Source organism: Cyprinus carpio, chromosome B8, assembly GCF_018340385.1.
Source record: "Cyprinus carpio isolate SPL01 chromosome B8, ASM1834038v1, whole genome shotgun sequence".
Classification (NCBI taxonomy): domain Eukaryota; kingdom Metazoa; phylum Chordata; class Actinopteri; order Cypriniformes; family Cyprinidae; genus Cyprinus; species Cyprinus carpio.
In genome coordinates this window covers 6,376,983-6,449,071 of record NC_056604.1, presented here as the reverse complement: position 1 = coordinate 6,449,071, position 72,089 = coordinate 6,376,983, and the positions used below count along the sequence as shown (strand labels likewise).

General features: G+C 35.6%; 1 protein-coding gene across 1 annotated transcript; it reads right to left on the bottom strand.

Annotated features, from left to right (window-relative positions):
- Positions 1–25,300: 25,300 nt before the first annotated feature.
- On the bottom strand, positions 25,301–67,263 carry LOC109080590 (chemokine-like protein TAFA-5). The gene is made up of 5 exons (XM_019095622.2): positions 66,495–67,263; positions 52,961–53,110; positions 44,912–45,039; positions 29,734–29,781; positions 25,301–26,463 (listed from the first exon to the last, which is right to left on the bottom strand). The coding sequence occupies exons 1-4, from the start codon at positions 66,589–66,591 to the stop codon at positions 29,758–29,760; spliced, it is 399 nt and encodes a 132-aa protein (XP_018951167.2). The 5' UTR covers positions 66,592–67,263; the 3' UTR covers positions 25,301–26,463; positions 29,734–29,757.
- Positions 67,264–72,089: the final 4,826 nt, after the last annotated feature.

Genomic DNA, 72,089 nt, shown 5'->3' with positions numbered 1-72,089 from the left:
GATCTAAGAATCTGAAGGAGTAAAATAGGAACTCTGTGGCATATTTTAGGTTTTGCCAATGGGCTGGTTTTGATTGCTTTTTAGGCTGTCTGTCTGTCTGTCTGTCACACAGACCAGCAACCCTGGGATTGGTATTGTTTGTTAAGTGTGTTGTGATGCAGTATATGTAATGATTCCACATTCGCCTCTCTCATCTGGGCTCTGTGAGCCCGCCTGTCTGTTTCAGAGCGTAAATTATTCCTCTGCTCTTCCGCCTGCTGGCTGCTGCCTCTGCGTTACTGAGCCGAACTAAATGCATTTCAATGAGAGAACGGCTCCAACTTTTCCACTCCTCAGGGGGGAATGGGAAAGCGAAGGGTCCAGGCATATGAAGTTTTAAAGGAATAGTTCACCCGAAATGAAAATTCTGTCATTATTTACTCACCCTCGTCACTTCAAACCCGTATGGCTTTCGTTTTTCTGTGGGAAACCAAGAAAATTTTGCATAAAATGACAATGAATGGAGCTTTCAAGCTTAAAAATGACTCGAAAGCACTATAAAAATATCATAAAAGTGGTCTATGACTTGTGTGCTATATAGATTTGTGCGAGAAACAGACCAAATGCATGATGGAAATGTTAACTGGCTACAGTTTCAAATCCTTCACTAGGGGCTCTCCTGAGCAGTGATGTCAAAGACTACAGACAGGAACAAATATTTCATTTTCAATGCGAAAATAAGTCTATTTCGTATATAAATATATATTCAGTTGGTTGCTTGCAAAAGCCTTTATTTTTATATATTTAATTAAAATAGATAATAGACTAAAGTTAACTTTAACTTTATTAACTTTATATAATTTAATAAATAGTATTTTAAAAGCAATAATGTGTTAAAAACATTTACATTGTTAGTATTTGTGAAAAGTAACAATGTATTATAATTATATACTTTTATTTGGATTATCTAAAAGGTAGGAAAAAGTGGAAAAAATAAACTGAAAATTCAGTTTTTACTGTAAAAATTTCAGATGCAGTAATGAATAAATACAATAAGTTGAAATATTTTCATTTTGTTAACTAAATTATCATCAAAGATATTGTAGAAACAACATAAATAGTAACAATTTAATAAAAAATACAGTTTTAAGAAGAGTAGTTTAAAAGAAGTAATGTGTTTTCATTTTTGTTAGATTAAAATTAATTTTTGTGGTGTCACTTTTTGTCAATTTTTTTCACATTTATAGTTTTATGAAAAGTAGCAATGTATTATAATAAGCTACTTTTATTTGGATTACCGTGAAAAGTAGTAAAAAGTGAATCAAACTGAAAATGTTCGCTGTTGAAATACAGGCCATAATACTAGAGGTAAAAAAGTCAATACGGACAATTCCTTTATATAATACAATAATAATTAATATTAAGTGTGTCCTGTTTTTTAAGAATGTAACAGCGTAACATAATTAGCTACTTTTATTTATCAAAAAAAGTATTCAATATATAAAGTACAAAGCCATTTTTAATGTAATTTTTTTTAAATGCAACAATCCCCAACACAGACTATCTTAAATTCTTAACTCTTTGAGGTGATTAAATTCTGCTCTGTAAGTTGTACAGAGTGATTTCTTTGTGCACAAATAATTTTTCAGGCTCTCGGCATTAGGAAGACTGTTAATGCCTCTCTCTGCTCCCAGAGTTGGTGCCAAATCAGGATGGAGGTTTCAGGCATGTGAGTCTGAGCCAAGAGTGCATGGCTAAATTTTCAATGAATGTATATGCCGTCACAAAATCAACTCTCTTCCATGCACTGAGTCTTAACAAGAGCACTTGGAAACTCTCCTGTTTGAGCAGCCGTGCTTTTAAACCTCTAGAGCAATTAGCTTGAGTGTTTGTTGAAAATAATAGGAAGATGATCACCACATATTGTTTCTCTTTAATTGCGAACCATCATGTTTGGTTTCAAGGTTGGTTTTTCAATGCACACAGGAGAAAAATTAGGAAAACAAGCCCCAAGCTGTAGAATATAAAACAGGATGGTGTATGTGAAACACAGACAGCCTTTGTGCAATTTATGTAAAGAAAAAGATGAAGTGTCTGCCTTCTCTTTGTGCTCAAGTGCGTCTCCAGTGTGCCGCTCTGTATTAGATTAAAAGTAGATCCTTAAAAAGCTCTCTATTTTCTCTCGTTTACAACCTAAGTTAAGAGTTCATTAGTGTCACCTCAGTGGTTCATTCATTAATTTAGGACCTTGTCCTTTTCATGCCAGACCGGTTGGCAAAGGAATAAATAGCTTGTTACACTATTACTTTATTAGGACCAAGTGTTCTGTTCGTTTTTTGGTCTTCTTTGATCTCTTTCTCCTTTATCAAAAAAATCTCTTTCACTACATGTCCTGGGAATTCAGTGAACCATTCATATCTCACAATAAGATACATCTCGCAATCAGTATCAAACAGTCTGATACAGCCTCCGAAAATCGATGGAACACAATCAGTGTAGCCCAAACTAAGAGCAGATGATTGCGCTCTACCAGCTCCTCCACTGATTGTAATGCCACCAAATAAAAGAGTATCAAAATGTGGGTTTTTGTCGTTTACAGGACTTTTTTCCCACCAAGAACAAAAACTTTGATGGAGTGATATCACAACAGTCTGATAGTCAATGAAATGAAATAACTGACAGTAATATAAAATATAAATAAGTATATCATAACATAATCTGATCTCTTGATGCAGCATGACATTATCTTTCCATTAACACAGTATAAATTGCTGCAGTTTCAAAAAATATTCTATTTTCTATATTTAATATATATATATATTTTATATACAGTACAGGTCAAAAGTTTGGAAACATTACTATTTTTAATGTTTTTGAAAGAAGTCTCTTCTGCTCATCAAGCCTGCATTTATTTGATCAAAAATACAGAAAAAACAGTAATATTGTGAAATATTATTACAGCTTAAAATAATAGTTTTCTATTTGAATATACTTTAAAAAAATAATTTATTCCTGTGATGCAAAGCTGAATTTTCAGCATCATTACTCCAGCCTTCAGTGTCACAGTGTAACATGTAACAGTCTATCACATGATCATTTAGAAATCATTCTAATATATCTGATTTATTATGAGTGTTGGAAACAGTTCTGCTGTCTAATATATTTGATGAATAAAAGGTTAAAAAGAACTGCATTTTTTCAAATTAAAAAAAAAATCTAATAATATATATTCTAATAATATATTTTCTTTACTATCACTTTTTATCAATTTAACACATCCTTGCTGAATAAAAGTATTGATTTTATTTAAAAAAAAGAAAGAAAAAAAATTACTGACCCGAAATTACTGACCAGTAGTGTATATTGTTATTACAAAATATTTATATTTTAAAAATATAGCTTCTTTTTTTATTTTTATTTTTTTTTTACTTTTTACTTTTGATTCATCAAAGTATCCTAAAAAAGTATCACATGTTCTGGGAAAAATATTAAGCAGCAGAACTGTTTCCAACTTTGATAATGAATCATCATATTAGAATGATTTCTAAAGGATTGATCTAAAAAATTCAGCTTTGCATCACAGAAATAAATGATAATTTAAAGTATAATAAATTTAAACAACAATTATTTTAAATTGTAATAATATATCACAATATTACGTTTTTTTTTCTGTATTTTTTGATCAAATAAATGCAGGCTTGATGAGCAGAAGAAACTTCTTTCAAAAACATTAAAAATAGTAATGTTTCCAAACTTTTGACCTGTACTGTATATATATATATATATATATATAGTCAAAGAGCTATTTGCCTGTATACTGAAAACAGTTTGGTGTTGAAATAATTTTCACTCAGAAATTGCTAGTAAATTTCACAAACAGGTAAAAAATGTTACCTAATAGCTCTTTCTGAGTTCTGAGAAAAAAGTCAGAATTGCAAGATGAAAATCATTACAGTGAATTGATAATCCTGTTTGTTTATGGTGGTACAGAATAGATTTCACAATGTTTGCACAAACTGCAACTAAAATTGCTATGAAATATTGAGATTTACAAACCCAAACCAATGGGATTTGTGATCCGGACCATGTTATTTTCCACTCAGACTTCTCCATTGTACATAAACCATGGTGTATGACACAATTTATAATGACCAAAAAATTTATTATAAATTATAAGCCCCTGCAAGCACATACTCATATGAAACATTCTCCCTCACACAATCATAATCTGGTGCACTCAGTGAGTGCGAGTGTGCATGACCAATTTGGTGTGGTTTAGATCATCAAATGACCCATCACAGGTACTGATGTGAGAATTGAATGGTTTCTGGCTTTGTCACTTCCCCTGATACAGGAAGCAGCTCCCTGCGGCCTTAATTATAGAGAAATCTCACAACTATAGTCTTCCACTGCACACTGGCCCCTCTCTGTCTCTCTCTTCCACCCTCTCATCAGTTCAAACACCATCTCACCTTCTGCTCCAATTACCCTGGCCACTTTCTGCAGTGACACTGAGCTCAGAAATGGTGCTGTGGTCACTGTGCGGCTCTGGGGCTGAATCTTGACTAAGTCTGTATGTTAGCCGGGTCCAATTAATCTCTTTTGTGATAATTCACAATATAATCTGATTGGTTAATATTAGTCACTGAACTGCCAATGAGTAAATTTTTTACAGCATATATTAATGTTAATGTAATTGTGGATATAGGCTATTGTTCACTGTTAGTTCATGTTAACTAATGTAGTTAACTAATGTAAACAAAGTAAAACAGGGTTGCCAGGTCTGTGAAACAAAACCAGTCCATTTGCATTTTTCTTTCTGTGGTTTTCCCCTCAGTTGGATGTCCCCTTCGTCAAAATCAAAATACATGGGGAGATTGTTTTATCCCGCGGACACCCCACAGCAACAGTATAAACTAAAACATGGACTTGGCAACACAGCACCAAAATGAAATGAAAACAAAAACAAAAAGTCAAACGGGTTACCTGGACACACCCCCTCTGTATGCCACTGGACAAACAAACATATAGCCCCGCCTTCAAACTCACTCTACTGGTGGAATCACTGTTGCTGGTCAAGATAAAACAATCAGTGTTTAAATAGCAAATCCTTACTTATTGCTGTCTCTGCATATAACGCATAGAAGGGATTTTAACTTTACAATGTATCAAAATAGCATATTCTTAATGAAAATGTGTAATCATGAAATTAATAATTACAGTAAAAATATCATATAGTTAAAGCCTCAGGAAATAATGGGAAAATGGCCAGAGGCAACATGAATCATCTACAGTATCTCTCACAAAGCTTCTTATGTCAGTGTGTCAGATTTACTGAAAGATATATTTCAATTTTATATATGATTTCAAATATCAATTTGACAATGGCTCTGGGCTCTAACCATGATATGATAATCTGTCTTCTATCACTTCTATCACATACAGAAGAGTCATATAGCTCTCTGCATAATATCAACTATTCATTAACAACGTCGTTTTCATACTACATGAATGGTTTATTTATATTCTTCTCCTCTATTTCATATTAGTCAAAAATAAACTCTGTACTTGACTGCGGTATGTCTCTGTGGTCTTTTTCTTGTCATGTAATTTCAACTCAAATCAATATTTCATGTCCATTTCTTTCTTTATTTAAGTAATCGTGCAAGTGGGCTAATGTACATTCAGATGGTCATTATCACAAAATAAACCCTTTCAAAGTGGTACAGGACCTGATCATCCTGTCTGGGTTTATTTTGTGATAATGACCAGCTGAAAATTATACCAAATTTTTCTCTAGAGTCTAAATGTGGCACAGTTTCTTGATTCATATAATTTTGAGCAGGCCAAGCTATGGGTTGTTATTCTCATGCAGACTGAATTTCAATGACAGAGATTTTCAGGGACGCAGTGGGAGATTGTTAAAGAAGCAACGAAGAACAACAGTTTTTTTTCTTATTCAAAACACTGGAAGGAAAGAGAAGATGAAAATGGAAACAATATCAATAAAAAGCTGGATTAAAATTACCAATAGCGCTTTTATTAAAGACTGGAAGATTTGGTTGTTCTGCTAATGTTTTTGATCCTCACAGCAGGGGAGATAAAACAAATGAATCACATTAGCAGATGTAGCAACCCAAGCAAAACCTTGATATTTCATAGCAAATTACTCAGACTGACTCTCAATAGATGGAAAGAATTTTTGACATTTGTGACACCAAGTGTTCCTTCAAAGACTCAATGGCTTGCCGTAGAAAATGGTAAAGCATGAAAATAATGAAAATTATGTGCAAGACCAGATCAAATAAACGTTGTTTCTTAAGTTTCACTCTCAAACTGTTGAATAGAAGAATACATAGATAGATGAATGGATAGATGGATGGACAGACGGACGGACAGACAAAAAGACAGACAGACAGACAAACAGATAGATAGATAAGAGAGCAATGACACATATCAGTATTATATCATATCAGTATAAGAAACACATTACATTTTACTGTTTCCCTAATATTTCACATTCATAAATAGATTTGCCAATAAAAAGGTGGAACAAAGCATCATTTACTGATAAATGAATGCCTTACTAAATGAGTACTGAGCCATAGAATTCATTTGTATATTGTAAATATATAATAAAAGTTTACACTTTACATGCTGCCAATATATTAAAATTGTAATTTTCAGTCAAACAAAAATATATATATCTGTATGCTTCACATACAAATATCTACAATTACAAATGAGATAGCACTGGATGACAGGTCCAATAACTCGTCACCAGCTCTGTATGTTGTAGGAGACTATGGGGATCTACTTGTATTGCCTTGAGCTTGTTCTGCAGTTGGTGAGGTAGAAAGGTGTTGAAGGCTCTACAGAAGTCAAAGATCAGTCCTGACAGTAGTGCCAGACATAGCCAGGTGGAAGCAGCACCTGTTGAGAAAGCAAATGAGGGCATCATCCACACCTGTGTGCCTGCAGTGGGACCGGGTCAGAGCTGTTTAAGGACCAACCTCTCAAAGGTCCTCCTGATGCGTGAAGTGAGACGAACTGATCTGAAATCCTAGCAGGTGCCAGGGAGCCCTGGAAATGTTCACAGTGCTCTCCAGAGTTGGGGCACCTTCATCAAACTCAAGAAGAACAGCTGCACAAGAGAGTCACATCTGTTGAAGATAAGATTCAGCTCATTTTCTTCTCCACACAAGTCTGGATTGATGTCATGGTAGCATGCGTGGGTACAATTCTCATCAGATGAGAGTGAAAGACAGGTGCTAATTGCTTGCTCGTATTTGATTCTGTCTGAGTTAAGTGAGCGCTTAGAGGTATTCTGGGATCTTCTGAAAGCTTTGCAGTAATTTCTATCTGCTTTTAAATTAAGGCTGTGGAATTGCTATTTTCTACCTTTTTCTTTAATTTATTTATTTATTTATTTTACTATCAAGAGAAAAAAAAATGGTTTAAAATGTCTCAAATAAATTATTTTTTGGCTAATTTAGTTGTGGACAGCTGTACAACATACAAAACATTCATCCTAGCAACTCAGCAATAAACAAATTACTGTAATATTACTGGAATAGTTCACCCAAAAATTAAAATTTCTTAAAAATGTGCTCATCCTCAGGCCATACAAGATGTAGATGAGTTTGATTCCTCATAAGAACAGTTTTGGATAAATGTAGCATTACGTCTCTTGCTCACCAATGGATCCTCTGCAGTGAATGGGTGCCGTCAGAATGAGAGTCCAAAAAGCTTATAAAAACATCACAATAATCCACAAGTAATCCACACGACTCCAGTCCATCAGTTAATGGTTTGTGAAGTGAAAAGATGCATATTTGTAAGAAACAAATCCATCATTAAGGCGTTTAAATTTAAACTGTCACTTCTGTCCAAAATACCAGTCCATAATCCATAGACAACAATTACAATAACGTTTCCTTCATTGAAAAAGTCCATCACTTGTTGTCCTCTCACATCAAAATCCACCAACATTTGTGTTCAGAATTTTGGACTGTTTTTGCTTGAAAATCTGTGCATATTTCTCTCCTAATTCATATGAGACAAATTTTACATTGGAGAAAGCAATATTATGGATAGAGGAATTTTTGAAATTTTCACTTCACAAGACATTAATTGATGGACTGGAATTGTGTGGATTACTCGTGATGTTTTTATCAGCTGTTTGGACTCTCATTCTGACGGCACCCATTCACCGCAGAGGATCCATTGGCAAGCAAGGTCCAGTGAAGAAACAAACTCATCAAACTCATCAGCGTGAGGGTGAAAAAATGTTCAACAAATTTCTGTTTTTGGGTCACTTATTCCTTTAACTACAATTGAACAAACACAATGCAGTTAGAAATCAAAATAACAGAACCAAATTTCCCACAGTTACTATTGCAATAGCGCATACATGCTTAATGCAAATATTTTACCATATCATGCATGGTGTTTATGTAAAACGAGAAAGAGAAAAACCAATCACGCCACCGGAATGTGCAAAATTGCTGTTTTCTTTAGTAAAGTCACATAGACTTCTACACTTTTGTATTCTAAGCATTTTTTTTGTCAACCTAAGTACAAGCTCCACTTTCCACTGTAATGATAATAACCACAAAAACTCATAAAAACTTTTGTAAATCCCAACAAAGCAGAACATTAATCTACAACAAGTCCCCCGCTCACACAACACAAAATAACATTTAATTTCAATATATAGGCTTACTCTCCCCATCCAGTCATATCCAAGACATGCTGGGAACAAGAAATCCCCCACTCACTTTCAGCAAATGCTACATTAACGCCCACAGAAATTAATCATATAGTCCCAATGCAAATGGATTAAGTAAACTTCTGTTGGACAAATTTTAATGGCTGGCACAGAAATTGCAGTGAAATTAAATTGAAGAATCTTTATCATTAGCACACTTTAAGTAAATTGAAAAAGGAGGGGAAAAACTGTTCTGAGTGTTTTTGAAAATCAAAATTAAGCTCCAAAGGAAACTAAAATTCACTAATTAAATTCACCTCCTCCACACTTCAGTGTTTGATAAACCAAAACTGCCACATCCTGCCACAACAAAAATGTGTCTCTGTGTGTGTGTGTGTGTGTGTAGAAATATGTCACACATTAAATCTTAATCAATATATTAACATTTTTAATTTTAAGCAATATATCCTCAGTGGATAAATGCATTGGAGTTTCAGCTTGTTGGTAATGTATTTCCTTTGTGCATGAAAAGTTCAGGTTTACAACACACTGTAACAAACCACAACTGAGCTGAACATGAGTGGATGTATATCAGGAGTTTGCATTCATTTTTATCATTTCAATAATTTCAAAAAAACAGTTAGCTATCTGGAAGCAAAGCAAAAGGGAGGAGGAGAGCACATCTAATAGCTGTGTGGGAGAGAATACTGCAACCCCGCAAGGACAATAGTGTTCGTATTTTTTTAAATATTACTCACTTGAAAAACAAGAGTTAGAAACGCCCCCAAACACCTCTCGTTAACACACTTTAACAAAATGACAACTCCTGCTCAAGAGTTAGAAACGCTTCCTCTATTAGATACTGTACATACCTGTTGTGAGTCATTTCAAATGCAGACGTGTCCCTAAGGGACTACATCATCTGTACAGTAAACAAAAATAAAATTTTGCTAATTAAGGTATAAAAATAAAATGTTTGAAAAACTACTACATTATCTGCACAGTAAATAAAAATAACATTTTGCTAATTAAGGTATAAAAATAAAATGTTTGAAAAACTTTTTGGTATAAAAATAAAATGTTTGAAAAACTTTTTCTTCTTCTTGTGAACATTGCAGAAAACACAGGGAAAGTTCAGTTTAATTTTCATTTAACGTTTGCAAGTTTAATGAAAAATCCATTTTGCAAATGTTATTTGAACATTACTTTTGAATGGAAACAATGTGCCAACATTTTGAGAATTTATTAAAGATCACATAACTTTAAATGAACATTCTATTAATATGATTGAAAGAACAATTACATTGCAAATATTTCATTATATTAAGACAGACTTTTTACTAGTGTATAATTGGTTTTTGGAGGGCTCTTTAAACCATGTAATGGCATTATTATTATTATTTTACCTGTTGGCTGTTTTTAATTTCACATCTCAGGAAGGGTGCTAAAGAAGTGATGTCATTATGTGACTAGTCACAATGACATTTACAGCTCAAATGACTGGTTTCAAAAAGTGGTCAAATGTGCACAGATATCATGCACAATTTGAGCACGTGCCCCTGAGATGAAAGCAAATGCCAACAGTTTGATTTCTTCATATAGTACAGACCTCTTTGGTCTTTATAAATAATTATTATGATTAACATCCGTTCTCATATCTTAATTCCATAAAATGGCTACAACACACTTGTCCTGTATTTCTATTTGTCACGCTGCCCTCTTTAAGTCCAATAACAAGCTGCTTTCCAGTTCACAGAGTCGTTTGCTTCTACGGGTGACAAACACATACAGTGAATTGCTTGCAGATTACATTATATTTCTGTTTATTAACTTTCTGAAGAGGTGTAATGAGGGCAGTAAGGGTAGATTTGGTTAGTGCACACACGCTCTACTGCTTGGCTCGTTTTAGAAAGATAGAGAGAGACGGGAGAAAAGGAGGGAAAGAGAGAGTGAGCGAGCCATCTGGACATCGCCTGCCTCTGGGGACAGGGGGCACCATATTGGGTCTGGCTCTCTCTTCAAGGCACATTTCACAACATTTGCCAAGAGACCCGGATAACAGCAGCACTGCGACTGAGACCGCTGCTTATAATTCATCCAAGCTGTTGGTTTGCATCTCACAAAATCTCTCAATGTTAAAGCTGTCAGTTTCAGCACTCCTTCAGCCCTCTGGGTATTGATTAGGTTCTGACACACATAATGGTTACAGGGATTAAGGAGAAGATGCCCAGATATGATCTATTGCTCGCATGCATGCATGATCACATGATCTCAGAAGTGCCATCACTGTATGTTGTTTATCTAAGCATGGAGATTTTTCCCTCGCAGGGATTATATCAGTGTGTAGATAATATACTCTAAAAGAGCTCAGCTGTTTAGCCAGTATCTTCAAACTATTTGCTCTCAGGGGACATTGTATACAATAAAAATGGCCTTTCTGCTTATCCGAGGGATTTAGCATATAAAATATAGAGCACTGTAATGTTTAATTTTGATTTCGTAATCTGAAAATTATCCTCTTGATAATAAGATGCCAACTTTTAGGCTGACCTGTATCTTTTTTGGTTGTTAAAATACTTTCTTATATCCCAGGTCAATGTGCACTGAGTACTATATAAGTAAGCCCTTCTTAGAATGATTTCTTGAAGTAGTTTCCTACAAAATCACCCAGAATTCCTTAGTAACCACAAAATGCCATATCTCAGCACCAGAATGTAATGAACACCAGCAACCACGTTTAACACCAAAGCAACACACAATAGATGCTTCAGGAACAATGTATAAATAACATTCTAGGTTACAGATGTGGTTTGTAGAAAACATGCTAAATGTCTTTGCAGAAAAACGATTTTGTTGTTACAAGGTACTGTACAAGTCAAGCGGAAAAAGACAATATACTGCTGGTTTACGTACCTGAGTTTTTAGACCAGTAGAGCACGGAATAAAGCCACATATTCCAGCTTTCTACATTTCTGTCTGACGTGCTTATGTTTTACATGGCTTGAGAATGTGAAAAAGTCATACAAAATCCAATCTGACTGAAACAGATTTCCAGAAATGCGATTTGAATAGGATTTCAAACCACATATGAATGTAGCTTGAAACGGATTTGTAAAAAATTGGATTTCATGTGATTTTTTTGCCGTTCACACTTTCTAAATTTGATTGGATTCCAATTGACCCTTCGCAAAGACCCGTCCCCCTTTGTTATTTTTGCTATGTCTGACAAGCCATGCTGATCTCGATCCACACATCATGTTCTCACGCTATGAAAAATACATTGCTGAGCAAAGAGGAAACTGACAATGCACCGACAGACAAGACAGAACAAGTTACTTTCAGTATGAGACAAAGTCTCAGCTTTCAAATTTTGTCATTTTTGTACAGTAATTCAAACAATGACTACCATTTTGAGGCTCTTTTATGTGTCGTGACAGATCGCTGTAGCACCTCAGTTCAAGCGTCAAGTGAACCGATCATCTCTACCTCTTTCCTAGTTACAGCATGAAATAAACATGAATGAACATCAGAAGGTATCTTGTTTCAAACGCAGGAAGATGTCAATACACACCATTTTTCAAGTTCAGGTTCACTGACGTTAACCTATTTTCCTGTCTGGTTCGTTTGTCGGACAAAAATTGTGGATTCTGCATTATGATTGGTCAGATTGAATGTCATTCAAAGTCCTTGCTACTCAACTGGATATGCACAAAAATTGGATTTGGACTGACAGTCTGAAAAAGGCCAAAAATATCAGATTGCATGTGATTTATGCTGTTCACATTGAAGAAAATTTTGGGGTTTGGGCTACATTTTCTTGCAGTGTGACCATAACCTATGAGTACCACTACTTTTTATTCAGATCTGAGTGCTTATTTCTGCTAGTTAATGAAAAGGAAACCACTGAAAATATAAGTCGAAAACAGTTTTGATTAAGCATCAGCAGTGATCAGCTGTTTGTTTGTCTTTGTCATTCGAGGTCAGTTTTGCTGCATACACAATGACCTGTTTCCAAATGCTCTGTGACATTTCGTTGCTCTTGCAGTGTGCATGAGTCGTGAACAAAAGCACAGCACAGAGCAGATGAAGGGTAAAGGAAAGCAAAAACACGGGCCATTTCCTCAGGAAGCACTCCGCCAGTAGCGAGCATCTCAGAAATTCTCTTTTCTCTCCAGTGAAAAAGGCATGTCTATTTGAAGCTAATTAAATGCAGGCTAGTGGCTCGATCTCTCGCTTCTGAGAGCTGCATGCAGAGGGTTTGTTTCAGAGCGGTCTTTATCTTGTTGTTGCAGTGAGCTGTAAAGGGCTCTGTTCATCCAACCACACATTACACTTTGTGGATACAGGACTCAAGGAATCCCGAGCCCTTGAGGGGAGGTACCTGTTAGCGTGTGAAAATGAGGAGGATGTATGTTTGCGTGTAGTGAGAGTGAACGAGTGGGCGGCTCGCGGAGGGTTAAATACAAGCAACGTTTGTTGCGAACTCTTGTGAACTCTGCTTTGATGAATCGAGATGTTCCTTGCGGCGACTGCATACTTATAATAATTGCTTTTCTTTCAAATAAAAAAGCCCAGCATACGCAAGATACAGTACTTTAATCTAAGCTACATAAATGAAAGAAATGAGCTAGAAAAAAGATAATTCATAGATAAACAACAGTGGTGTATGATGATGAGGATGGAGCAGGCAGAGCACAGCTGCTCAGTGGTGCATCTCTGAAGTGCTGTTGCCATGGAGGAGCCGTTTCTAATGCAGTGCTAGAATCATGAGTCATGCTCGGATCTGGTATATGTTTAAGGGGTTGAAAGGGGTCAAATCATGAGAAACTGACATTTGTTTTTGCAAGTTTGATGTACTGTGAAAACATATTGGTACTTTCAGAACTCAAAACCTGCTTCTGCAAGAACACTTCGTTCTGGGGTTCATGCATCATAGTTTTTCAGATTTTTGGCATTACAGAAATACATAGGTTACATCAACACATTTACATGAACAATTCAAAACTGTTTTAAAATGCCAAAAAATATATAATACAAAAGATTTCTCTTTCAAATAAATGTTTCTTTTGAACTTTTGATTCATCAGCAAATCCTAAAATAAAATGTATCACACTTACAAACTAAGCAGCACAACTATATTAAAATTTGATAATAATAAGAAATGTTTCTTGAGCAGCAAATCAACATTTCTTTAGTTTTTTCTATTTTTTTGTTTCCAAAAAATGTAATTAAAAACAAGTAAAAATAACATTTTAAAAAGACATATATATATATATATATATATATATATATATATATATATCTTTTAATATATATATATATATATATATTTCTTTTAAAATGTTATTTTTACTTGTTTTTAATAATATATATATATATATATATATATATATATATATATATATATATATATATATATATATTATAAAGCCTAAATCAATCTATATGCAAGTACACAGAAACTTTTAACAAGTTTTTTGTTGTTGTTGCATTTTTTAGTTCCAAAATTAGTCAGATCACAATGCAAGTAAACCGTAATTAACAGTTTTAGAAGTACCTAGCAAATAAGCAAGTTAGTTAATGTCAATATGAATACCAACTTGTTTAAAAACATTCAGGTTAATGGCACAGGCATCTGAAGGGAACTTTATCGCCCCCTTGAGTACTGAAGTTTGCTGCATCTGCCTTCACATACCAGTGTAACTAAAGACTCTCAGTTATGCCAGGTGCGCCATCAACTCCCAAATCACACAGAACCTTTCCATCTTTATGACTGTCCTCAAACATAAGGCCTTTTTGCTCCGCTCACATAATTAAGATGAGATTTATCTCTGTAGCAACACCACTTTCTAAATGAGTTTCTGACATTTTCCTGACATTTTGCTTCCTCAAGTGGCCCAAACACAAAATCCCCACGCTGCAAAAGACAGCTGTGCCAATTCCCCTCGCTGCGGCAGTGCAACGAAGAGATGTCAACTTGATAGACATTCACAGACTCAATTATATTATATTGATCTCCAAGGCTAAGAGGTTTAAACAACATAGACTAGCCTCAAATGGCTAATAGCCTATGTCACTGTCAGCAAACATGACAATCTATCCACACACACACACACACACACACACTTGGTTTTACAGTAACAGCTTGCTGCAAAAGCAAACTTGGCTGCAGTTACAGACAACTGGTGGTGGAAAGTTATGCAAATCCATCTAGTTTTGGCCAATTGCAGGTTCCTATGGCTATTATATCTGCTAATGCGTGCACACCTGTGCCTATCTTGAGTAAATAAGTGCAGAGCTGGGAGTGGCATTATGGTTGACGGAGGAATTTACCGTGCACCACTGAACCACAGCTGCTGCCCTCTTCCAAGTGTTTACACTGCCTCAGTTTGATTAACAACTAGTGATCCAGAACGCCTTATGTCTGACTCTGAGAAGTTACTTTCATTCTTAGTTTCCTCAGCGGTGAAGACTAAACAAACCAAAGAGGTTACATTTGGGCAAGAAAACAACACTTGCAGTTGTAGTCTGCACTCTGGAGCTCTGGCGGGTCAAGTGTTCCAAGCTAACAAAAATGTTCTAAGAATGTTTCATTAATGCTCCAGGTGAAAGCTGGTATACACTTCATATTTACATTGCAATTTTTTATGAATCCTGTCGGCTCGACGCAATCATTTAACAAAACTATATTCTCAAATCTGCAGACTTGCAATGACTTTTGTTAACTAGCATCACCTTCTGTAAATCAGGGCAAAAAATGATTAGTGCATTCTAGCCTTAAGTTATAAAAACATTTCTTATTGCACTTTGAATGTTTAAAAAGTCTAGGTTTTTTCATGTTTTTAAGCATTTTTCTTTTCTGTGTTGAAAAAACATCATATGCTGGTTAGGTATGTTTTAAAGCATGGCAGCTGATTTAACCTGGTCCTTAGTTGCCTTAATTGCTTAAGACCAGCACATGGCCAGCTTAAACCAGCTCATAACCAACTGTCAACATACCTAACCAGCATTTGCTGTTTTTTACAATAGGGTTGCATTGTACAAAATTATATTTGTAAAAAAGCGTAAAATTCATTCAGTATGAAACAAGTTCACTTCATTGATCAGCAGCTCTACCGTCGTTATTCAGATTTCATTAGTTCAGTGTTATCTAACACTGGAAGAATGTTTGTTCATGTGTCGGGGTACGTTATTTTTAAAAGTAATGCATTACAATATTATTACTCCTTAAAAAGTAACTAATTGGATTACTTAGTTACTTTTTATGGAAAGTAATGCATTACATCAATTTTGCATTACTTTTCTTATTCGGGCTGGGCTTGCTTGTTTGTTTTTTATATTAAAAAAGTTCAATTTTTGGCAAATGTAAAAGCCCTTTCACACCAAAACTGAATTGAATAAACAGGCTGAAATGTAGGTCCCTGTCTGTACATTAGAGGGTGCAGCTCAAACAAACCTTTTATCTGTGCTGCCATTCTGGATACTTCTGGTTACTTCTAATGCGCCACCCCTGGCACTCACTGAAAAAAAAATGATACTAAATTCTTTTTGAGGTAAGTGGTTGCAAACAATTTATTTTAGCTAAATTTAAATAAAAAATGTTGAAAGTTAGTCAACTAAATTCACTTTTTTAAATGTAGCTAAAATAAATAGATTGCAACCACAATACCTTAAAATTAAAATTCATTGAATCATTTTTTTTTATTTTATTTTTTTGTGCTGTTCATAACTTTGAGAGAACCTGACTACAATGTTAGCCAATGTTCTGCTAGGATGTTGTGGCTGTATGTTGTATAACATAAATTTTATACATTTTCTTGGTGGAGGATATTTTTATTACCTCAGCTTTGTTTCCATGGCAAAATCATGTCCACTCAGGCCCTGGGGCTGAACTATATTTCAGAATGCATATAGAATCTAATCAGGTGGCCGTGACCTTCTGAAATAAGAACGCACAAGTACATAAACTATGACTTATTTGGTCCATAATTTAGCTGATGTCCGTGTCTTTGGCTCTCTCTGCTGTAGTGGGAGGTGACGTTAGATTCGCATTTTATGATGTATGTAAACTGTATGTGTGTGTGCCCTGCAGCCAGCTTCCCGATCTGCTGTGTACAAATGCACAGATATTTCACACAGCCCGCCGTAATGAATCGATGCAACTGTGATTTTTTTTTTTCTGCAAAGCCTGCTTTTTTTGCTGTCTTGTTTATGCCTGCCTGATTTTAATCACACGTCTTGTTTCATTTCACTCTCATTGGAGGCTGTTTTGCAAAGCGTTTTTACACTTTGATCCTACCCGAGCCGATGTTCCCTCTGGAATAACAACGAAGACGTACTGTATGTATTAACGAATTAAAGATTTCTTGTCAGGTATATTTGTATTTTTTTAAAAGTATATAAAAATCTCTTTACACACAGTGTCTGCTTACTGTCTTTTATTCAATTTACCCAGTCAAACATGCCAAAAACTCTCTTTTCTATTAATGTGACAAATTATTATAAAAACAGTCTCATTTTATCTCAGCCTCTGTGGCAGGATTGACATCAAAACGAAAAACAGGAGAAAAAGAGAAAAATAATCGAGCCGCGAAGTACAATCCAATTTGGCATACCAGCACAAAGATGGCAGAGTGCCCTGGAGAAGACAAATAATATTAAACACAGCGTCAGTATTTCCAGGAAAATGCATTTTGAGAGATGTCCTGAGGCAATGCAGCCCTGTTATTGCACTAAAGTGAAGTAAGGATGCCAAAAAGTATGCTGGCAGTTTTGCAAGGGTAAACTATAAGGCAGGAAAAGAACACTTACTTCTCACTGACTCATTCTAATATTACTGAGGACTTCAAATGCTCCTGGTCTTATTGTGTATAATTAATCAGTGAACATTATACCAAAGATAAATATATTTGTTAACACAATCAAAATGTAATCATTTGCACATTTAGATATTTCATCTTAGTTTCGGATAAAAGCATCTGCCAAATATATATGTAAAGGTTTTAAATAGTTTACATAGTTGATTAATATAATAATGATTGCACTTACACAAACTGACATTACATTTAAGTTGTACAATTTAGCAATTCTTGCATTTTTGGGAATACGACCTATGACTTTAGTGACTAAAATTTGGAAGTTGAGAAAACTGGAAACCTTAGTTTCAGGAACAATTGTGCATTTTCAACTTTTAGTGAAGTTTCAAACTAAGTGAAGTTTCTTAGTTTGTATAACTTGTGTATCAGTTTGTCAAGCTCTGAAGATGATGTATAGAGTTATATAACGTTGTATAGAGTTAATATATAAGTATGTACTTAACGAAATGGAAGAAACTTCCAGAACACCAATCACCCCAAGGGTGACTAAAATATAAAACATTTGCTGGTAAATAAAATCAAGAACACTATATGGAGCTAAAACATATATTCATTATAATTAACAAATATTTGTCATTATATGTGCATGCCCTAACAAATAAAATAATTATTCAAAGGCATCATTCTCAAACTTTGTAAGTGTTTGCTCTTTAATAATATATGTTTAAATTTTCATGTAATTTCAACTATTTCCACATTCAATAGTTCAATCAATCTTTAAATTAGAGTTTGTCTAACAAAATGGATGTTAGATGCTGTTTGATCTAAAGCAATAATAAATAATAGGTCATGCCAATAATAGCAAATAATGGCAGATCTGAAAAAGAAGTGTGACCACTGGGACAGTTGAGATGGTGTGGAAGGGTAAACTTGACCTTCATCCTCCAAATCTAGACAAAAAGTCCCACACAAATCCACTGCAAACTTACATCCAGGTCAATAAATAACCAACAAATAAGATGAAGTCTCATCCTACATTTGCTTCTCATAGAATATTCTGTTTCATTAGGAAACGCATGGTAGTAAAACGAATGCTATTTCATATACTTTAATGCAGGTTTGTGCTTGTTTACTGCTGTGCTTTCTGAAATATGACTTGATATGCATCACAGCCCTACCTCCTCATTCAGAAAAAAGCATGTTTACACAAATACAGAGAAAAAAACAAAATTGATTTTCATATGCTACTAATTGCAGCTAAAAAAAATTATATTTAAAATTTCATGAAGGCGTCAGAAAATGACTACACACATATGTAGGAAGTGGCCTGAGGGCCTGGCTGTAGGCGGGTGTCGGGTCTCATTCTCTGCTCTAGTGTATGAGCATCTCTTTGAGAGTGATTTCCTAGTGAATGCTCAGAGTTAGGTGGGTGAGGAGCAGATTTCTAACACTCACATGCTTAAGGTGCCATCGGCATCCTGCAGGGGTCAGCTGTAATTTTTATGGGGTTCCTTCCTTTATATATGTCTCTTTCTTCATCCAAATAAACAACCAGGAGCTGTGGTTTTCTCTGAGGAGAGAATTCACTAACATTCACTAAAAATGAACTACACCTACTTATAGCATTGTTCATTGGCACACATTGTTGGCAAGGTTTTAGCACCAAATTCAAATAAATTATGTAAACCTGTTGCTGGATTCACAGACATTCTTATAATTAAACTATTGTATTATTCTTCTTTTTAGCTAAACTAAAAAAAGTTAACAATATTTTGTATTTCTAAGAAGATTTCTTATCTTGTTTTTCAAAAGATGAATTCAAATTCTTGAAACAAATACGAGATGCTGAAAGGGTTATTATAATTCATTAAAACTAAAACTTAAAAACTTTACATTTAAAATAAAAAATGAAAAACAAAAAATAAAACTCATTGAAAATATTAATACAAATCTGGATGTTTAATATATTTACATTTATTTTCAAACATTAGGCGTCATATATAAAACATTTTATTCCATTATTTTATTACATTTTATTACTATTCTATGTTTTGCATACTTGTAGTTGTAGGGTTATCAACAGGAACTCAACTTATAAAGAAAACAATCATTCTTTTTTTTTTTTTTTGCATTAATTGCAGTTAGGAACATTCTTGAACTCTATTCCAATTGCACCCTTCAGCTGGAACAGGCAAAAGAAAGAAAGGCCACACTCATGATTGCCTGTTTTCCACGGGTGGTAATAATATGACATTAATCGCACCAAGCAAACAGCACTGAATTTTGTAAACAAGACGCAATCTATAATAAAACTAATTTACATAGAAGATGTGTTTGCACTACATGCCATGCATTTAGTAGCTAATTTACTAGGCTAAACTAGATAGTGGGTGGTCTGCAAAGATGACTCCGATTTCTAGACTGAAATATTGTGTTTAATGATTTTTTAATCAATGTTTATCTGAGAGTTTAAAATTGTATTTTTTTTTTAATATAAAGTGATTCTGGCAGTTAGTCTTTAAGACCCCATCCACATATTCAACCAGGACTTGTGTACAGTATGTTATTACTTTTCTGTTTTATAATATAATTCAGGTAATTTTTTTGTGTTGCCAGATTCCAACCAACTCGAGCAGCCATTATATCTGGGCTTTTGAGAGCAATGCAAAGCAGAACACCGCAGGTGCAAATGCATGCAGCACAGTCCGTGGTCTGTAATGCTGTACCAAGTTTCACTAAAGGCTTTTTCCTCCATTTCTGCAACCTTGTGGAGTTTGGTTTCCTTGCCACTGTAGCCTTTGACTTGCTTATTTGGGGTCTAGTTGATAACAGACACTACTGGATGAAAACAAAACTTAACTAATTTAGCTGAAAAATGACACTATTGTCTTTGGTGGATCTGCTTTATAGCTGAATTAGCTGGGAAAAATAAATCTAAAACAACAACAACAACAACAACATTGAACTGACTTGAGCTGAATAACTCCACATCTTCAATTAAGCTGCTTAAAGCTAAACTGAAATTATTTCACAATTGTTGAACTTCACACAGTTATTGAACTGAACTGAATCAACACCAAAATGACTTGAGGTGAATAATATTGTCCCATATAGCAGAATTTGAATGTTTAAAGTTTGCATTTTTGATGTTGATAATACTGTTTAAAAATGTGAAGCTGCTTTAAAACAATATCTCTTGTATAAAAATAGAAAAATAAAGGCTACTTGACTTAATATAATTCATACATTTTGCATTTTTATTAAATGAATAATATTAAAGGAATAGTTCACCTAAAATGAAAGTGATCTATTAATTTACTCACTCTTAGGCCATCCAAGACAGTAGACTTTCTTTTCTTTCTTAAGCAGAACATTTAAGATGATTTTTAGCTGAATCCGTGGTTTTTGGCAGCTTCTGATATATTGAGTTCCTGTGAAGTGAAACAATCAGTCTGTGCAAGAAAAGGAACATTATTTACAGCATTATTATCTATGATCAATAGCCTCAAGCAAGCGGTCTCGGAGTGTAAGCTTTGTCGCATGATGACGTATGTGGGGGAAATCACATGTGAACTGAATCCATCGTAAAGACCTCAATTTATCATCAAGAGCTGCAGGTATTAATTTGACTCTCAAAATGACAGAACCCATTGACTTGCACTTCATGAATCACCAGGCACCGTAGATTCAACTAAAAACATCTTTAACATTATACTGAAGAAAGAAAGTTACCTACAGTATCTTGGAGTAAATTAACAGCACATTTTCATTTTTGGGTGAACCATTTCTTTAATGCACTGCTACTAAAAGTGCTCAAAAAATGTTTGCATGATTACAAAATCCTGTGCATGTGATTTTAATATCAGGATCTTAAAGACGACAAAACATGGTAATTATGCCCTTGCACGCTTCATTCATTCTAACACTATCGGCTGTTTTGTATCTTCTGGCCCAGACATCTTAGAGCACCATGATTCGTCGTAATTAAGTGTAACGATCTCTTAATCTGGGCATAAACCCCAATTACGCTTGTATTATATAGACTTAATGACAGATGCCTCAGGGTGGATAACTACCAGAAATGCCTTGGTAGAGTGAAGCAGCGCATCCTCAACTCTTTCAGCATCAGCATCCCACAGAACACGCTCAAGTTCTGGTAGAGAATACATGAGAATTACATGCACTGCAGCCATATGTTGGCTTAAATTATGAGAATGTGACAGGTGATAGCTTCCTTCATGGTTAGCACTGACGGATAGATCATACGGGTGTACTGGAGCTTGATACAGCAGGCCAACGGCAGAGATATTGCCGTAATAATAACGCAACCTCTCAGGACCGTACTGCACTCGTGATTTGATGTTATGGCCTTATTGATCCCATAACCGCAAGTACTGTTCACGATTAGCAAATATGTACATAAATGTCACCTAGGAATCACAGGAATAGATTCCAATGTCCAAGTAAAATAAAGATTGCAGGGTTTCCAGCCATTAATGTGGTTGTTCCTATTGATAAATAATAAATCACAGGTACAGTGGCGGCAGAAGCCTTGAGGTCTTGCAGGATCTCACTGGGATGTCATCTGAAATGTAAAAGAATAATGCTGTCAGAGCAGTAAACATCAACCTGTAACAACAGCACTTCAGGGATAAAGTCATAGACAGCAATGCGGAGAAGCAGCGGCGTGTGATTTTTGCCTGAAGCGAGGAAGGTTTCATTGAAAATGGGACAGCCGGTGTTCTCTTTCACTCCAGGATCACTCCGATACCGCCATGTGTTAAACACAGTGTAAATAGGCTATTGAGATTCTGAAAGAAATGATGATTGTGAAATATAATTGCAAGAAAATAAACAAAAACAAAATATTTAGTAAAAATTTATGGAGATTCTATGTGTACTGAAGCCTGTTTTCGTATCAGTGTAAAAGATAAAGAAGGAACTAAAGTCATGAAAAATAAAAGTAGTGTTAATTTTATAAGAAATGAATTCACTATTAATGAATATATAGTTTGAATTATGGCACAAAATAATTATGAGGTATAAAACCAGAATTATCAGAAGGTCAAAACTTGAAATATCTTTTTAATTTTTCTTTGTGCTGTGCTGTCAAAGGCAGCAGACAGAAAATATAGAAAATAGAATAAATATTATTATATAAATTATGATTATATTATTGATATTATAAAATAAGAAGTCCATTTTACAAAAAATATCTGGCATTGGTAAAATATCAACTATAATAAAATGAAATATTATTTAAAGGTTTAATTTATCAGCTGCTTGCAAAAAAAAAAAAAATAATATATGAACCAGAAACAAATTTCATTATTGACTATCCTGTGCTATGAAATCGAAAGCAGCACACAGAAAAATATAATACATAATATTTCACAAGTCCATTTCACAAAAAAATATATTGCACTGGTAAAATATCTACTGTAATAAAAGTGCAATTTAAAGAAACACTGGTTACAATAAGGTTCTATTAGTTAAACTATGAAAAATACCTTGAAACCATTTATTTACTAATGTTGATTCCAACATTTACTAATACATTATTAAAATCAAAAGTAGTATATATAAGTGTTATTTAATGGAACTGAGCTAACATTGAAAAGCTGTATTTTATTAACTAAGGTTAACTAAGATTAATAAATACTGTAACAAGTGTATTGCTTGTTAGTTACTGTTAGTTAATGCCTTAAACATAGTTAACAAATGGAACCTTATTTTAAATTGTTACCAACTTATTTACTTTTTGAATGTTGCTTGAATTCTAAATGGCTGTCAATGAAGAAGATACCGTTTTGCACCAATGTCTACCGAACTGGACCATGCTGCCAAACCTTGACCCCTTGGATTCTCTCACCAGTGAGTGTGGATCAAGCGAGGAGCAGGAAATGGAAAACCGGTTGTGGATCTGGACAGGTTACAGAACACTATGAGTGAGGAGGGGAAATTACTGTCACTCTACTCCACATGCATGGGTAGAGAGAGAATCCATGAGAGAAAGAAAGAGAGAGAGATAGTCCTGTTATTCCTAAATAACTATACGCCATAACGAATGAACACTGAATCTCCTTGAGTTTCTCAGTAATTGGAAGCGAGTGATGTCGTGCTCTGCATATTTGCCAGAAGCATAACAGACTTTATTAGGAACCATAAAAACACCATTAAAATTCACAACTCAGGGAGCCGGGCCTAGCCCATGAGACTGATGAATTACTACTGTTCACTGAAAGTGACCATATTCTTTTGCTCTTTCATCTTACGGGACTTCGCTGCTATATGCAACCAGTTACATCCATCATATGGATTCATCTTCTCCACTGGCCACAAGGAGAACCAATTTGACAACAGATCGGTGTATTTGTGAAAAGCAGACTGCCTCAGTATTAGAGGAAACAAAGAGCAGAAAACACAAAAAAATATCTTTCACATAAGTCAACATGAAACAGATTTTTTTTTTTTTTTTGCACTATAAGTTCTACCATGTATTTCCTAGATGTATCATGACATATTTCCAAATGAAACTGAATATTCCAAGGAAATAATGTAGATTTTAGCCATTGGAATTTAACTGGATGGTGCAGTCTATTTAGAAGGATTACTCAACACCTGAAACACCACCATTATTTTTTTTTTTTGGAGATTTACAGTAAGTGCCATTAATCAAAGAAAATATGTTTCAGAGGTGAATTAACATGTACCAATGAATTGTACACAGTAAGAATCTTTACTAAGTCCTAAATTTGGACTTTCTGATGATATGCATCACCATTTACAAAATATTGAACTTCATTTTTATTAAACAGTTAAACAGAATATTTGGTAAGAAAAAATATATGATAGGATTATTCATCCTATTGGAATCTGATTGGATCATGCAAAAATATGATTTTATTGACTAATATTAATTTTCTTCAACAACAAAAGTGTTTTTAAGAGTTATGTTTTAATAAAGCAATATAAAAACAAAGATTTTTAGATTTAAACTACCGTTGAAAAGTTTGGGGGTCAGTGAGTTTTTTTTTTTTGTTTTTTTTACTTAAATTTGCAAGGATGCACTAAATTAATCAAAAGTGACAGTAAGTGCATTTATGTTGTTATCTAAATGCTAATTTATTTTGAACTTTTTACTTGAAGTACTAACCCCCCCAAAACAAACAAACAAACATATTTTCACAAAAATATTAAACAGCACAACTGTTTTCCACACTAAAAAAAAAAAAAAAAAAGCAAATCATAATATAAAAAATATTTCCTAAGGCTCATGTTACACTTAACACTGGAGTAATTATGCTGAAAATTCAAAAGTCATTTTAAATGGCAACAATATTTCAGTTTTTCTGTATTTTTGATCAAATAAATGCATCCTTTCGTGAGCATGAGAGACTTCTTTCAAAAATGTTAAACAATATTACTGACCACAGATTTTGAACGGTAGTGTGATTGCACCAACGAATCATTCACAAATAAACCAGGACCATTTATTACGAAACCAAAAATGCATTATGATTTCACATTGACTTTAAAGTGTCCCTATTATGGGTTATGAAAGGTACATATTTTAGTTTTGGGAGTCCCTGACAACAGGTTGACATGCATGTGAGGTCAAAAAACAATCTCATTGTCTTATAATATGCATTTATTTTTACCTTACGTGCGCAATGACTCCCAAACGATTCGATCAACGATTAATTTTTCCAAACCCCTCCTTTGTGTGATGCTAATCTGCAGTGATTGGTCCGATTGGCCTCATTTTCATTTCATCATGGCTGTAATGCCTGATAAAGCAGCGTTTGTGAGCACAGTGCTGCTTTGTGTACAGCGTTACTGGGGAAACCGCTATTTTTACACTCCAAAAGCGGCACCTAGTGGCAAAGAATGAATTAGCATTTTCATTCAGACCAAGTTTTCCCGGGTCTGCAAGTGGGTGGGCAGTACGCTAATGTTTCATGTTGACGTCAGCATGAAAAGGCTTGGGATTCGTTTTAAAAACGACTCATTTCAATGATTCAGAGTCGACTCTTTCTTTTGAGAGACAATAACTTTATACATATTGCACTTTTAGATTTAAAACTTTGCAGGGTGTTTTCATTCAATTAGAGCTGAATTACACACTGCATGAAAGGTAATTTTCAAAAATCCATAATAGGGGCACTTTAAGAAGCAAATCAACACGACCCCCAGTATAGAGAGAGTCCCAAAAGCCTTGTGCACATTTACATAGACACATTGCCCCAGAGAGGAAGGGACAGATGACATCCACACATTGTTTTCTAATCTTTAAATCAGCCATGATTAGAGTTGACGGCATCAGTGCATTGCCGTTCTCAGACAGAGCTCAACAGCACACAATCCATATGGTCAAACCGTGTGAGGTCACATCTACAGGACACATCAGTCATCTGCTGCTTCTCAATTCCATGGGAAAACACGTCCTTTTACAGAGAGCCCGAGCTCTGTGGTACATTTCTAGGTCTCTGCACATCCTTGGCCTTTCATCGACAACATGTCCTTGCTCTGAAAACGCAGTTGGGGTCCTTTGAGATGGTTCTTACGCAACAGCCTCGCCGCTCTTCGCGAGGAATTTATGTAATCTTAGTCTGAAAGGTACGCGAACAGTCTCCTCTGACGGTTTAACTGGATGGAAAGCGAGTGAAATGTTCTCCTAGCTAATGCATTTTGAGATCAAAACTTAAACAGTTCAATTATGTCAAGGTTTGATTGAAAATGTTGTGTGTCCCCAGCTGTGAGACTCGATGACCTGCATGTAACTGTGGAGACGCTTGACTGACTGCAACCATGGCGCACAGATTCCATTTCCTGTTGGAGGGTGACGGGGAGAGGGGCAGCTGATATCTTTAGCTCCGAAATGAGAGGATGGACACAAATGTGTGGGGGCTGATGGATGATTCCTGTTTGGCGTCGCTCCTGTGAATGTCAGCAAACCTGTGCACACACAAAGAGAAAACCATCGGTGGGGACATTAGGGAAATGCATTTTGCAGCTGATCAAAGGCAAGAAAAAAAACGACATGCATTACCTTTTCCTACCTCGCCTTTTCATGTTTGATGATCTTGTGGCTCTTTTGTTTGTGTTTACTTAGTGAATGATGATTTTTATATGACAGCGTTCTGACGAGCGGCTGCTTTGAAAGGCACATGCTTTTTGGCAGAGGGTGAATGCCTGTGTTCTTTAGCACGAAAGCCTTAGTGAAATGATTATTTTGTTACACGTGGCCCTTTCGCCGTGGCTGCGTTCGTCTTGCAGCACCATTACATTTTTAAAGGGAAAATTATGCCACCCGTTGTCTGTCTGAGTGTTAATTCGCATTTAGAGAATTAAAATGGAATATGTAAATGCACATCGCCTGTGCACTAATCAGCATTGTTTCCTCCGAGCTGGTGTCCTGCTAAGATATTCAGTTATTTTAAATACAATCATGCTTTAGTACAGTTCTCTGCTCTGTTTTAATCAAAGTGCATAATTAAGCTCTCTTTTGTGCTTTGTTGCTGCAGTAGTTGTGATATTCTGCATAGAAAATCTCATTGTTCAGGGTTCGCATACTTTTTAACCAGTGAGTTGATTGACAATGATTTGCTGAAGAATCTGTGAACGGTTATGCCTTTATTTTATAAACTAAATTCAATTACAAACACTGTTAAACAAAATTCCACCTATTGCAATTAAAACGTTCAGTTGCTGCCTTCATTTTTTAAGCATGGTTGCACAAGTCATTTCAACTTAAATGATATTAAACCGACTTTAAAAAGTTGTATGTCTTATAACTTAATAAATTAATAAGTTAAATTAATTTAATGAGTTAAAGTAATGGCTGCCAATTTATTTTTACAGTGAACTTGAGTCTGAGACTTAGACTCGAGTCCTAATTAAATTTGGAAGATAAAAACGGTATTTGAATCTTAAAACAACAAAAGTCTACTTCTTCAAGAAGAAATATTTGTCTATGTTTACATACAAGTTTCTGGTTAAATAAAAGTGTCTTCAGTCTCTTTCCTGTCAGAATGTGTAGATATATTTGTCTCTTTAAGGTTTAAAGACACTGATATTCAGAAAAAGTCTGGCATTTGATAAGCATACAGCCTCTGTGACAATTTCTTCAAAGAAAGATTCTAGAAATGCACAATCATTTAATGATGTTAAACATCAGTATAGAGACATACAAGGATATGGTTTAGAGGAAAAGAAAAGCCTGGCTACCATAGTTACCTATACATTTACGGTGGGTCAAACATCCTAACATCAAAAATATCCTAATGAGCAGGCATTTACAACTGAAAAAAGTTCTAAAAGTTCAGAAAAGTTAGGTGAACCATCCCACCCTTGGCAACTTATATAACACATAATGAAAATATACTCTTACTGTAAGTGCACAGTATAAAGGATCTTTTGATTTAAGTAGAACATCATATATTTTCTTTTAGACAAGTTTGACTTGAGAATTAGATTTTGCATCAGCAATTTGTGTGAGCATTATAGTTTACAAGCAAATTTTACTGTACACATCATTAATACTGAAGACACTTTTATGCATTTAGCAGATGCATTGAATCAATGCATTCTATAATCAATTCACAAAATGTCTGGGAAACGAACAAATGACCCTGGCATTGCAAGTGCCATGTTTTAGCTAAAGAAGTTTATGGAAGAGCATAAACAATTAATTCATTCTAAAAATTGATCAATTAAAGTATTATTTTTACGATAGTTAAACATCATTATATAGGATTAATCTCTTTTCCAAAATAATTTTTATAAAGGGAACAGGCTTTTATGTTAGGTTTAGCGTGCCAACTGCGTATTCATCTCTACTAAGCTAAGTATTCAGTCAATTATCAAAACACAGTAACATCAGCCATAATTTAATAGGTGAATTGAAAACCATATTGCAATTATCTTATTTTTTACCGCAGTAAATTTGGGAACCCTTGAGTTAGAGGAAAAGCAATTGGGATTTGTAAATCATACATTCCTCCAAATTACTTACATTTTTAATGCACGTCAATGTAATCAGAACACAATTTTGTACATTCCAGTTCCTCTCTAAGTAAATATTTATGGCGATCCCTCTTTGCCGTTTCTCCATCTCTGCGATACACACGGCATTCTTTTGAGGGTAGAGGATGCAGCATGCTGGAAATATTGACAACACTTGCAGGAACCAGAACCACCATACAGAATTTCATTTCCTAGAACCACCGCGGAGCCACAAAGCCTACAATCCTCCCCAGAAGTCTTACACAACAGCTTCCCTCTGAGATGTTCCTTAAGTGCTCACTCTGGACCCTTTTATAATGGAGCTTTTCAATAAAAAGTCTTCCCTCATGAGTAGCTTTTTAATAAAGTGCTTTTCAAAGAAATAAAGGCATGTGCAACTCAAATATAGCTCTGACTGTTAGAATAACACTGATGTGAAAAGGCATTGTTTCCCAAAGGACACTTTTCAACACAGGAAAAATGATGTTGCTGGTGGTTTTAGAACACTATTCAGCATATTATTTTGCCATGTAATGAAAAGACCGGAAAGCTATTGCTGAGAAACTGACAGGTGCTAATTGCCTCAAGGATTAACATACATTTATGCTAATTCCCGTACTCATATTATCCTTCTGCACTGCAAAACTACAGTCTTTCCCAAGCCATGTACACTCACTGGGAATCGCTAGAAGCATGTCGGAAAGACAAACAACAGCTGGCATGTAAATATATCTTGTTAAATATAACCGTATCTCCTTCTTTGCTACCATCACGCCATCTGCAATCACTACTGAGGCAGAACATGAGGGATTTTGGGTTTCAGCTCACGTCCCACAACATCATCTTCTCCCTTCATCTCTCGATCCGCGGCAAAACCGGCGCACCCAGCTGCCCTCTAATCCAGCTTTAGCCCTTCTGCTGATCAGGTGCGTCATCTTAACACAACTTCATCTGCACCGGCGGGGCAAAATTGGCTGGATAAATTATAAGATTTCCACTCGATTTCTGCTCTGCCTTATTCCACCTCTGTACCAGTACTCTGTATCTGTCATGTTGCTTTAAAGCCCACTCTGTGATAGCACTCTTGTCGGTCGCCGTGATTTGTCGCCGTTCTGCTTCGGACCCGCTCGCTGGACGATCACCGTCTTTGCATATTAGATTTAGAGACAATAATACCTTATTAAGGAAAAGCAAACAGAGCAAGATTAGTGATAATCTCACCTCCTCACCGCAATCTGAAGTCCTTTAGGATGGCTCCTTGGGCAGAGGCTGTAACAAAAAGAAAATAAAGGAGTGTTAGTGGTCAGATATTTCATTAGACCTGTGTTATACAGGTCTAAATTCTACTAAATTTCTGCAAAATTCTACTAAATAACATGAAAAATACATCCCTTAACATTACAGTAATGCAAACCATTTCAAATGGTTGAGAAACTCCATACAAAAAGCATAAACATAACTGTTTATTAAATAAAAACAACAAACAAGAAACTAAAACTATTTTTTCAATATTGTCAATTCATCAATAACCAACAATTTGTCAATAACCAATATATATATATTTTTTCAAAATACAAAATAAGTATTGCAATGCAAAACACCAAACTAAAACTAAGTGATTGTGTGGAAAATGTTCCCAAGGTTAAATCCAACATTAAAAAAAAAAATAATAATAATAACATTTGATTAATTGAATCATGTTGGTTCCTTAAATTTTTTTTTTTATATTTTTTTTTTATTATTAATTATGCTATTGAGATTGATCAGTGGTATATGTTTTGAGATTATAGGCAAGGCAAATCTATATAGCACATTTCATACACAGTGGTAATTAAAAGGATTTTGCAGAAAATAATTATTAAATAATAGTAATCTTAAAAAGTTTCATAAGAAATACAAACACAAAAAACAATAAAAGTAGTAGAATAAATTAGTTAAAATGAATTTGAGAAAAATAAAATGAATAAAATAAACAAATAAAGGGAAAAGAGGATAAAAATCCTTCTGTAAAATAAAAGAATCAAATAAAAACAAGTTGTACTTTATTATTAGCATCAGTTTCAACATTAATAAATAAATCAACATAATTAATAAATTTAGCTTTTCTGAAATCTGAAGTTTCTGTAAGTCAGAAAATCTATGTTTGAGTATGACCCACAAAAGACCTTGCTAAATTAAATGAATAAATAATAGATCCTGCTAAAAGATACAGTATGGTTGATAGTGTGTCTGTTTTAGTTAGTCACTGCCCAGCACTGCTTGTCTGCAACACTCTCTACTCTGCTAACGTTGCTAATTCAGGTCCTCTGCTGTCTGGTTTATATTCTCAAAGCTCCTCAAATTAGCCAGCCCAGTATTCTGCACTTCACAGGACTTTTTTTGAAGTCTTAACTCTCAGATCAAGTTGAAGGAACTTCCAACTTTCCACTTGCTCATTCAATGTTTATAAAAACCTCTTAACCCCTCAAGACTTTGAGTCCTTCATTGGCAAGCTCGTGGATCTTGGACCCGCTACACTCATTGGCATGCAGAAGGCTCTCTAAGCCGCTCGTTGGCACCAGTGCTGATTGGCTCGTCACCGTGTCATTCACAATGGTGTTGACAGTGCCCGTGATTCTATGGGTAGAGCTGCTTTTTCCAGTGCCCGCCTGCCCGTATGCCTCTCCGCCCTGGAAGCCTGGCGCTATCTGTGAAACCCTTCATGCAGTGCATCTGATCTGCTGCACCTCTCCTCAAACATGTCATCTAAATGCTAAGCACTCATGCTGCATTGTTAAATGAAAACAACAGGAACAGCGAAAGCAAACAAGACAATCCTAGATTTTTTTTATCCTTAGATTTTTTCCAATTTCTCTTTTTCAAGATCCTAGACACATTCTTCTCTCTCCTGGAGATGTGAGGGGAATTCTGAGAGCGTTATCATGTAAGCTCAGTGTGCACTACTGTATATGGTTTTTGCCAGTTTTGCAGTCTGAAACAAACTTTGGTAATTATCTTTGATTGCTTGCTGTGACGATTGACAGCGGGTTAATTGCCTTGGCGATGAATCTCAGCCCCAGATGAAGTGTCTGAAAGTATGAGCCACAGTCCTCCAGTGTTTGTTGAAGAACTAAAAAGTGCAATTGGTAGAATTAGCTCGTCTGCATGATATGCAAGATAAATACATTGCTCATTAAGATCCCTACAGGACATTACGATCGTGCTTTTTTATTGTTAATTTATTGTTTTTTTTATGCATTTGTCAGTCAGTTTTGTTTATTGTTCTGCAACGGTTGTGTTTCCTATTTATAATATTGTTCTGAAGCTCAAATAAATAATAAAACAAAAATAAATTACCTTGGTTACTCCACAAAATCCATTTTTCGGCTAGCCACTTTTTGAAAAAACTTTAGATTAGAGAACACATATTAACTAAGAGTTTTCCCTCAATAAACTCCCAATTTGCTGCATGTTGATAGTAAGTAAGGTAATTATTTGTGGTAATTTTGTTTAGCGTTAATGGATCTAGAATATGGTCATTATAGAATAAAGCACTAATATGTGCTTTATAAGTAAAAACAGCCAATTTGATAGTAATGAGGAACTTGTTAATAGTGAATAGTGTTCTCTAGTCTACAGTGTTACCCAAATTTGGATTTGAAACAAAAATATATTTTGTAAATATTGTGAACTTAATTGTTTAATGAGGGAAATGACTACAAAGCCATGCAACATTGCGAATGACAAACTATATTGAGTCTATTGCAAAATATGCATATTATGTATAAAAATATTAAAGACATTTGAGAGCTTAAGGAAGTGACACTATTGCTGTGTTCGAAATTTCGAAAATGTTCCTACTATATATAATGCCAAAAGAACAGTGTGTCTAAATATGTAGTATTCATAAAATGGTGGGCAGTTCTTTTGGCTCAGCTTGCTGGTTGAGATACTCTGATTGGTGGAGATTCTCTGCAGAATCATGGGTAATGTAGTTTTTCACTTGGAATTCTACACAATTATTTAAAAAAAATAAGTGGAAATAATGCAGGCTGTTGGTTTTAACAAAAGCACATACCATCTACTGACAACCTTTTAACTCAAACTAGGTCTGTTTACAAAGGTTTATAAGTTATAGTTCACAATCAATTCTGCTATGGAGAAAAGCAATGGGATATTTACTTACGAAACACAATTTTTGCACTTTTAAAAATTAAAACCTCTTGTCAATGCTGTCAGTCGTGACCAAAATCTGATCTCACTTGTGTCATGTCATACTATCTAAACATGAATGCGACGATCATAAAGTACAGAAAAATCACACCACGTTATGCATATTGGTGCATGGATGGCTTGTTTCTAACAGAAAAATCACTAAGAAAAGCCACCAAGACCGCATATTCCTGCTTCTTACGACTGAGATTCTCTAGTGCTTTATGGCTGACTTGATATTGATTGGGTGACACCAACTCTAAGGAAAAACTGCTGAGGCAGCCATTGTAGGAGGCACTATTAACTGTTCATGCTAATTAATGGGCTAAAAAGGTGAACGCGGTCTCCTGTGGTAAAGTAGGAAGGAGGCAGAATGAGAGTGAGTGAGAGAGCGAGCGACAGGGACGTGGAGCCATTTCTTGTGTCTGCAAACAATCGGCTGAAACAGCTCCTCTGTTAGTGCGTTACCACAGGGGATTGTGTGCTGCCACAGTACTGTGAATGTCATAGGGCATTAGTCTGCAAGAGGAAGATGCAGAGTATGTAAACTTGCCTGCTAGCAGAGAGGCCCAGATTACAAATGTGTACTTTGCTAATTGAGCGGATTAGCTATCATTAGCGCAAATGATGCTACTGCTCCAGGTGCTAGCGTCGCAGGAGGTAAAAAGTGCTTAACAGAAACAATATTATTAACAGCAACACTATTTACTCTCTGAAAGAGTAAATACAGCTCTGTTATCTTTTACAAACGGCCCCATCCCATCCTCGCAAAACAAATACGCTAGCGATGAAACTATATGGAATAGATAACTGAAGGAAATGACAAGGCCTGTTTCACACATTCTGTTGCACATATTTCTTTCTGCCCCCATAATAAAATGTGTGTGAGTAAATAATGACATAATTTCCATTTTTGGTTGATCTAGTACTTTAAAAAATTGAATAAATATTACATAACGATCAGATTAGTATTGTATAATGTAAAAATGCTAATGTGGTGACACATAAGGCTCAATTAGATAATTCATTAGATATTACAAACTAATAATAGGGCCTTTCGCACCACTTTAGTTCCAGAACTAAATGTACAGTCCTAAAGTACTGGGACAATTTTGCAAAAACTATCACCCACAACCACATAAAGTACTACAAACTCACCCACATTTTCTACTATTAAAACATGTAAGCCGGTCGACACTGAGGTCATTTGTGCGCGGTGTTCAACAACGAAAACAAAGAAGAACAATGTTAACAACAGGACGATGGAGGACGCTGTGATCGGAGCTGTGATTTTGTTGTGTCTCGCGGTTTCACAATAATGGACATGGAATGACGACATATATGTAAAGCGATTAAAAGAACGGAAAGGAGGACTAAGAATCTCCAACGACAACTGGCAGTGCTACATTTGCTACAAGTGCCTGCACTTCAGCGTCCGTCCATCTATCACTGTTCACTGTTGACACAATGTTTACAGTATGTTTACATGGCTTTTTAAATCATGGCAGGTGAGGGCATTTTTGTACGTGTTTGGCCAATCAATGTATACTTACATCACGGGTAGTACCAGTTGTGCTGGTTAGACCCTGCTCCGGAGTAGGAGCTAATTTGGTTCTTGAAAAAGGCAGTCTGGTACTAAAATGGTACCCAGATCTGGCCGTCCGAAAACGCCAAAAAGTGGGTAGTTCCACAGTTAGTTCTGTTGCTATGAAAAGGTTCCTGTGGTGCGAAAGACCCTAATGAGCAACATTTTCATTTCATTAACTGCCTTTATTAATCTAGACATTATTTTAATTCCCAAACATACTATTGTGCATTCAAAATACATGCACTTGTGTTTATTTATGCAATTACCACACAATAGCACAATGCTAGGCATTGCAATAGAATTTCTCTGCAGTTCTACTGTACATATGCTCCTCCTACACATGATGTGTGAGACAGGCCTAAGGAAGGCACTTGGAAGAGTGCGGCCGTTCTACCTCATGCCATTTAGGCAGGGATTAGTGATTTTGTAACCATGGGAGACATGCATTAACACACTCACGTTAGTCTCCATTTCCACGGTAACAGCAGGCACAGCTACGAACGAAAAGCAATACGCGCCCTTTTGCAGGAGGTGGCGAGGGCCGTTTCTCCACCTGGCCTCATTTGGAGTTTGAATTTAAGGATTGATTAATCTCCTCCAGTGGCTGCGAGAGGAGCAATTAAGGCAATTATAAATCACTGGCAAACTGCAGGGATGAACCTGATGGGTAATATAGCGTATATTGATGGAGTAGCCTTTGAAAATGACTGCTAAACGTGAGTCAGCGAATAGTTAGGAGACATTTCTCAGGCTTTATCAAGCATCTCAATGAAATTAATTTCAAAAGAAGCTAGATTCCCTGGTGCGATATGTGCTTTTCAAGCCGCCTGTGGGAGCCCAGGTCACAATGGAGTGAGAGTGTTTCTCTGGCTTTCATGTGTTTTTTCTTTTGTTCTCTGCTCGATGCAGGGCTCCCATGATAAAGAGTGTTAACAGAATGAATAAAGAAATTAATAAATAAATAGATTCATATACATGCATGAACTATAAAGACTCTTTAAAGAAAAAAAAATCTAGATTCCCATAGCAGCTGCATGCGTTCACTCTTGGTATTCGAATTCTTTGAAATATCACTGTCTCAATCACTAAAAATGCATTATTGAAAGCACCTTCTTTGGAAGATGTTTCAAATCAATTTTTCATCCTGTTGGTTATCCTGTAGTAGAAGAGTGTAGTCTCTAGTCACGGTATGCTAATACGTCTTCAAAAAAAAATAAAAAAAAATTGCAAAATTGTAGCGGGGGCCTCAAAGAAAAAGGACAATATGAAACATCCTCTGATCATGGCCTGATAGACCCGCAGCAAACATATCTGAAATATTCCTCAGGGAAATGTGAAGCACTGCATGTGGGATGCAAAAACGATAGTTCAAAGAAACCCTGGCAATCCTTCAGATGGAAAATGGCCTAAACGTGGTCTAAGTGATGGGGCGGCTGGCTGAGAGGGGCTTCTAACGAAAAAGAGAGGAGGCCAAAAACATAAAAGAATCATTTCAAGAGGGAGAGGCGGCGGAGGAGGAGAGTTTTATGAAATCAAAAAACGATGCGTGCTAAGAAAACTCAAAGAACAGATCGCGTGTTTAATTCACTCAAACCTTACCAAGGCAATCTGTATCTGTCGACCAGCTAAACAAACAGAAATGGCAGATTTAGATGTAATTGCCAGTGTTGTGCTGCACTCATTCTCTCTGCACGGAAATAAACGGAAACATTCTGATATTGATTAGAGGCAGCTTTGATAAGGCAATTACTCGTAACGATCTCTAGAGCACCAAATACAAAAAATTGTGTTCCACAAAAGAAAATATGTACAACAGATTTGGAACAAGATTTGGAAGTATTGCTTTATTTTTCCTGGAAAAATCATCTTATTTTGAAGTTTCATGTTACAAATGTCTCACTATAAATATTGATGACTTGTGAATTTATATTTTAGTTACTCGAAAGAGAGACAACTCAAATAGCAACTGAACTTTTCATAATGCTTCAAAATTGACTTCTGTTTTCAAACATACAATGGATTATCTTTATAAAATAAGGTAGAAAATATAGCTTTCTACATTATGCTAAAGCACTTCTAATACACAGTAAAACATCCTTTATTCTATGTCTGAGACTGCATAAAGAACACTGATAATCATCATCATTTTAAGACTTAATGAGATTTAATTCCCAAAAATTGTGTAATCTCAAGCAAGTTTGAGAAAAAATGAAAAGAAAAAGTATAGTCTCATCATTTTGGTTTGTAAAACTCTTTTTCTGTGACTTTCTGAATTGCTGTTTGAGGTTTGTTGACAAAGAATCATGAGCTTTCAGTTAATTAATCAGTGATTATGCATAACTGAACAGGTGCAAAACTAAAACAACGATAACAAAAAAATAAATAAAAAATAGCCTTTCATCACAAGGGCCGAAGGCAAAATAATCACGCTAACAATAAAAAATTTGATTTGTGAATACAATTAAATCACAAGAAACAAAACCATATCAGTGCTAGGCTTTATAAAATCACAGCCTGCAATGACAGATAACAAGTTAGATAGATTTCTAAGCATCACTCTGTGTAGAGTAAGGGTGTTTTCTTTTTTACTAACACCTTGCCACTTCAATTACAAAAAACCCCACGCTGGCACTTGACTAATGTATTTCTCTCAATTATGAATAAAGGCACACACCGCTGTGTCACACAGGCCCCTTTGAGGACCCACGGAGCTGAATTTGGATGCCCTCCTCCCCACGGATGAGGCGAAGCAGAATCAAATCAGGCGACCCGCTGCGCCACGCGCTCCGCTCCATAAATGTATTCAATAAAAAGAAGAGGGGAGAGGTTGAAAAGGGTACAGACTCTCAAAGGATTGCCAATTCTCCAGTGTGTCAGATATTTAGTGGCCTCTAACAGTGCAGGCGTGAGCAAACGGAGGCAGACGTGAGCAGAAAGCGAGCAGGAGGAGCCGTGGAGATGGCTCGTGGATGAGACGCCGTGTTTGCTCTGACCCTGTCGCAGCCGATCTCACCGAGACGGCCCCTTCCCTAGATACAACGGCTGGCTGAAAACAATCGCCTCATTCCTCCGTACCGCTCCATCGCTTGTTCCCTCCCTCTATACGTCTTCTTCATCCTGTCTCTGGGTAATGATGACTGTGCAGTGACAATGCTATTACCCACAAGAACCGAGGGGAGGTAGAGATTAAGACAGAGAGAGACACGCCATCAAAAAGGAAGAAAAAAAAAATACAGACAGAGAAGCTTGCACATTTGGAGGGGAATTCACTGTCTTTTTGGTGTTCACTAAAATATAAATTTCTTTTAATATAATTGTATAGCTTATAATAATACAATTTGTTTCAAAGCAGCATTACAGAAACTACAAAAAATAAAGAAGATGAAAGAACAGGAAAATAATGCCTTCGTGAACAAGCCTAAGGCAATCGCAGTGAGAAAAAAACTTTCTAGAATGAGGGTTCACGTTATATATCAGCTGGGGAAACTGCAATGTAAAATTGTCTGGATTTTGAAGAAAGTACCATTTTAAGAAACCATGTGATTGTAGCAAGCATTTTACTCTTAATTCTACGATTGCACATCAGGGTTGTGCAACATTTAAAACTGAGTTGGGATCGTCTTTTTTAATTCCAGTTAAATGACTGAATTTGAATTAAAGTTGAAGTACCAAACACAATGCAGAATTGCAATTTGAATTTAAATAGTAGATTAAAATGAACCCAAACTCAAAGAAATTCAGAACTTGTTGGACTGAAAACGCACTGTTTGAATTTAAAAAGGATGGATAGAATAATACCATGATAAATAGAAATAAATAAATGAAAATAGATGAAATAGATGATAAATGAAACGCTACCTATATTTTTATTTACTGTAGTTTAGATATTTATTATTTAATAAATTATTTCATAAATGCATTTTATTGATACTTATTAAATAATATTTGATGCATTTAATAAATGAATTACCTATGTTGAATTTCAGAAAATCCTCTTCCTGTGGCATCAATTTAAATCAGTCCAAATAGCTATTTGGCTTTTTGTCAGAAAAAATATGTCAGTGGAAGATATGTAGATCAAAGACTATTTTGTTCTTGTTATAAAATAATAAAATAATAGTTCTTAATTATTCTTGTAATAAAATGCATTATTCACAGTAGACCGAGAACATGCATTAAAAATCTGAAGTATGGAAATTCTGTCATGATTTCTGTCTCAAGTCATTCCATACCTGTGTGACCTACGTTCTTCTATGAAACACAAAAGAATATTTTGAGAAATGTGTTTTCCCATTCATTCAATGAAGGTCAAAGGTAACTGTTCGGTTACCAGCATTCTTCAAAATATCTTCTTTACATGTTTGGAAGGACATGAAGGTGAGTAAACGATGACAGATGTTTTTATCCTTAATAAAGTAAACAGGTTTGATTTTAATTGCATGTTATCTTTAACCAAATCTACGCTCATGTAGAGAAGCTAAATAAAAGCTGACAGAGAAAACCACATGTTGAGAAAACATCTGTGAAGGCCTCTAATGACTCTTCCTTGGGAACTTCCTGGTTCCTGCAAGAGCATTATGTTTTCACAGGCACTATAAAAGACATGACAGCATGTCTCATTGGTTTGTAACCGGACAGAGTTCACAAGCGGCCCACCCACTCTCAAGCCCTTCTCCCCAGCTTCGCTAAGTATTCACACTCTCGTTCTCTTTGATTTGTAATCATATCCATCTCTGTGAATATCTCCACAGCGCATGACATGCCAAAGCAGTGGGCTCTTGAGACTATGGCAAATTTGAACCTTTCAGCAGTTCACTAGTGAAGACAAATGGCCAGCGTGTTTAGGGGCCCTCGTGAGTGATCTGTATTAATGCCTGGCAGGGATTCAGCGTGCTGCATATGCTAACTCCATTAGCGGGTCAGAACCTGGCTCTGTCTGAATCCCCTGCACACTGGGAGGGCTGAATATAGGAAAGTTGCAGGTGCGAAGCATGTGAACGCACATATAAAAGACATAAACACACTCTGTTTGCACACGTTTTTTGGACTCAAGCCTACGAAACACTGCACTCTGTGCTTTCTGCACCGTCTGTTGCTGTGATTTTGCCACTCCATGATGCATTTGCAAATTCAGTATTCATCTTTGCATGAATACAGCAATTCTGTTACACAAACGCAATGCAATGTTGTTAGAAATTGCAACATGCACAGAGTCAATCCCACTGCAATCTGTGACATACACGCATATGTTGCCTGGATTTATGAGTAGTTGCTATGAAAGCTTAGAAAGTCTGCCAACAGAAGAGTCATAAAATGTTGTGAATATTTAATTCTGATTGGTCAATCATGACAAAATACTGTAGGTTTGGCTGGTTAGAATGACAGCAATTCAAAATAAGCTGTGTATTCTGACAAAAAAAAAAAAAAGGATAATATTTCAATATAATGTAGTTGTTTTACCAGTTTTATTTTTTTTTGGAAAGCTATGAAATAGACTTGTATTTTTGCCGCACAGCTGCCATTGAGATGAATGGCAATGCTAATGGATAGCTTTCTCCAGATATTACAAGCAACCAATTTCCTACATAGCTGTGCTAGATTCATTTTTCTCAAACCACTTTGTGGTCTTTTTCTTCTCACATAATAAAATAATAAAACTCAGATCAATATTTCATGTCCCCTTTCTTATTTATTTGGTAAGCAGGCATGTAATAAGTGAAATAATCTACAGATGGCTGGTCTTCAGCACAAAATTAACCCCTTTAGGGTGATACAAGACCCCTTTACAAATTAATAACCACATAAATAAAAATTATATTTTGTATTTTGAGTCAATCTTCTGTACATCTCACTTGCTTCATTACTAACTACACCTGTTATATCAAATAACAGTCAGAAAAAAACAGTTTGCATAATGTGTTTTATGGTTTGTATCATATTAGGTACATCAGGCTTTACAACTCATATAGTTAAGAAGATCATACTTGAGGAGGAAAAAACACCTCAAATTTAGGCTCTAAATGAGCAAAAAAAAAAAAAATTTTGCTGTTGCTGATATTTATATAGCCAAAAAATTAAGATTAAACTCTGACAGGTTGTAGTGCAAATCAATGAGATTTTATAACATATAAATATCTGTTGTATCTGTTTAGTTTAGTTTTATGACCATTATGTTTTTGTTGTCCTATGAAACATACAATACAATAATTATTAAGGTGGGAAAAAAACTGATAAAGCCTGATGTATAATATTTGATCAATTTTAACATTATTTTTTCTAAAAGATAATGTATGGATAATCAAGTCAACCTAAGTTGCTTCAGTCCAGTAACTGTTTATCTTTAAATATTACTAAAATATAATGATTATTCTGTGATTTACTTTCTAAAAACCATTATAGATTTTATAGCAAGCATGTGCTACGTGTCTAGAATGATACGAAAAAAGCTTTTACTTACTAAAAGAGTACAAATAATCAGTCAGCTGACACATGACTGTGTACAACAGGTTTTCTTTTGATAATTTGGAGGCGTTATAAATTCACATATCAAATATTATACTGTAGGCTGTATAGGGTTAAAACATATAATGAATATATCAGCAATAAACTGACTGCCCTGCTTTCTAGATCACCATCAGCCATTAAAAAACCCATATAGGTCAGCAACTGCAACTAAATTTCCTCTTTCACTGTTTTGCTAGGAAGCACAACCCTTTTATTCCACATCCTCTGATTTATGAACCATCTCCTTCACTTGGTAATCATACAATCTACCTAATTTCCTGCTGGACCTCACAATAATGGCCATAACACTTTTCCAGAAGCATATCTATATCCTTCTCCACCTAAGAATAGGTGTCACAAATCTGCCGAAAACTGCCTATGCTGACACTGTAACACAGTAGCATTCAGTCCACCGTAAAAAGAGTCATTTTGAAAGGATACACTTGCTCTCTTTCTCACACACGTACACCCTAAATGCAATCACACACAAATGGACACTTATCCATAATCATACAAGTAAACATCTGCACATACACACAGACACATTTCAACTCCACACACACTCATATAAGTAAACAACTCCCATGCAAACTCCTCTCCGCTGTCAGACTAGATTATATGGTGCAGGAAACAGGGGCATGAAATCTGCGGCAGCTGCCCCAGGCTGAGAGACACAAGGCTGCGGGCACACACACACACAGATTAGACACACACACACACACACACACACATGCCTACACACACACACACACACTAACCAATGCACAAGTGTTAGTGAGCAGACAGACAGACACACACATAAGAAGGATGGTAAGAAAGAGGGAGGGCGAATTCCATTTGAAAGTGAGCATCACTACAGCCGCCTCATTTCCAAGGGCAGAACACTTCAAGTACTGTACGTCTTATAAGTGGATATTGAAAAAACAATACATCACATACATCATGGCCACTCATTATGAACACGAATGTTACCTTGATAACATAGCAGCAAAAGCTATACTTGTAGATGTAGCTACAGCAAAACAAACCTTTGTGTAAAATATTTCCTCTTCTTGTGGTGCTTGATAAAAACAAAAATGAACATAACATATGTACACAAAGTACACACAAAAGAAAGATCATTTCCTATATAGGCTTTGAGTGAAATAATAAGTCCTCTGTCCATAAAATTGCTTCTCTGGTGAAAAAGAGTGAATATCTGAATCTGTGGAGAAATATGCACATATCAAGCACTGTTTACAAGCTAAAATGGCCCAAAACAGTTCTGAACAAATATGTGGGGTGGATTTTCATGTAAGAGGACAACAACAGGGGATGGACATTTTTACTGAAAGAAGCATTATTATAGATTCGTATTTTGGCTATTATAATGTCTTGATGGATTTATTACAAACACACAGCTCTTCGATTCACAAGATATTAACTCACTCACTTTAATGGCAACCATTAACTGTGGATTATTGTGGTGTTTTTATCAGCTGTTTGGACTCTCATTCTGATGGCACCCATTCACTGCAGTATATCCATTGGTGAGCAAGTGATGTAATGCTACATTTCTTTAAATCTGTTCAGATGAAGAAACACTCATCTTCATTTTGGATTGCCTGAAGGTGAGTATATTTCAGTTAATTTTTTGGGGGTGGGGGTGAACTATTCCTTTAAAACTAAATGCACAATTTAGGATCATGTGATCATAAAGGACTAAACGACTTTCTTTGCATGTACGCTTCTCTAACGGCCCTGTGGAAGGGCCCACTAAGATTGTCTTTTTTCTGCAGTGCCCTTCAAATGTGCAAAATGCAATTTGGAAGTTGCCCAGAGAAAGAGAGATAAGACAGAAGGAAAGAAAGAAGATACCTGTGAAAAACATATAAAGATAACCTTAAAGTCAACTGGAAATGCCATTTGCAATCCATTTTATGTGATAAAAAGTAAAGATATTCTACAGAAAAAAATGTGAGACAGGATTATTATTTTTATATATATATATATATATTTTTAAATATTTAGGATTAGTATTTAGTTTATTTTTTATATAAATATAAATAAATATATATGAATATATAAATATATTTATTTTTTTCTTTTAATATGCATATACTGTCTTATTATTTCAATTTTATTTTGGTACATCAATATTAAAATAAAGAATGCTGTCTTAGCAACTAGTTGAATAAAATAAGCTAATGTTAATTCTATTGATGTGCACTGCTGAATCATGCACAATAAAAGTAAACAGGGTCAATTCTGAGTTTATGTTGACTTTAAATGAACATGCAAACACACAAAAAAAGCGAAGGCATGCATGCGGACGTTGCAAATTAAGTCATAAATATGCACAAAGCCATGAACACTCAAGCCCTCTGTAACACATGAATGATTTCAGCTACTCTGGCTGAATGGCATAACCCCTCTAACCCCAGCAGAGCCACACTCGTTTAATATGCAGCCTTGTTTCCTCTATATCACTTTTTTCTTTCCAAAAACACCCTCTAATTCAGCATAATTGCTCCTTGTCATTTTGTGCAAAGCAACTCAAAAAAAAGAATGACTCAAGACATTATGGGGCGGGAGCCTGCAGGGTCAGCACGGCCCAAAGCTCACGGCCCTGAGCTCAGCACTTATGCCTGTGATGTAGCAACGCATTACAAACAAAGAATCACATCAGAGCTCAATGCATCTCCTGTGCAGCCACTAACACAAGTAGGGGCCTGTCAGGGTGAAATTTTTCGTCCTCTACACTTTTCTGACACTGCACTCCAATTTAACTCTTTAGTGACTTTTTAGTGTTTTAGTAGACCAAGGCTGCATTTATTTGATCAAAATAACTAAAATGTAATTTATTAAGATGTAAATTATTCCTGTGATGCAAAGTTGAATTTTCAGCATCATTACTCCAGTCTTCAGTGTCACATGATCCTCCAGAAATAATTCTAATATGCAGATTTGCTGCTCAAGAAACATTTCTAAGTATTATCAACAGTTGTGCTACGTAATATCTTTTTGAAAACCATGAGTCTTTCAAAAAAGAGCATTCAAAAGAACAGCATTTATTAAAAAAAAAAATATATATATATATATATATATATATATATATATATATATATATATATATTACTGTAACAATGTTAAAACTTTTTACTGTCTCTTTATTTAATGCATTCTTGCGGAAACTTACAAAAAATTTGCTTTTTGTAGATAATTCATGACAAATATATCACAAAGTCTTCAATTCTAAAAATGGTATTTATACATTCTTTAATAAAAATGTGTAAAAATGAGTTGAAGACAACAAGGGCACCAAGACAGAATCTTATTTACACAGAAATGCAAATAGTTATAGATGCTATTCTAACAAAGTCTAAAAAGAAGTCATAATCTATTATACTAAAAGTAAAATACCTGAACAATGATGGGTGGAATCAGTGAAAACAACCTGTGCCAAAAAGGATGTATTACTTTTTAGTACTCTACTCTGTGGAATACTTCATTCTGATTGGTCAATCACTGCATTCTGTCATTAAATATTGTACCATAAGAACCATTAAACTATAATTGACTGTTGTCTCAGGCAACCAATTCGCTGCGCTAGTTTTATGTCTCTCACATCACTCTGAGGTGTCTTTCTTCTCACATAATAAAATAATTACAACTCAAATGTCCATTTACATAAAATACCGTATAGTCAGATGGTAATTATCACAACACGTAAACACGTTCAGAGTGATATAAGACCCCCTACATGTCGCCTTGCGGTCCTGATCACCCCGTCAGGGTTTATTTTGCAAAAATGATAGACTGACTCTACATTAACCCTTGCATAATAACTTTCATTAATGCATAATGAGCAAACATTACATACTGCTTAACAGATCAGATGCTGATGTACAATACGTTAAAATAGAAATATACATGAATATTTAAAAACTCTAATGAGGTTTCTACAGTAAATATATGTATGCTCATTAACTAATGAACTGCGAGGCATTATATAAAGAATAATGTTGGTTAATATAAGTCATTAGAACGTGAGATGAAACACAGGTGGTGTGAATGATGCAACATTGCGTCAACTAAGTGAATAAATGAAACGTTACAGATATTAATGTGTCTCACCGTGACAGTTTTAATGCGGCCGCCGCCTTTGGTGCAGGTCCATCCAGAGCGATTGAAGAGCAGTCCGCAGATCTCGCCCTCTGAACACGGGGACATCTCACACCACTGCTTGCTTTTCACTATCCGGGCTACAAAAAACATGAAATAAATTTCAGTTCAATTCAGTATTGTTGGAGAACTGGTAAATAAATCAATATAAACTCACTTTCCACATCAAATCATGTGCAACTTATGCACAAATTGCAAAAAGTGCTGTATTGTTACCATGTGGTGTACATCATTATAAAATATATATATATATATATATATATATTAGGGCTACATTTTAGAAAATATATTTTTAATACAAATTTGATAATTTACATAACCATTTCAAGCCAATAAGGCGATAATGGGTTATTCAACAAGACTCAAATTTGAAAACTTTCTCAATTTTTTTTTTAATATTTATTTAACTTTGCTTTCTTTAGAAAATATTCATAAAAAATTATAAAAAATTATAAAACAACAACATATAAAAAAATGTGTAATATTTTAGGGTAAATTTATATAACCATTTAAACCTGCATAACATGCTTAAATGCAAAAACAAAAACTGGTTCTTCCAAAAAAGAATAATTTTAAATATTGCATTTTCATAGTCATGTTTCATGTTTGTTTAGGTATACTGGGCAATGTCACATAGTCTTCAATGTTGTGACAAATTTGATAATTTACATAACCATTTAAAGCTTCATAATATGCTAAAAGGCCAAAGGCATCTTTTTAGCATTTTCTTTTAAATAAAAAGTAAGTTATTAAAAACGTTAATGTGTGTTTAGATATTCTTCACAATGTCACAAAGTCTCCAATGCCGTATTTATATATTCTTTAACAAAAATGGGTAAAAATAAGAGGATTACATGCTAAATGATAATTTATATATAATGTGTCTCATTTTTTTTTTCTTTTAATGGATTTTTATATAAGATTTTTGCTACTACAAACCTTTGAGATCCAACAGGCATCACAAAAAACCACCCAACCTTTATATTCCACATAAAATATGGATTTGTGTACGAAAGTGGATTTGAGATTATGGCAAAGTCATGCATGTTTCAGTAAGCAGCCTGCAGGCCTTGATTCACTGCACATTTCATTATCTTCACGTCGTAGAACTGAAACCATCAAACAACTCAAAGAGAGCTACATCAGACATGTGTATGCACTGAGGCTCTCGCTTTCAGTTCTCTTGTTTGCTCTGTAGATCCATGTAAAATTCCATAAACCCCTGCTGTTCCCGTGCTTCAGATGCAGATCAACCAGCACTCAGAGGGTGATGAGAACAAAACAGGTCAAAGATGATGTGGAGGATCAGACAATCAGAAGATGGTTGCTTCTCGTCTGCACACCAGGAAAGAAAAATAACAAATGAAATCCCTTGAATAACTCAGTTGTTTCTCCGAGACAGCAATGAGATCAAATGGAGACCAGATTTGTGCTTCTCAAATGTTTCTACTGAAAAAAATATTCCCTCATTATCTCACAAACATCTAGGGATTCAAAAAAGATTTCAAACTCCTTGACAGAATACCAAGGTCAATATGAACTCAAACATTTCTCATTTTTTTTCTATTATAATTTCTCCAAAGGAATGTTATAAGAACTACTTAAAGAAAGAGTGTTAATACTTAAAGGAATAGTCCATTGAAAAAAAAAATTTACTCCATCCCAGATGTAGACAAGTTTGTTTCTTTATCAGAACAGATTTGGAAAAATTTAGCATTAAATCACTTGCTCACCGATGGATCCTCTGCAGTGAATGGTAAGTACACAGTAAGTAATCCATTCAAATCCATCGATTAACATCTTTTGAAGTGAAAAGTTGCACGTTTGTGAGAAACAAATCCATCATTAAGATGTTCTTAACTTCCATCTCCTGTTGCTCTGTCTCATTAAAATCCACCAACATATTTGCTTAGAATACTTTTGAACTGTTTTTTGCTTGTAAATCTGTGCATATTTCTCTCCTGATTCAGACAAGATACCTTTTACACTGCAGAAAACAATATTATAAGTAAACATCTTATACTTTAGCCAGGAAAAAAAATGGTTTGTTGTGAAAACATTTTTATGACAGTTTTTTTTTTCTTACAAACATACAGCTTTTCACCTTAAAACCTTAATTGATGGGTCATGTGGATTACTGTGAACTTTTTATCAGCTGTTTGGACTCTCATTCTGACGGCACCCATTCACTGCAGAGGATCCATTGGTGACATGTATCATTTCTCCAAATCTGTTCTTATAAAGAACTCGTCTACATCTTGCATGGCCTGAGGCTGAGTAAATTTCCAGCAAATTTTCATTTTTGCATGAACTACTCCTTTAAACGAAACATAACTGAACATGGATGTGCACAGAATACATTTCCAGGATTTAGATTATCCTTAAATTCTACAAAATCCTCAATTTCATTAATACAGCATCCCTGTGAGGCCTCAGTTCCTTGATTACTCAGTCCATGCAATTTTCTGCGCACAAAGGCTCAGCTTCCTTTTCGAAATTTCCTGCCACCAGACGCTTGAGACATGTTTACAACCATTTTCTTGATCTGAAACACAGCAGGTCTTTCATGGCAGTCCTTATGAATATTGCGTATGATAACGCTATCAAAGCTCCATCCCTAAATTCATCAAAGTAAAGTGGCGCAGCTGAAATGAAGGATTATGCCTTTAAAACGACGCGGAGCAAAAGCTGTGGACGGCCGAGCCAGCTCTACAGATCTCATCCAAGTCCTCTCGTCCCCAGGGGGCCTAAAACAATCAAATCCATCCCACATCACATAAACAAGCCTCCCTCTGAGGGACAGTATTCAAAAGCACAAATACAACTGGGCCATGAAGAAAGAAAACAAAGAGTGCTAAAGAAAATCAATGAGCTTAAATGAAGCTGGAATGCTTCAGCGAGGTATTTAGCGCGCAGTCGGTCAGGGTGTCTGAGCTGCGATGCTTCATGCTGAGGAATGGCTATATTGAGGTAACGGTTGTGATTACACACTTCAGTTGGAATCTAGTTGAAAGAAGTACTGGGGTGTGTGGACTAGTTATAACATCTGTGAGAAATATCTACTGAAAGCACACAGAGCACCTGAAAACTAGGTGTGAAATTTTGGCCCAACATGTGAAACATGTCAAATGAAAAACACCTTGCTGCTATTGTACCAGATCTATGTAACAAGTTAAACTTTGAACTGTACTACGCGTACTATTATAAATACTGACTTCAAATGAACCAGTTTCATACTGTATACGGATTAGGAGCTTACTAGCTCATACTAGTTCTGATCTGAGCTAGAAAGCATACTAGAATTACTTTAACAATTATACTGTATATTCTTACTCTATATACTTTAAACTAGTACTCATACTTCAACTAGTATTGTATTTAAACAATACTGTTTATTCATCTTTGATTCAAGCAATAAGACTTTGAACTAGTACTGGACTTACACATTGCAAGATCTAGCATTAGTCTGGCTCTGCACTAACCCTAGTGGTCATTTTACTACTAGTCTAGTCTTTCAACTTGTACTCGCTTTAGCACTATAAATGTCCTGAATTAGTATGCCTACAAAACTGGTTTTGAAACATCACATTTTCTAGTACCAGTCCTGAATTTTACTCTCATACTAGCACTAGTACTAGTACACACATTAGTACTGGATTTACACATTGCAAGTTCTTTTTATTATTTAAACTAGTACTCATACTAAAGCTAGATCTGGCTGTGCAGTAGTCCTTTACTTATTCTAGTACTAGCCCTGACTTGTACTAGTTCTCACATTACTGGTTCTGACTTTGAACTAGAATTCATACTAACACTTGAAGTAGAACCTTGTAGTAGTACACCTACTAGCCTGAGTACTAACTTTTAACTAGTATTCATACTGCTGATACTTGGAACTAGTACCCAGTGTAGCCTGGAACTGAATTTGAATAAGTATACATGCAGTATACTAATACTAATACTGACCTGAACTGTGACTCATACTAGTACTGGATTTGCAAGCTCTGAATTTAAACTACTACTCATACTAGGTCTATCTGCACTAGTGTGTATTCTAGTACTAGTCCTGACTTCATTAGTAGTATTGTTTTTTCACTATCACTTAGTGAGGCATAGAAATTTTAGCAGTTGAAAATATTCCAAAAATGTTGAATGAAACCACTTACTGAAATGTATTATATCAACTGTGGAAAGACATCAATAATACAGCTTGTAAACAATGCCACATAATGTTACATTTATCTCAGAGAAGTCATTCAATGTTTATATAGTTTATTAGGCAGCTAGAAAAAAAACTCTCTAGAGAGAAGCTTTTAAAAAAATATGCATTATATTATATATTCATTATATTATTACATATTTAACTTGTCTTCATTATTTAATGTACCTTTATCTGTCATGAAAACAATTTTTATTACAGCCACTCTTTAAATGTTTATATTTTAACAATGAAATGGAGCAGAAACATAATTATGTCATTGTGTGAATTATGTCCAATTTAAATGTTAATATACAACTGTTGATTATTAAATACATTTGAGTAATTCATTGATGACTAAATAAAATAAATTTCCAGTTTTAGTTCTTTTTTTTTTTTTTTTTGGTGTTTTCGGTTTTGGTGTTTCTTTAAAAAAAAAATCCATCCAAGATTAGCACTAAAACTGACTTTGAGTTAATACACACTCGTGCTAATACCAACCTGAACTGCTACCTACACCAACTGTGGTACTCATATTAGCACTACTGTTTGCTTTGAACTAGAACAGATATTACACATTCAGTATATTCAAAGCTGGTTTCCCTCAGTAATTTCCAACCGCTTCCCTTTTCATCTCATCCTAAAATACCTTGTATAAACAAAACCAAGAAGGTGCTGATCCACTGCCACCTTTAAAGGCCTGATCTAAAAACAAGCCTTTAATGTAAAATAAGAATATAGCCTTAATTATCATTAATGCATGTGGGATGCAAATACACACACGTCTCATTGGGTACGCTGAAGTGCTCTAACTAGGCCACACAGGGAGCAGAGACCGGCAGATTACAGCGCACACAGAGTTTAGCAGATATTTTCGTACCCTATTTGTTTCATGTGATGCCTGATGAGGCTCCTGAGCCGCGCTCTCCTCTGTAGAGGCAGACAGTGAACACATGGCCTCCTGGGGAGCCGTGTGCCTCCGCTCCAAACTCACTGATCATTAACTGCTTGCAAATAGATAGAACAAGAATACTTTCTCTTTCAGGGTCACTGTATATGGGGCAGGCATATGCAAAATCCCCCCAGAAACACACACAAAAGCAGCGGAACGAGAATCAATATAAACATGCATGCAGCGGCCCACAAAACCGGATAATTTCCTGTTCCTCCCTGCATGTGAAAAAAGATACCACCCACTGACCAGTGCGTTTGTAAAGAGAGAACGAGTCCAGCTTCAAATTGAATGAATCACACCCACACAAACACCATTTCCTGTGGTACCTCTGTTCTGCATCATCTCTCTGTGCGCATGCTACACCTGAGCCGGCTCCGTCTAACACACCTACACCGATTCAGACGCCTGTAGGGACCCGACCCACGCATAGCCTCCCTCTCTCCCCTGGGACCCTTGACCATCTGCCCCCCGGACTCATCTGCCAGACACAGCCTCACCTGCAGACTGCCATCTGACCGAACAGAGCTCAACAGACAGCACACCGTTTTTCATTGCTGTGAGTTCAGGAAATAAATTTCCATTCTTTTTCGTGCATTTATTTTCAATAAAAATGAAGGAAATAATCAAAAAGCTGAAAATAAAGAATCGGGTAGGGTGAGGGTAGGTGTAGGGAGGGCTTTGTCCCAATAAGGTGGCATCCATTTAATAATTAGAATTAGAATTATAATTTACACTCAATCCGTTATTACTGCATACTGTTTTATGATGTACAATAATACTGAGGTACAGATAATTTCCACTATTTATAAAAAGTAGTATAAAAAGCAGAAAATCCTGCTATTTTATCAGTGTAAATAGAAACTATCGATATCTACACTTAGTGTAAATAGCATTTTGTTAAAAATACTGCTATTTTCACTAATTGTAAATAGCATCCATCACTTATTGCAAATAGCCGCTGCCTTTAAAAAATGCCATTCGGTAACAATTTAGCAATGTGCAAAACTAAAAATATTGGTGGGATGTCTAAAGGACATGCTGACTGCTCAGGCAACTAATCTTAACTGGAAGCCCTGAAGCATTTTTTAAATTTGGATAATTATAGCTTGAAGCGTAGAATGTTCAAAAACGAAAAGTGGTAAAGTCGCTAATTAAAGCACCACCAACATCTAAATAAATAAATAACAAATGTTGCTCTTTTGAAAAGTTATTTTAAATTGTAATATTCCACAATATTACTGTTTTACTGTATTTGTGATAAATAAATACAGCCTTGGTGAGCATAAGAGACTTTCAAAAATATAAAAAAATCTTATCAATACATACATTAAAATAAGTTAAATAAAATAAAATAAGTTCTTAAGTCTCTGGGGTATATATATATATATATATGTGTGTGTGTGTGTGTGTGTGTGTGTGTGACCCTGGAGCACAAAACCATTCTTAAGTCTCTGGGGTATATTTGTAGCAATAGCCAACAATACATTGCATGGGTCAAAATTATTGATTTTTCTTTTATGCCAAAAGTCATTAGTATATTAAGTAAAGATCACGTTCCATTAAGATATTTTGTAAATTTCCTACCGTAAAAATAGTAATATGCATTGCTAAGGACTTAATTTGGACAAATTTAAAGGTGATTTTCTCAATATTTAGATTCATTTGTACCCTAAGATTCCAGATTTTCAAATAGCTGTATCTCGGACACATATTGTCCTATAATAACAAACCATACAACAATGGAAAGCAAATGCAAAAAACTGTACTGTATGTATGCATGTGTGCACATACATGTATATATATTTAGTTTATTTTGTTATTTAAATTTAAATGTAAATGAAGTAGAAATTACTTATGGATTGTGCCGAAGCATATCCTGATGCTTAACCTCAGAGCTGATGGCAGTTGTACCATGAAATATTCATACATTTACCATAAAAATCAATTTCGTCATGGAAGTTGGCATTTTAAATTTCTAAATCTCTCTGTTGAGCTCTATAATGCAGTGGATATGAGGACCGGATGAGAAGCAGCAATAGGTATATATACTAAATGCTGATGGGTGGATGGATGGATCTTTAATGTAATTCCTACATTCTTTGAAACTTTAATCATCTCTGTACAGCAGTCATGAGGAAGCCTGTAATTTTACAGCATGTGTGCGTGTTCACGCAACAGGTCCTTCTTTAATGGATCCACTACTAATGGAGCATGAAGGCAGCAGAGAAAGCCAATAAAAATCAATTTCCCACAGCTGCAATTATGGCACTCTCTTGGTTAATTACTCTGGTCTTGCCGTTACAAACTGCTACTAATGTGTCGTTGAAGAGCTCACGCTGTATAGCATTTACCAAAAAACATCATCGTGCTGAAAAAAACAAACTACATGACCCCAGCTGTCAGGAGAGTTAGGTTTATTTGCTACAGAAACAATGACTACCATCACATTCAGGTTTACAACCTAAGAAAGGCTGAAAGCCCTTGAGATACTCCACCACATCCAGCACTCGGCAGAACAGACAGGTTCAAATATTCCTCCTAAACCGCAGTGACAGACACAATCCAAAGATTACATTTTTTTTCGCTCCCTCTTCACCGATCATCATCCGTCCTCGACTTTGACACAGCACACACTGCAGAGAGGAGCATTTCTTTACATGCAGCAAGTCTGACTATTGTGTTATATTGTGTGATACAGGATTTTGACATGAGACAAAAAAAAACAATGCAATGCAAATTCAACAGTGAAATCGAACGACATGACGTGGCTTGTTGCATGCTGTGAATGGATATATGTGTGTGCACATCCACACAAAGTGAGAATGTGTGTGTGTGGGATGCATCTCACCGTCCACGCATGCTGGTCGGGCCCGTGTGGTGCCAGCGATCTGTCCTCTCCGGCAGGCACAGCGGGCTGTCTGCCTGGCGATAGTGCGCTTGGGTTGACTGCTGTCTCTATTCAACATCACTATCTCACATGTTCCTACAGCCAACTGACCTGTGGAGGACACACACACATACATACATTACAGAAAGCATGACATAATAAAGATATCAGTAGTAAAATCTTGATATATAAACTTCAACATGAAGGTTTAATATCTCTTAAAATGAGCCTATCTTTGAGTGCATTGTTATGTAGCAGTCTGAGAGTCATTGCCAAAGCAATCATGGAGGGAAATAAACATGGATGGCTTTCGGTGAAACAGAACATTTAAAGGAACGATTCACCCAAAAATGAACACTGTCATTGTTTACTCAATCTCACGTCATTTCAAACTGGTTTAACTAAGGTAATTTGTAAATCAATACAATGAAAGTGAATGAGAACTATGGCTGTCAAGCTCCAAAATGGCACCACAAAAGTGGTTCATTTGATGCGTGCACTATAAAATTGGTTCATTTGATTCAACAACTATACTCAGATTTCTGAAGCCATATAGTAGCTTTTCATGAATGAGTCTTTGAGTTTACAAAACATGAACAAATGATTCCTTTATGAATTGGACTGAAGACTTACTGATTCAGTCTCAGAGGCTACTCCAAGTTTAACACTGAAAAACAATTTCAGTTTGCATTCCTCAAAATGATCATACTTCATACAAGGCCACTACAACTGGAACAAATTAAATATAAAAAAAACCAATAAACATTAAAAACAACATCACAAAAATTGAACAAAAATAACAAATCAAATCACATAACATTCATAACAAAAGTGAGTGAAAACTGGAGCCGAATGAAAAATGTAAAGCTTCAAATTCACATCACAAATGTGCGTAATTTGACTTGTGCACTATAAAAGTGATTCATTTGACTCAACAACTATATTCCAAGTCTTCTAAAGCCATACATTAGTTCTGCATTAGGGACTTGGTGAACAAATTCTTCTTTGGAGTCTTTTAAAAGAATAGGCTTATCAAGCTCACAAAACTGGTCTTAATGATTCATTTATGAATCGGACTGATTTGGATCTCTAGTTTAACTCAATGACTCTGACGTCTCAGAGGTTACCTCAAGTTTAACAGTGAAAAACAACTTCTGTTTTAACTGTGCATAATGCAAAGCTACTGTGCTTTTTGGTCAATTTAGAAGTTTGAAAGCCCCAGTCATCATTCATTATAATTGCATGGAAAAGAACAACCTGTACAATCAGTTATAAGACAGAAAGTCATCTGTACTGGAAACTGCATTTTCATTCTTTGGGTGAAATATTATTTTAAAATAGATATCTAGTCCAACGGCTCTGAATACCAGCATAAAATCTCATTTCCCCATTGCCTGTACTATGAAAATCATGTAACAATACAATGAAAGTGAATGAGAACTGGGGCTCCAAAATGAAAGTGGTTCAACTGACTCATCTGTGCAAAATAAAGATGGTTATTTGAGTCAATAGCTGATTTGGATCTCTAGTTCGACACACTGACTCAGTGATTCAGTCTCAGAGGTTACCACAAGTTTAACAGTGAAAAACAACTTCAATTTTGACTGTGCATTACACAAAGCTATCATATATCAGAAGGCCACTTTTGGACCACTTTTATGGTGCTTTTAGGTCCTTTTTGAAGCTTGAAAGCCCCAGTCATCTTTCATTGTAATTGCATGGAAAAGAACAACCTGTACAATCTGGTTGACATAAAGTAATGATTGGGAACAACATTTAAAAAAAAAAATTAGATATCTAGTCCAGCAGCTCTGAATACCAGCGTAAAATCAAATTTTCTCTGTGTTGATATTGAGAAAATCATTTAACTTGTGTAATGGATCTCTCCAAACATATCCAGACATCTGAAATTAACCAAAATAGGCAAGCTAGCATCGAGCATCACGGTGAGTTGCAACTAATTTTAAACAAATTTTCAACTAATTTGTCTTTAGAAGAAACGAATACCTGAGATAATTTAAGGTGTCACTTAAATGGTAGCTTTTTGCTTCTCTAAAGGTGTTCATTGTTGTTCAAGCCTTTTACAAAGCAAAATCTCTTTCTTTTATGTCCTTCGAGACCACTTCCCCTCAATGGTTTCTCTGACAGGCATAAATGCTTGGCTGAGTATTTTTGACACTTTTAGTGTACTGGCAAAGCTCACAACTTTTATTCAAGTGACCACAATGACCAGCAAGCTTTGTAGAAAAAGAACAAAAAGTGCAAAAAGTCATTAGACATTAGCTGACTCATACACAATCATAATCATAATTCATGTCAGTGAGAAAAGTCTTCCTTGCTCCTTCATTTCCTATCTTCGCTCTTTCTTTGTGTTTGATCAAAAAAGAAAAGTGGCCGGGTACAACTCTATGAATCCACCCATTTAAAATGGCAATAAAAGCAGATTTACAATGTTAATTAATCTTGTGTGATACTGTTGAAGGGCCAACAGAGATGTGATGAAAAGGGATTTTTATATGTGTAATAGAACTCGGGAACAGTGATGAATCACCACCGACTCGTGCTTTAAGATTCCCTTTCACAGGAAGCTCATCTCAAGGGCGCAATAATTCACTCTGATCAAACCGAACGGAGAGCCAATCAGATCTCACCCTAAAAAATACATTAAAAAAATCAAAAAGCCTAACTATTGTCTCCAAAATGCAGCGACACTGCAACTTTAATCAATGCTTGATGGAAGACAGTCCAAAAAGAGTATCTAGCACCATATTCTCCGTTTGTCAACGCGTCAGCCTTGATTCCAGCTTTAAGCTGCTGCTGATTGCAGGGCTGAACGGCTTATTGCTATTCATCATATTTTACACTTGCAAAAAACAGCACATCCACTCTCCCGTTGCATTAGCACTGGACCCATTGAAATGCAAAGACAGCAGTGTAGAGCTGATGACCACTACTGCTTGGTCAACAGTCAGCACAGGCTGAGCTGATTAAGACGGACGTGTCGAACGCAAAGCTCGGACTCTGGACAGGACGACCAAAGGCTTTCACAGTCCACCGGCCTGGACAATTACTATTTCAAAGCAACAGGTTAAAGTCAGCGAACCCGAGAAGACACATGCCTTTCAGGAAGAAACCAGAGGAATTGAAAGCGATGTGCAGTGGACAGACAGTCAGCCCAATTCCAACAGTAAAAAAGCTAGATAAAAAAAAAAAAAAAAAAAAAAAAAAATAATAATAATAATAATAATATATATATATATATATATATATATATAATATATATATATATATATATATATATATATATATATATATATATATATATAAAATCTATCTAAAAATATCTATATTTATAGGACTCATAATTAGTGTCTGCATTAATGAACTAACGTTTATCCCATTCTCACTTCAAAATCTCACTTGGCACATACAAATATTTTTCCTCTTGCAAAAACACAATACGAAACATTACACACCAAGAGGAAAACTTACACGCAATTTCAGGCCGCATGTGTCAGATGCAAAGTCTACTGAGATTGTTTTAACCTTGACGGTGATGGGGGCATCTTGTTGAGTAGAGATGAGGAATCCCAGCAGACATCATTATTGTAAAGACTATGGAGAACGCTGAAGGTCACCTCTCTCTGTCTCGCTCCCTCTCTCGGTCTGATCAGCCTCCTCCAAAATAGAGCCACAACCTCTTTCCATAACGGCCCACATTAATCCTCCACAGCTCAGAATTTAGATAAGAGAATTAACCCCTCCTTCAGTCCTCTGATGCTTTTCTGTTTGCCCCTCTTTTATGCTTTCATTTCATTTCGAGATGTTTCTTCAACTACAGCACTTTTGTTTCTGTTAGAAAATAAATTTACACACACTTGCATGAGTTAATCTGATTTGCCTGCTAACAGCATACTGAACATTTTGTTGGATGACTTGACAAAATTAGAGCTTAACTGGTAATTAAGTATTAATTAAGCGTGTATATATACATACATATATATATATATATATATATATATATATATATACACACATACGCACACACACATATATATTATGCACACACACACACACACACACACACACACACACACACACACACTCACACACACACACACACACACACACACACACACACACACACACACACACATATTATATACACATACACACACACACACACACACATACACACACACACACATATGTATATTCTTCACATATGTATCATATTTCATTTCAATCATGCTCATCACTGATTCTATTGTTGCCTTGGTAACCAAGTACATTGACTAGAAATGAAGGGTTGCGATGGATGTCAATCATAATTTGTGTAAAAATGGAAATCAAGATATGAGACAAGTATAACTGAAGTAATGAGAAATCAGTACAAAATATGTTCACTTAAAATAAATCTCATAATGTAAATAATTAAATTTGTGTAAATGTAATTAAAACTGTGTTTAGTGTGTAAATTTTTTGTTTATTTGATTATTTAGGTTTTAGATTGGGTTAAGATTATCATCATTTTAAAAAGGTAATCATTTATATTCATGTTTATGTTTTAAGATTGAAAATCTTAAGTCTGATACAAATGTTAAACGGTTGTACAAAAATAAAATAGTGAAGGCATGTTAACAACTTTCCAAAAGTGTGTGACCTTCACATAAATAGGAAAAATGTAATTTAATATATTTTAATTCGTTTAAATAAAAATCAACCCCTGGGACATAAGAGTTCCCATAATTAAAGAAACACCCGCAAATGGTGCGCGCACACACATACACACACACACACACACACACACGCACACACACACACACACACACACACACACACACACACAAACAGATATACATAGACAAACAGATAAACAGCTGTGTGCTGCTGGCCAGGCACATCAATGGCAAGAAATACCAGCGTTCTGTCCATGTTTAACAGCCAGAGGATGAATGGGGACGGATGGAGATAAGCCTCGGAAAACAGGATGGAAAGAGAGAGAGAAAGAGATAGAGTCAGAGGGTTTGATGTGCCAAAAGCTTGACAGCCATTCCATCACCGGTTGTTAAGTTAATAGATATGACAGGAGGTTTTTCTGCCTGTTTAGTCCAGACACGACAGACCGAATCAAATGATAAGGATCTACATGCACCTGGACACAGAGCAGCACAGAAACACCCTGCTGGAGCAGAGACCGGGTCACCAAACTCAGCTCTGCTCTTCTGCAGACTCTACTTCCTCTCTCACAGGAACTAGATTCAGGTCTGCAGTGTCATTTTCAGTCGAAGGATGTAGGTACAACTGTAAAGGAACATGAGGTTTAAAGCTAGTGCAATTCAAAACAACACCTTCTCTCCAAATGCAGCACCACAGGACAGCTGACAGGAAGATGACACCTGTTTCTTTCTGGAGTTTTCAACAACAGATATGGGTTAGACAAAACACATTTCACTGCAGACTCACTGGGTTTCAATCACTTAAACCAGCGGGAGTGCTAATAGTTTAACACTGATGGGAGTGAATGGATGAATCTCATGAAACCAGTTAAAAACATGTCCAAACAATCTAAACAATACATGTCTAAATTCAAAAGACAAAAGAAGTATAAAGTAGTTCGTATTAAGATATCATTTAATTAGATTTTTAGGACCAAAGAGATTTTTAGCATTGCAAAATTGTAATGATAATTAAGCACATTTTATTACTAATTCTTATTACTGTAATGCTAAACAACCACAACAACATCAACAATAATAATAAATTTTACTTTTGAGTATTTTGTTATTTTTCATGTTGTCACTGTTACAGTAAAAAAAATACTGTAATACAATATTGTTTATTAAAACCAGTATAGAGGCAGTACAACAAATAATACAATAAAGTGTAAAACCATTGCCATTTAAATAATACCTATTTCAATTTTTTGTGAATATTATTATTATTTTTTGTGAATAAATTTATGAGTAATAGGAAGTAAAAAGAAGCTATGAGAAGGGTTACTCCATCGCAAAGTGAAACTTTTGTCATTAATCACTTAGCCCCATTTTGTTCCAAACCCATAAAAGCTTCGTTCTTCTTCGGAACACAATTTAAGATATTTAATTTCATTCATTTTTCATTTCATATTTTATTTCATTCTTTTTAAAAAAAGAAATGAAAAGGAGCAGAAAGAAGATAAACTTATAATATCTGCCCCTTATCAACATAAGTTAAATTACAATTCCAAAGAGGTGCGCTTACAACACGTCTACTTTACAGCATGAAAAGTATTTATTTATTTTGGATGAAAACCCGTAGGCTTGAGACTGTCCCATAGACTGCCAAATAAATAACAGTGTCAAGGTCCAGGAAAGTATGAAAAGCATCGTCAGAATAGTCCATCTGCCATCAGTGATCCAACCGTAACGTTATGAAGCGACGAGCATACTTTTTGTACACGAAGAAAACAAAAATAATGACTTTATTCAACAATTCCTCTCCTCTGTGTCTCTCCAAATCAGCGTAGTGCCATTTTGGCAATTCTGAGCAGTACGCAGGCGGCGTATGCTCTTCTGTATCAGCTGCGCTGCGCTGTTTTCTTTCAAACCAAAGCATAAGTACACGTAAAAAACGTATCCTTGTGGCGCAGCTGATACAGAAGGGCGTACGCATCATTTTGGGATGGAGTATCCCTTTAAGGCAAAATCTGTTCTATTAATAAAATAAAATAAAATAAAAATGTGTTATATTATCACAAGATTAAAATAATACAAAATACAATAAAATAAAATACAATAAAACAATATTTAAAAAAATATATATATCTCAAGATTAAAATAATAAAAAATACAATAAAATTATAAATTAAAATAAAATGTGTTCTATTATCATAAGACTAAAATAACAAAATAATCAAATCAAATCAAATACATGTATTAAACTATTGTATTTTACAGTACATTGTATCAGAAGACACAGAATGTAGTGCACAAGGAAGACAGTGGTTCACACAGTGTTAAACATCTCCTTTGATGCTCCACACATGACATGAAAGAGAGTAAATGTGAGTATTTTCACTCTTTCTTTGTGGTGGAAAATGACGTTCTTGACAGGTATCATGAGATTTACTCAAATACATCTCTTCAGTCCACAGACAGTCAAGCTAATCCTTTGTTACTGTACGAGTGGAAAGAGGCACAGCTTGAGCCGCAGATGAAAAACTGCTCCTCTTCAGAGTTTGTCTTTGCTGTTAACAGTTATGTTCAGCAATAGAAATGGCCATAACCTCCTGCATTGTGTTCTGAAGAGCTAATTAACCCACCCTAACCCTCTAAGAACTTGTTTAAACATCTCTGTCATTTAGCATCAACCTCAAGTGGAATGAGGACCGCTATAACAAAAATTGACACAAGTTAGCAACAAGCCAGGGAACAAAGGTCGCACACTTCATACAACATCCGACAACGGTAAAGTCAGACAGAAATTCTCAAGAGAGAAAGAGAAGGCAGTGAAGCTAAAATACTGCAGAACATCATATCATTCATCTTCATATATTAGACTCTCAAGGATTCCTCTCAGCTGAGAGAGAGAGAGAGAGAGAGAGAGAGAGTACAGGAACACAATGAACTAGAGCAGGGTGGCATTTGACATGAATTAAATTTATATTCACCCAGCAGCAAAAAATATTAAACAACAACACAATTGATTTTGCCTTAAAAAGCTTTTGAGTTTTCCATAAACATCCGTTCACTTCCACGGCTTCATTACATACAGAGGCACAAGTGGTTTCTCTGCACTACATTTATGACATGGGCCATCATTAACATCTGGCATACTGGGAGCTAGTGGCCTTTGTTAAGGAAGAAATTGCATTTTGCAAATTGTGCTGCTGGAAATTACATATCTGTCCTGCCCACCTACACAATATTATGACAATGGCATTTAGGGAGAGTGCAAAAATAACCAGCGATTCATACACTGTGGTTCATCCAAGTAATCCCAGAGGACAAATTTATTGCTCAGAGGTTGATCGCTCACGGCTCGAGAGAACTAATGGAGTTCTCCGTTATCTATTATCGGGTATCAAGCATCAATTTTGTCTCAGATGTTTCTTCTAAAGGGTTGTGCACCATTCAGATATGACAATGAGAATGTCTGTTCAATTCTAACTCAATAGAAGAAGCAAACAGGATAGAGTACTGCAATTTAAACTTGAATGTAAGGAAGTAGAATTAAAGTGAATTGAAGTTGAAAGTATATAATATCACTGCAATTATGAAATAAAAATTAAAGATACATTTTAAAACACAGACCGACAGACAGACAGACGGACGGACAGATAGATAGAACAGAATGGTAGATAGAATGATAGAATGATAGATGGATGGAAGGATGGATACAGTAGATACCTGTAGATGGAAAGATGGACAGACAGACAGACAGACAGACAGACAGACAGACAGACAGACAGATTTATTGAAACACAAAAACAAGACTATTGGAGTCTTTCTTTCCTACAGGATGTGCTGAGAACTTCTGCTGCATTATAATTAGAATCATCTCTTTCCACCCACTGATACCCGAGCTCAACGGTGAAAGCCGAAAGGTGTCGGCGGTGGCAGGGCGAAAAGTCCACAGAGGGAACTCTGACATTTCCAAATGTATTGTCAAATAAACTGGCAGCACTGATGTTGGTGACAGCTCATCCATCTGTCTGTTCTGTGGCCCAGAGTGCACACCCACAGCCAAGCGCACTTTGATTTCCTGTCTTTGCCATGACAAATGGCGGCGCTTTGTGGGGGGAGCTGTCAGGGCAGGATTCACAGCCACTCGGAGCGACCCACACATTTCTCTGTTACCAAACCCCCCAAAAGGGCCTGACAGACCAAAGTATGTGTTGCAGGTAATGGGCCTGTTTTAAAAAGCACACAGAAGCCCTTTTATTTCATCACTCTCCCGCACTGTAAATCCATTTCCGAAGCCAAACACATTCCATCTGTCTCTCAGCCGTAGACGTGTTCACTAATATGAATTATTCTCATCTGTAGTGGGGTTTTTGGATACCAGTCAGAGAACAGCATCTACTACAAATCATGCCATCTTAAATCACAGCTGGTGGTTGTCAAAGGTGGTCAGAAATTTCACCCGCCAAGAATCAACAGATAAATTACCTTTCCTTGAGAGCACTTCCAGAAAAGGCCTCATGAAATTGCCTGACGAGTTCGCTTTTTTTTTCAGTGTTGATGCATTTCCTATTGAAACTACATGTTTAAGTGGGTAAAATAGTGGATAATGTTTAGTTATGTCATATCCATGAACAATTATACTTGCTGGGAGAGACATTCTTATTCTAGAGAGGATCTGATTGGACAAAAAAATGTGTAGTGTAGGAGAGGGTTATTTACTGTATTAACTAAATCTAAAACCATAAAAAATTTTTAACCTGAAATAAAATATAAAAAGTACTAAATAACTAATGCTAAAATTGAAATAAAAATTAAGTATATACACAAAATTTAATTCAAATTTTTAAAATAGTATATCAGTGATACTGAAAATAAGTTAACACTGGCTGTAGATGACTCATCAAGACTTTTGAGAGGTTTTCATGGAAGAGAAAGACTGTAAAGTTTAAATGTGCACATCTACAAAAAGTGTACGAAAACATTAGCATGTAGATACTCTAAAAGTGAAGAACATGGACTAAAAGCTACACAATTCATATTTTGATTTAATAATGTTTGATAGGGTGAAATAAGTCATTTCACCACAATAATAATAAAAAAAAAAAAAATAATAATCAAAAAAAAAAGCATCCTAATTAATACCAATAATAACTAAAAAAAAAAAAAATGAAAACTAAAATGAAAACTAAACAGATTTGAGTTAACCGAAATAAAATATATAAAAAATTAAATATTGGGGAAAAAGTTAAACCAAACTAAGACATATATTTACATATAAATTCATTTAAGCATTTTAGTGTTTAAAATAATTTTTTTAATATTATTTATCAAAAAGTCAAACTAAAAATAAATAAATAATCTTCAATGTCAAACATGTCAAATACACAAATGTAAATGTAACACAAAAACGCCACTATACAGTTAAACCAGAAGATTGTGCTTAAAAAATGCTTTACAACAATTTATTTTTGTTTATTTATTTATTTATTTTTTAAATACTAGTTAGTGAAACTTTGGCCCTAAAAAAAAAAAAAAAAAAAAAAAAATTAGAATGCTCTTAACTAAAACTAATAATGACAGAGTGAACTAAATCAAAAAGACAAATTGAAAAAATAAAAATAAATGTACTTAAAAATGGCCACTGAAAGTAGGCAAACAATATTATTGTAGATGTTTCACCAGTGACCTATTTTTTCCTCACAGGCCTCTCAACAGCATGAAACAGACTTATGTTTTCCTTGTCTGTCTAATAAGCAATGATCAGAGGCATTTACGGCTCAGGTGATTGGCTCAGAAAATCTTTCTGGAACTCAAGCAAAGGCAGCAGCATTCAGGCCGTGTGCACCAGCCGAGTAACTGCCATTAAGATGGATGAGACTTCTGGATAGCTCTCCAGGTTTATTAGAACTCCTTGAAAATCAACCAATGAGCGGCTTACAGTTGTCTCTGCATATTAAGCCAGACACAAGAAAGTGCTTAAACATCAGAAAAATGTCACACATCACCTTTAACCAGCGCGAGCAGTCTCTCTGATGTGCAGTGCAGCATTTGGAGCACTTGACGGATAAAGAGAGACGTCGGTCAGTGACATGAGCTTTTGTCCTAACAGCCTGCATATTTGCACATGCAGAGAAGCTTGTTTGCATCTCACACCACAAAGCAGCTGAATCAAATTTGCACAGGCATTAGTTTGAACGCGTAGTGGTGTGGGAGGTGCTCAATGAAACTAAAATCTCTTTATGATATTTAACAAATGACTACTCTTCTGCACCAAGGTTTCTGGGGAATTCCGCTAAGGAAGAAGAGAGAATTTTTAATTGGACTCCAGACAATTGATTTTAATCTTGTAAATCTCTCATCTCGTCACTGTCCCTCTCGTTACTCCGAGCATCGGTGATGAAAACGCTCTGTGCATTATCGTGATGTCATCACAGCGGCTCTGTTGTGATGCTGGATGACAGCCCTGGCCTGAGAGAACGGCATAATTAAATCACGACTATAACCCTGGCGCACAAAGACACACACACATCTCCATATCTCTTGCATCTTACCACAATTAAAGCAGTATCATACTGTAATATGCATGTGTACGCTGGATCTTTTAAAAAGGCAGTTAAAAGGACAAGAGCAATGATGGTTTTTCATCACATGCCTATGGTGTTTGAAGGGTCAAGGCCTCGTCGAAACCACATTCTTTCATCTGTAAATGACTCGGAGCCAAACAGTGGCAAAGGCCGATGGTCACACACATTGATCAATCAATATCTCTCCCACAACTTCAGTAGGGTCACGGATATCATTATCGAAATGAAAGTCCACCACTCTGTAGCATCACAGCAATCATAAGTTGCCACTTCATCCGGCTATAGACTGAAATCATGTCCCTTTAATGGATTTTTTGTCACCCAGAATGGAAAATTCAGTCATTATTTACTCATTCCAAACCTGTATGTCTTTCTTCGGTGGAAAAATAAATACATAAGCAATAAAAAATATACAATAAAAAAATATGAACTGATTTTAAAAAGTCTTCGATGCAATGTAAGTGAAAAACAAATAAATAAATATATTCAAATTAAATAATACAAATATAAAGTGATAACAAAATAATTCAGAGCAAGTCCCTTTGGATAAAAGCATGTCAAATGCATAAATATAAATAAACTAAATGAAAAATTAAAATGCCACTAGAGAGCAACACTACCAGAATGTGCTTAAAAATAAAATCAAATAAATTAAATAATGCTGTTAAATTTTTTTTTTCTTAAACTTTGAATTTGCCTGTTTGTGAGGTTGATGCCGTATAAATTGTCCTGTGAAGGTATATTACTATCTACCTATCATTTTATTCCAAACCAACCAACCAACAAACAAACTAACAACCTATCTATCTATCTATCTATCTATCTATCGTGCTGTCTGCCTATCATTTTATTCTATATCTATCCATCTATAGATACATGAACAACATGACTTCATGGCAAAAATATGCCCTCACTTTGCCTGTAAAATACAACACATTCAGTGACATTCGATTAGTGATTTATCAACTAAACAACCTGAAAACCCTAAAAAAATTCCGGCCCTCAAGTTTTTTAAATCTTTTTTTTTTTTTTTTTCATGGTGGTCAGAATAAAAAATGTATTTCAGCAAAGGAGTTTCCCTCCTTAGTTTGAGCTGGAGGCCATGAAGCCCAGATAAAGCTCAACCATTAACTAAGAGGATCTAGAAGGAATGTTTGATCCCTCAAAAACAAGACACCAGTTCATGGCTTCTAACATTCAGTGTGCTGAACGTCTCTGTTAAACATGAGGATTTGTGCAGCAGGGTGCCCATAAATCTGCAGTATTACCGTGCTAAGACGCCACCATGAGATAAAGTGTTAATGTCTGTAATATCTCTTATTATATCCCATCTTAACTCAAAACCCCATCGCACCCCCCACTGACAGCCATCTGGAAAACTTCCACATCAGCACACAAATGCTGTGCCACGTATGACATGCCTCCCAGTGCCTTTTTAGGGCAGTTAGCTTATCAAATGTGAGTCATATTCTTACCCCTGACTCAAATCATGACTATCCTCTTCATTACCTCTAGAACACACACACAGAAACACCGGAGAGACTTGCACACACATGCAACAACACACCGTGTAATGCATGTTCAGTGGGCATTGGTGTAAATGCATGCATACAAAAGCACTGGTCCCTGAACACATCATTCACAGCATTAGAAGAAGCAAAAGAACTTCAGAGACCCATGAGCTTCACACTACAACTAGTCCGACACTCACAATGTGCCACTTAAAGCCATTCACATTCACGTAGAAGAGAAAACCACAAATTAGATCTCAGCTGAGAGAAATCGAAACAATGACACAAATTGTGATCAGATTTCTCAAGTCCGCAAGGTTCTTCACATTTGCATTCCACATCTCAAATTCAGATTTTTTCCTCCAAAGACGTTTTAGGAGACAAAGTTACATCTCCAATAAATCTTCTGAGCTGTGAAAGAGCAACCCCAGAGCAATACAATTTTCCTCTGGGTTGTGAAGCATGCCCTTCATATTATGCTATAGATTTCCATAATAATATCACAAGCTCTCCAGGGTCTCTCAGAGGAGTTGTTTTCAGAGGAGTCCTATGCTGTATGGTTTCTCCCCTGGGTGTTAAGGCACAGAAGCTCGGCTCAGAGAAATCTGACAGCTGCATTTTTAAACAACTTTAAAATAGGGACAAAATCAGGTGAGTCTATGCATAGAGAGATGAGGTTATTTGGACCCCGTTACCATAGTGAAAGTCATTTATTCTGATGCTCAACACTTGCCTTCTTTCAGGATGTGGGTGTAGATCATCCACAGCATGAGCAGGCAGCAGAGAGACGCGCCTCCGCCGGCACAGAGCGCCCGCATCCCCGACTGCATCCTCTCTACGTCCCGCAGAAAATACTCCCGGCACCCAGCCTAGAGCACGTTCAAAGCAAACTCTGCTACTTCCATAGATTTTCACGGGAATGCGGGCGGGATGCGGAGAGAGAGTTAATCCGACGTGAATTTACGCGCAGTGTTTTCCATTTTACGCATCTCATAAAATGCATTCAAATATTTAATTTGCAGTGAGATGCATTAAAAAGTAATTATTGAACGGGTACTTGCCCAATTAAATATTTAACTATACAGGCTAATATGTGTTTTATTTAAAAAGTAAAGCAAATCAGATTGATGGAAAACTCATCCAAGCAAAGTAAAATAAGTCATAATTTGGTCCGTTGGAAATTGCGCAAATCCTCTGCGGTCTGGAGAAGTATCCACACAGGGTGAAATGGTCAGTGGTACCAGTCCAGTGGTAACAGGTCCAGAATGTACGGATGCTGAATGTAGATGAGCTCGAGACAGAGATTCGGTTCTGGGTCTTCAGAAATGCGTCTTCTTCAATGTCACTCCGACGTTCCCAAACCAGTTCGTGTCAAATCACACAGAATCTGCCCTGTGGAGTTACAGAGAACAGCAGTGAAGCGTTTCGCGCACACTGTATGTGATTCGTGTCTGGATTCAGAGCCGAGGTCTCCCTCCTCTGGCACGCGCGCACACACGCAAACTCACGCACACACTCACAATGTGTGGGGAGAAGAGATGGAGATCGTGAGGAATTTAACTATTCCGGTTCCTTATAGTACAAATTTACAACAACAACAAAAAAACAACCTTTGACAATGTGGTCCTAAAACAGGTGGGAAAATGCATTTTCAAACTAGGTTTCCTTGTGGAATTTCGTATGGGCTTTTATATGTTCCCAATTACGAGGAGCCTACATTAAGTTTTGCAGTTAATATGAATGGGGAAAAAGAAAAAGGACACACACAAAAAAAACCTCTCAAGTTTTTTTCTACTTCAGTTAGCCTACGTGAACTGCTAATAATTTTTCTTGAGGTCTTGGTCGAAAATCTGCTCATATAAATTAGCCTATTCTATCTAGAATCTACACGTCGCGCTATATGTGTTTGATTCAGTGAAAAGAGTCGACTCAGAGTCATTCCTGCGGGAACTGAATAGCCTGCTGGTCGCGCTGTATGCGTTTGATACAAGGAAAAGAACTGGTTTATCAGACCCACTGTACTAGTGCTACTATGCGTTTAATAAAGTAAAAAGAACCGGCTTATCGCAGTCATTCTCTCTGGATTCGCACTATATTGGTCGCGATGTATTCTTAGAATCAATAAGAAGAACCGGATCTTCGGAGTCATTCCCTCTCAATTCGGAATATACTGGTCGCGCAAAAGTTAATATATATTAATAAAGCCTATATTGTCAAGTTGACAGTTTTACAGTTTATTTAATCATAATTAGCTGTCCTTAAGGCGACAACACTACAAGGCGGTTATAGATAATTTGATATATTTCTACATATCCAAAAATACATTAATTATCCTGTTTTCAGTAATCAGTTGTTAACTGTACAAAACAATGCAAACAGGTTGACTATTTCAGATCATCTCCTACAAAACTACAAAACTAAAAATTGTGATGCAAAAGAGAAGACTGGCTACCTGAGCATCCTTGCAGACTTCACATGCTGAAATTGAAATAAATTACAGTAGCACATATCCATTTTTCATAAAGTCATTGTTTACACTTATATTCCACAGAGAACGCCTTTCTGTGAAAAGAGCCAGCAATATTTGCAAATGATCTTGTAACAAAGTATAGGGCTGTGACTGGAATTGCAACTAAAGAAGAGCCTAACTATGAATATATGGCTATATGAATACTATACAGGATTAGATACACAAATAAATAAATAGAATGCCTTCTTTTGTATAAGTGAATATATACATAAAATATCAGCCCATAAAAAGCCTCTTCTAATGCAATATGCATAGAGCAGTGTGCATTATCCAAACAGGATGATTTAAACAACAGCATTTCCACGAGCTTTACATAAAGTATTAAACATGGTCACAATTTATCAAACTTATCAGAGTACAAAAGCAATGATAACTCCACGATAATGTAATACAGGTTAAAAATGTGTTATATACAGTATGTCACAAATAAGCATTACAAAGACCAACAGATTCATACCTCAGGTGATTTGTAGAAATATTCAGCAAGCTGGAGTGACTGACATGAGAATGCTTTCCAAAACACACCATTAAAAAAAAAAAAAAAAAAAAAAAAAAAAAAAAAAAAAAAGTCAAAAGGAGTCAAGCTTTTTTTCTTAGCAAATTCTACTGTGCTCTATCAATATGTTGTTTTTCCCCTCTCTCTCTCTCTCTCCCAAAATCTGCACGTCACCCACTGGGAGATAAGACCAGGTACAGTGCTTCATCTCCATATTTTGGTATTCTGCACTGCACTGCGCCGGTGAGCAATCCATTCGCATCTTTCAAGATTCATGGCAAAGCACCATTAGACATTTTTTCTTCTTTTGCTATTGGCATTACAAAAACATTCCCTATCCTTAGTCAGCAATGTGAAATGAACATATTGTTCCACATTGATAATTCACTCACTCTCATGTCTTTCCAAACCAGTATGACTGACCTTCTTTCTTTCACGGATCACAGAAGATGATATTTTGATTTCAAGATGTCTTTTTTTCAAAGAACACATACAATGTCCAGGGGCTTTCAGGCTCCAAAAAGGACAAAAAGACACAGTAAAAGTATGCAATTTGTGTCATATACATGTTCATTTGGACTTCTTTTATGGTGCTTTTGTGTCCTTTTTGAAGCAAGGCACCTGGTACCTGTAAGACTTCATTTGTGTAGAAAAAAAGCAGTGTGAACATACTTCAAAATACAATAAAATAAAAATAAATGTAAAAATATTAGGACTGTCAAAAGAAGCAAGTGCAATAAACTACTTTGCAATTAATGCCTTAACATTCAGTCAAATATTTAGGGGAAAAAGCCAAGTAAAATGTATTTATAATAAGTAACATTTATAAAAAAAAATATATATATAATAATAATATACAATTATTGTTGTTGTACAAAATATGTGATAAACCATTTTTATTTATAATAAATAATGATTATTGATTATTATAAATAAAATGTGATAAGCCCTTTTTTATTTATGACAATAATGATAATAAGAATAAGAATAAGAATATTTATAAATGTTTTCTTTTCAAAAATCACATACAGTCGGCAGTGTGAACATGCTTCAAAAAATCTCCTTTGGCATTCAAAATACAGGTTTATGCAAGCACACATGATGACAGAACTTTAATTTTGGGCAAATTATTCCCTCAAGTACTTTGAAAGACTAATCAAGCATCATCTACGTTCTAACGAGGCTTTCACATATTGCTGCAGACAGCTCAGGGCACGCACACCTTTTTCTAGAGACCCTTAAATGTCCATTAATTATTTTTCAAAAGTCAAACTGACAGATTTTCTACATCGATTTAGCCTCTTCTAAAGTCTCCTTTAAGAACAGTAAACAACAGATGACACCCAAGCTATTTTTTAGAGAGCATCTAAGCTCAGAAACGTGACCAGCAGCCCTTAAAAAAGCAATAATCTCAGACCAGCACTGCTCGCTTCCTCTCAGCAAAGAAAACCCATAATGCGCTCTTCTGACCGAAAACCTTGAAACAACCTCGCATATAGATCTGAATTCATTATCACACATCAAAGCAAATCTAATTTCATATATTGTTTCAAAACCTGATAGTCCAGACCTCTCTGTGTGTGTGTGTGATGCACTGGTGCTCTGAAGTCAGTACACACGGGCCATCTGTGCGGCCAATAATGTCGGTGTTTGTGGTGCACGCTGTCAGATTTAGCACCCTGCTGATGCCGCTCCATCTTCTAAATGACCGTCGTTAAAAACTCCCCATTCATACAAAACCATATCAATAATTCAGACCCAGACCCTACAACCATCCAGCCTCATTTGCGGTCGAGGGGACACTCTCATGCCAGCAGGGTCCAATGGAAAATGTTTGGCAGTAATTATCTGATGCTGATGACAACTTTCCCAATGATCTGATAAAGGTGGCACAGGTTATTCTTCAGGACGAGAGAGTGTGACAGCACTGGAAGACCTTTGGCACTAAAGTCTATTAAACAAGACCCTCGGCCATCGCCCTCAGGGCCGTTCATCCTTCATTTTAATGGTCTGAGAGTTGAAGTGCATTCTTTAGCTGTGTCACCGTTCTGTCGCTCGGAGAGAATTGAGCGGCTCCGGTGTCTCTTTGGCAGATGTCTGGAGACCCATCCAAATGGAATCAGCTGCTTTGAATCACGGGATTTCATCCATGCAGAGGCAGCATATGGTTCGTGTTTGTGTGGTTAACTTTGCTTTTGCTTATTAGCATCCTCTACCTCACGCTTTGAGAGAAATATCACAATTTGGCTCGCCGTGGAACATCATTATTCTTGCAAGAGTGCAATAAGAACAGAACTCACTCTACGCAATCAATATTTACAACTGTGGCCGTGCCGTTGCATCTATTGTTTGGGTTTTATCACTTTCTGCTGTGCTGGTCCTCGGTTTCGCTTCGGCGGAAACTGTGCTGCCACAGCGTACAATCTGTAAGCTGACATTTTCTGCCAATTTGTAAGGAGAGGAAATAAATGCAATCCAATTACTGTATAAAAAACAATTATGTAGAAGCACATAATGGATGCTATTAGTCTTTTCTGCAATGAATACATGAATATAGTATATGTTGATGTCAGACACGCTAGTGATTCTCAACAAGCGGTTCGTCCCCCCTGGCAGCACATAGAGATATCACATTTTCTCTTTCCCTTTTAAACATATAAAACATAAATTATGAGTTTAAAATTAAAATATTAGGGCTGTCAAAAGAAGCAAGCATAATTCATCTCTTTGTAAGAACTGACTTAACACATTCAGTTAAATTCAGTTAAACTTTTTCAAAAAGAAAAAGCTAATTGTAGTAGTAATAAAAAATAAAAAAAATAATAAAAAGCTTTTTTAACAATAATAAAAATAAATGTTGCTTAATTTATATATTTTTAGTTTAATTTCACATTTTTATTATTTTTATTATTAATAATTATATATATGAATGTTTGAAAAAAAATTATGTATGCATGTATTTATCAATTAATAATAATAACAACCTATTATTATTATTATTATTATTATTATAAACAAAATTATATTATATAAAATAGTACATACATATTTTTCAAAACGTATATATTTTTAAAATTAATAATACAATGATAATTATAATTACATTAAGTATGAAACAATACATTAATTTTTTTTATTTTTATGTATGCATGTGCTTTAAAATACATGTATGAATAGACAAAAATATCTGTAAGCTATTGTTCATGTCTTAATATCTAATAATAATATACACAATGTAATACATAATAAAATAATTTAGATATTAAAAGAAGAAGAAAAGTAAAAAATAAGTATTATTATAA

Coding starts and splice junctions, on each gene's coding strand:
- LOC109080590 (XM_019095622.2), bottom strand. CDS start 66,591: ATGCAGTCGGGGATGCGGGCGCTCTGTGCCGGCGGAGGCGCGTCTCTC. Junction 53,111..66,494: donor CACCCACATCCTGAAAGAAG/GCAAGTGTTGAG, acceptor TGTCCTCCACAG/GTCAGTTGGCTGTAGGAACA. Junction 45,040..52,960: donor CCGACCAGCATGCGTGGACG/GTGAGATGCATC, acceptor TGTTTTTTGTAG/CCCGGATAGTGAAAAGCAAG.